We start from the raw sequence: 61,608 nt of genomic DNA, 5'->3' as shown, positions 1-61,608 counted from the left end.
AAAGTATAATACTAATAAAAAAAATTGTCATAATGGCATTGGGTGAGGCAAAGATGTTTCTTAAAATAATAAAAAGCAAGAGCCATAAATAATACACTGATTAATAAAATTAAGAGAATCTGTTTATCTAAAACACATTGAGATCGTGTAAAAGCAAAAAAGATTTATAGAAGACACTAAAATTGTATATGTATTTTTATATATGTACATATATGCCTGTGTGCATGGGTGTATAACTCAAATACAGAATATATGGAAACTACAAATCCATTTTTGAAATGCAAACATCTTAGTAAAAGCTGGGGGAAAATACCTGAAAAGGAACTTCATAAAAGACAAAGTTAAATGACCAATAAACACATAAAATGGTGCCAAAAAACCCAAAAAAAACATAAAACGATAAATAGCTGGGTGTGGTGGCACTGCAAGCCAGCCTGGGCGACAGACGGACCCCATCTCAAAAGACAAACAAAAATCAATACATAAAAACAATTTTTAAAAAGGTGCTCGATGGGCCAGGCGCGGTGGCTCAAGCCTGTAATCCCAGCACTTTGGGAGGCCGAGACGGGTGGATCACGAGGTCAGGAGATCGAGACCATCCTGGCTAAAACCGTGAAACCCCGTCTCTACTAAAAAAATACAAAAAAAAAAAACTAGCCGGGCGAGGTGGCGGGCGCCTGTAGTCCCAGCTACTCGGGAGGCTGAGGCAGGAGAATGGCGTAAACCCGGGAGGCGGAGCTTGCAGTGAGCTGAGATCCGGCCACTGCACTCCAGCCTGGGCGATAGAGCGAGACTCCGTCTCAAAAAAAAAAAAAAAAGGTACTCGATCTCATTAATCAGCAGAGAAATGCGAGTGTAGACATAAGGAGAGATCACTGCACCCCCATCAGACTGGCTGGAATGAAAGATTAACTGCATTGCGAGTGTTCCAATGTGGCACAGCTGGAACCTTCGAATATTTCTGGACCCCCATTCCTGCACAGACACCTGAGGCTGTGGCTGAAAGGTCAGATAGAATCCCCGCGAAGAGTTCCTTCAGAATTGAGATCAACCGACCGAGGAAAAGCACCCCAACCCTGGGCAGAACAGCGTTCTCAAGGTCACATGACCTCCTTCATGGCTGACACAGAGCTCCCTGAGTCTCTCCATGGGCTTAGAGAATCCAAGGAACAGCACCCCATTCCCCTGCGGCACCAGAAGAGAGCACCCACAGATAATAATTTTAGAAACCTAGCACCAAGAGAAAGCATACAGTAAACGTCTACATCAGGGAAAAGCAGAACCAGGTAAAAGCTAACACATTCTACCTGAGAGCGAGCAACATCCAAGGACAAATGCGCCCCACGGCCGACATCAGCACCCAAGGAAGAGTCCCTCGGGGGTCGAGATAAAGCCCCCAACAGTGACCCCACAAGGCTGCGATCATGCGTCTGGGGCACAGCCACCCCCACCACGTTCCATGAGCACAGACAGGGTCCCCAAGGCAGAATGCCCCCTCAAGACGGCAACTGAGCGGGAAAGAAACGCCAGGGCACCCAAGGCCGACACAGGCAACCAAGGCATGCCCCCCATCCCCGGGCTCAGGTCATTTCAGTAGGAAAAGTCCCTAGCATCACCGAGAGGGAGCCCACGAGAAAAGCCCCCAGCCCAACAACATAGCCGAGACGGGGTGCCCACGGAAAACGCTCCCCCACGGCTAACACAGGCTCCCATGGCGGTGTTCCCAGAGCCGAGCCACTTCCCCAAGGGAGCCCTACCACACACCGGACAGAGAACACCACAGAAAAGATGCTTTCCAAGGAAAAAGGACACTTTCCGGGATGAAATTAAAAGTATCCAGGGAAAAACTGCCCACTCATAGTCCTGAAGTCCTGACCTTGCTGGAAGAGAGACGTCGGCACCTCACAAAATGGCAGTGAAGCTGTGGCGCCTCCCTACTGGTGGCACTTTATAGAAACCTGCCCTCTGGGAGTTGTGGGAAATGTGCCCCCTAGGGCACCTGGGAGTGATGTGCATGGGGAGGCGTCTCACCAGAAGCAGCGATCCGTTCGGCCCAAGGAGGATGGAAGGACGGGAAATAGCCAGCCACAGCGTGCCTGCCCCAGCCGAACATTGGGAACCTTTTGGGGGCACCAGGGTCCTGAGGAGAAGCCTCGTGCCCCAGAGAACCAGGAAACGCAGCCTTCTCCTTCGCTGACTCTGTCGCCTTCTACAGGCGACCTTTAGTAACAACTGCACAGCAACATAAGCAGAGGAACACAGAACCTTCTCACACAGCGGGGTGAAATCGCCTGGGTAACATAGTGTGTCCCCGGCTCTACAAAGCAACCAACCAATCAAAAAAGAAAGAGAAAGAAAGAAGAAAGAAAGAAAAGAAAGAAAGAAAGAAAGAAAGAAAGAAAGAAAGAAAGAAAGAAGGAAGGAAGGAAGGAAGGAAGGAAGGAAGGAAGGAAGGAAGGAAGGAAGATAGATGGATGCAAAAATCAGCCCGGCATGCTGGCGCACGCCTGTGGTCCCAACTACCCGGGAAGTTGAGGTGGGAAGATCCTTGAACCCAGGAGGTGGAGGTAGCAGTGAGCCACTGCACTCCAGTCCAGACGATAGAGGAGACTCCATCTCAAAAAAAAAAAAAAAAAGAAGAAGAAAGAAAAAAGAAAAAAGGAAAAGCAAAGAAAAATAAAATAAACAGCAACAAGAAACCGAAATTTTCGTTTGAGGGAGTTGTGTTTTAAAGTCAACTCCGACCAGGCACAGTGGCTCACACCTGTCATCTCAGCACTTCGGGAAGCCAAAGTGGCTAGAACACCTGAGGTGAGGAGTTCAAGACCAGTCTGACCAACATGGTGAATTCCGTCTCTACTAAAAATACAGAAAATTATCCAGGCGTGGTGGTGCGCACCTGTAGTCCCACCAGCTACTTGGAAGCTGAGGCAGGAGAATCACTTGAACTGGGGAGGCAGAGTTTGCAGTGAGCTGAGATCACACCACTGCATTCCAGCCTGGGTAAAAGAGTGAGACTCTGTCTACAAATATAAATAAATAAATAAATAAATAAATAAAAATAAAGCCAGCCTCTATCTGTTAAAGGTAACCATTATTGTTAATTGATAAGAAAAATGAGGGCCCCAGTGCGGTGGCTCACGCCTGTAATCCCAGCAATTTGGGAGGCCAAGATGGGTGGATTCCTTGAGCCCAGGAGTTGAAGAGCAGCCTGGGCAGTATGGTTAAACCCTATCTTTACACAAAATACAAAAATTAGCTGAGCGTATACCTGTGCTCCCAGCTGCTTGGGAGGCTTGAGACCAGGAGGTTGAGGCTGCATTGACCTTTGATCGCACCACTGCACTACAGCCTGGGTGACCGAGTGAGACTGTAAAAACCAAACAAACAAGAAAAGAAGAAAGAAAGAAAAAAAGAAAGGAGCGGAAACCTTAATATATTGCATCTATTAATCATTTTAATATGGAACTTTGTATATTTTTCCACCTTTTTTATTTTTTTGAGACAGAATCTGGTTCTGTCGCCCAGGCTGGAGTGCAGTGGCATGATCTCGGCTCACTGCTACCTCTGCCTCCCAGGTTCAAGCGATTCTCCTTCCTCAGCCTCCCGAGAAGCTGGGATTACAGGCATGCACCATCACGCCTGGCTAATTTTTGTATTCTTAGTAGAAACGGTATTTCACAATGTTGGCCAGGCTGGTCTCAGACTCCTGACTTTAAGTGAATCATCCGCCTTGGTCTCCCAAAGTGCTAGGATTACAGGTGTGAGCCACTGCGCCTGGACCATTTTTCCACTTTCACAACTTATTTTAAGTGCAGCAAAATTTACTTGAATAGTCCATAGTGGCAAAAAAATATTACAGCAAAATTTTTAGAGTTTTAACGGAACAAGCAGTTTCACTCTTGACACAATTATTTGGAAGGGATTACTTCACTGGTTTTATAATTCAAAAGTTATGTTTGTAAAAAAATTAAAATTAAAATTATAAAATATAGCCAGGCATGGTGGTGGGTGCCTGTAATCCCTGCTACTCGGGAGACAGAGGCAGGAGAATCACTTGAACCTGAGAGGTGCAAGCTTCGGTGAGCAGAGATCATGTCACTGCACTCCAAAGGAGCAGAGATCCACTGTCACTGGGGGACAAAGGGAGACTCCACCTCAAAATAAATAAATTAATTAAAATTAAAAATTATGTTTGTTAAGTACCCTGTTAGAAGAGAGTCATTTTCAGTATTACAGCTTCTTGGCCTATTGTGTTAATATTTGCCTGTGCTTCAGAACCTTCATAGAACACATTTTCTTTTGGAATATATTTGACTGATAAGGAAGCTTCAACATTGTTATCATTCGATGTAGGAACACAGTTGTTTTGTTTGTTTCTTCTAGTGCTATGAAAATGAAATACTCATTTTTGCATTAAAAAATCCCACCACAGCAGTACTCATATGCGTATTTGATTGAATAACCATGAGACTGGAATCTTGGAGGGGCATAATTAGAATCCTGCCTACCACACAAGCCACAAGTGGACAGCTGCATATGACGGTCCTGACTGGGACAGCCCTGAAGGACAGTGGTGATGGGACACCCTCCCAGAGGGAAGAACTTTGAGCAGTGCACCTTCTTGGAAGAGACATTTCCAGACGTGTAAGTATGTATCATGCATAGGCTGTGTCCCACTTATTAGCTGAATTGTCAGGGACTTTGAGGACACATGATAAAAATTTGTGACAAGGAGGTCTGAGAAAAAAACATATGTGGACAGACCTTTGCAAATGGATATACAATGTGAAGATATTGGGGTCTCATGAGAGTTCTCAGCAAAGGGTATCCTCAGCAGAGCAGAATTTTAATAATCGGATGGATAAGGTACTTATTATCTAGATATTAATCAGCCCCTTTCCCCAACACTTGTGTCACAATCTTAAGGGCTCGACAAACAAAGTGGTCAAACTGGCAGGGATGGAGATTATGCGCAGTAGCATGGACTTCCACTCACCACGGCAAACCTGGCTACGGTCATTGCTGAATGAACAATCTTCCAGGAATGGAGACCAACACTAAGCCCTCAATTTGGCCCCAGACTCCAGAATGATCTGACAGTCGCTAGTTGGCATGTGGATTACAGTGGATCACTTCTATTATAAAAAGAGAAGTGCTTTCTTCTTACCTGAACAGACGTTTTGTCTAGATATGGATTTTCCTTCCCACTGCAGTGCTTTTGAGAAAACCAATATTTGCATTTTGGCTTCCAAAATTCTGGAAAATGCTAGTTCCTTAACTTCCTAGGGTTATTAATTCTGGAGACTCTAGTATACACTGCAAGAAAACCTGTAGGCCATCCACTCGAGTGCCCAAATGGAGTCACTCTTAAATAACGAGCCCTGCATGTTTCCAGAAACTCTATTTATCAGTGAAAAGTTTACTATGGCAGCCATTTTGCCACCCAGGACAATTGGAGAACGGCAGATATTAGGGACCATTAACTCTGTAAAAGCTGTAGAAGACTGCAGTGAAGAATCACAGTTACAGAACGAAAAGTGACAGTCTTCTATTTTGGATGTTTGTACAAGAGGATACATAATTAATAAAGTGGTTGAGGAACAGGTTTCTGCCTTAATACCAAAAACTAACATAGAAACCTGTAATGGTGTCTGAGTATAGTAATCCTTTTTACGTATATCTGCTTAAGATTTAAAACTGAAGCTTTCTTTTTTAACCTTTTTACAATTTTGATGCCAGAAGGGTACATGTACAGGTTTCTCACCTGGGTATAATTGCATAATGCCAAGGTTTGGGCTTCTACTGAACCCATCACCCAAATAGTGAAGAGAGTATCCAATAGGTAGTTTTTCAACCCTCCCACCCGCTCCCTTCCTCCCCTCCACCTCCATTTTGGAGTCCTCAGAGTCAATGCTTGCTACCTTTATGTTCATGTGTACCCATTGTTTAGCTCCCACCTATGAATGAGAACGTGCTGTATCTCATTTTCTGATTATCGGATTTTGCTTCTGCGTTTCACTTAAAAGTGAAATTTTCACCGGTGGCTTTCATAAGTGGTTCACACCTGTAATCCCAGGATTTGGGAGACAGAAGTTTATAGATGCCATAATTCCATATCAGTAAGGGAGATATGACAAAGTAAACAAAGTGTTTGGACTCTTTCACTGGAGAAATATTACTTTCTATGAATACATCTGATCTACAAAAGAAGCCACTTACGTACTTATAAATATTCTGTTGATATGTCTTGTAGAGTTTCATCTGCAATAATTGGTTTAAAACAGAACAGAGTATCAATACTTTGTAACACAACAACATCACATTTAGATCTTGTAAAACTGAGTCACTAATCTCTCTTTGCACAGTCTCATCCAAATTTAGCCTTAAGATTTTTATTGAACAGGCCGGGCACGGTGGCTCAAGCCTGTAATCCTAGCACTTTGGGAGGCCGAGACGGGCGGATCATGAGGTCAGGAGATCGAGACCATCCTGACTAACACGGTGAAACCCCGTCTCTACTAAAAACTACAAAAAAACTAGCCGGGCGAGGTGGCGGCGCCTGTAGTCCCAGCTACTCAGGAGGCTGAGGCAGGAGAATGGCGTGAACCCGGGAGGCGGAGCTTGCAGTGAGCTGAGATCCGGCCACAGCACTCCAGCCTGGGTGACAGCGCGAGACTCCGTCTCAAAAAAAAAAAAAAAAAAAAAAAGATTTTTATTGAACAATACCAGTCACAGTGGCATCCTGCAAAAGAACTTTCAGTAAGCTGAAGCTGAATAAAAATCACTTGAGATCATCACTTGGTCAAGAGAAATTGTCACACATGGCAATTGTTCTCATTGAAAATGAGGTCGACAAAGTAGTATATTTTGAAAATATCACAAGTTTGTTTGCATTAGAGCCAGAAAGTAAGATGTCAATAAATTATATTTGGAGCATAAATAAAATATTCCAATTTAAAATAATCTTGCAAGAGGGCGCAGTAGCTCACAGCTATAATCCCAGCACTACAGGAGGCTGAGGCAGGTGGACAGATTGAGCCCAGGAGTTCAAGACCGATCAGCCTGGTCAAAATGGCAAATCCCATCTCTACAAAATATATAAAAAGTAGCCAGATGTGGCGGTGTGCACCTGTAATCCCAACTACTTGTGAGGCTGATGTAGGAGGATTGTTTGAACCCGTGAGTTTGAGGCTGCAGTGAGCCACATTATGCCACTACACCCCAGCCTTGGTGACAGAGCAGGACTCTGTCTCAAAATAATATATATATTTATATATAAAATATATATATTATATATTTACTTTATATATAAAATATATATTTTTATATTTACTATATATTATATATCATATATCTACTACATATAGTAGACATATATGATATATCTACTATATATAGTAAATAACAATAAATATAGTAAATAACAAAAATATAGTTATATAGTATAGTTATATAGTAAATAAAAATAAATTTAAACTAATATTGTAAGGTTTGTGCCCCTACTTTCCAATTTTTCAACATCTTTGCAACAACTTTAATGTTCTGAAAACACTAATTGTTAAAAAAAAATGTATGAAAAGATGTTTATTGAGGTGCACATTTCCCCTGTGCCTTGGGCTCCAGTGTGACTGCATAGCACTAAGTAAGGGCTGGGGATTAGCGCTCTCCACATCCAGGCATCGTGAGTGACTCTTCCCGGAATATAAAAAGGAGAGAAGTGGAAGAAGGTGGGGTGGCTCTGAAAGCAGAGGTCTTCCCACACCATCTCAGCTGACATCTCACTGTCAACAACTGGGTCAGAGGACAGCCCTTACTGAAAAGGAGTCCAAGGCGGAAAATATTTTTTTAAAAGACTGCCCAAAACAACATCAGGGTTCCAACAGAGAGGAAGAAAGGGGAATGGATAGTAGGTAGTCAGGTGGCAATGCCTCCCCACAGATGAGACACTGAACCATGACTCAATTAGACTGTCTGCAAGTTGTAGTGCTATGGTGAAAACAAGGGGCTGAAATGACAGAGGGTCTTACTTTAGACTGGATGACAGAAAAGGTCTCTCTGAGACAGTGGTATTTAAGGAGAGATGGAAAAGATGACCAGGAGCAGTGGCTCACATCTGTAATCCCAACACTTCAGGAGGCCGAGACAGGAGGACTACTTGAGACCAAGAGTTCAAGACTAGCCTAGGCAAAATAAAAAGACTCCATCTCTACAAATAAAAATAAAAATAAGATAAAATGAAGAAAAATGAACAAAATGGGAAGCAGTTATTTGGGCAGAGGAAGAGCAACTATAAAGGCTCAGTAATAGACACAGGCCTGTCATGTTTGAGGAACGGCAAAGAGGCCAGAGTGGCTTCAGCACAGGGATGGATGGGACAGGGACAGGTGGGTGGCACCAAGTGTGGTTGGGAATACGAAGCAGGGGCCTCACCTTGCAACGTTCTTCCAACTGCCCCTTCTGTGATTGCATCGTCAGTCCTTCTTGGATGAAAAGTCTAAGAATATGAGTTGGGATTGTGTTTTTGTTTTTTGGCCTCCATCCACAATATCCTCCCTGCCCATCCTGGAGCTGGCGGTGGCCAAGGCAGAAGCCCATTCTTCCTCCAGTTCCTTCAGCAGCCACAGCCTGGGATTGGTCTTGCTGCCAACCTGCTAGCTGATGCACAGGGGATGAGCCCTCAGCCTGTGTTCACAGAATTCCTTAAAGCCCTTTTACCTAGACATGGGCCAGCTTTGTGGGACTGCACTTCTGCTCAGTTTCCTTGAAAAGCACTCCTGGACCCTGTAAAACCTGGAGTCTACAGAACCTTCCATGTATTTCCCCAAATTCCTCAATTTACAAAATCTTGCACATATTTTTGCATAGGAGGCCCAAACCTGCTCTTTGTATCTCCTTTTCTTCCCCCTTTCTTAAAGAGATTGGCCAAGGGGCACGTTGGTGCCCCTTGGATTGGACTCTTCCAGTAAGACTCCTTCTTGGGCTCTAGGCTCTCCCCTTGGAAACTGCAATGCTGAGGCTCTAGGACCTCCTAGCAAGCTCTGGCCTTGTAGATGACAGATTCCAGTGTCCCATGGGCACCAGTCCATCCTAAGGCCTTCCTTCCCAGTTCAGAGAAAACCCACAGTGGCTAAGCTGAGTTCTGATGCAGGCACTACTCGTCTGAGCTCAGACACAGTTTTGTACAGCCCACTGCTGGCTGCAGAGCAGACACCGGGAAAAGGCAAATATCTATATTCCCCTTTTTACATTTCCTTGGGAATCACTTTTACTAATCTCCCTCACAAGACTTGCAGAGCACGTGGAACTTTCTCAAATGGAAGGATCTCTGTATACATCATTTTATGATCTGTAACAACTTGTTCAGAAACTTCTTCATTCTGGTTCTGAGGCTAATGCATTACGTACATTGGATATCCCACTTGTGAAAGTCAGCTTTAAGCAGAATATCAGGTATATTCATGGACCACCTACAGATCTGTGGGCAAAACCTTGTGGCAGCCATGCTTTTCCACCATCAGAGAAGACCTATTTTAAAGCAAAAGCTCTTTTGAGAATCATCAGGTTGTGTTTGGCATGGCAGCAAGGGCAGGGACATTAGAACACAAGTTATTGGCATTCCCCCCTCACCAAGGCTCCTAAAAACATTGGCTGGCTCCGGTGGCCCTGTCTGGTTGTCCTCAACCGTCAAGATTTGGATTAGCCATTTACTGACCGTGGGACTTGGGTCATCACCTCATCTTTTTTGGTCTCACCTCCTCACCAGTAAAATGGGGTGAGCAATTTCTACTCCCTGGAATCCTCAGCAGGAGTGAAAGAGGTGTAACATTCCAAGAGTCTGTACCATGCCAGAGCATAAGTGACACTCAGAAAATTTGTGGGCTAAGGATGAGGGCAAAGATGAATGATACTGGCTGGGCTCCTCAGTGCTGTGTGACACCTACACGGAAACAGACTCTGGTGACCCCAAACCCTAAGAAGAAACTGAAAAGGTATAGAGATGTCGGCCATGGAGCACAGCCTGTGGACAGGGCAACATGCACTTTGGAGGCAGGGATATAGCCTGATTTAAGATGCTCTTTCACTTAGAAAAAGAAGAAGTCAAATTGTCCCTGTTTGCAGATGACATGATCGTATATTTAGAAATCCCCATTGTCTCAGCCCAAAATCTCCTTAAGCTGATAAGCAACTTCAGCAAAGTCTCAGGATACAAAATCAATGTGCAACAATCACAAGCATTCTTATACACAAGTAACAGACAAACAGAGAGCCAAATCATGAATGAACTCCCATTCACAATAGCTTCAAAGAGAATAAAATACCTAGGAATCCAACTTACAAGGGATGTAAAGGACCCTTCAAGGCGAACTACAAACCACTGCTCAGTGAAACACAAGAGGACACAAACAAATGGTAGAACATACCATGCTCATGAATAGGAAGAATCAATATTGTGAAAATGGCCATACTGCCCAAGGCAATTTATAGATTCAATGCCATCCCCATTAAGCTACCAATGACTTTCTTCACAGAATTGGAAAAAACTACTTTAAAGTTCATATGGAACCAAAAAGACCCCGCATTGCCAAGACAATCCTAAGCCAAAAGAACAAAGCTGGAGGCATCAGGCTACCTGACTTCAAACTATACTACAAGGCTACAGTAACCAAAATAGCATGGTACTGTTACCAAAACAGAGATATAGACCAATGGAACAGAACAGAGCCCTCAAAAATAATACCACACATCTACAGCCATCTGAGCTTTGACAAACCTGACAAAAACAGAAATGGGGAAAGGATTCCCTATTTAATAAATGGTGCTGGAAAATTGGCTAGCCATAAGTAGAAAGCTGAAACTGGATCCTTTCCTTACTCCTTATATGAAAATTAATTCAAGATGGATTAGAGACTTAAATGTTAGACCTAAAATCATAAAAACCCTAGAAGAAAACCTAGGTAATACCATTCAGGACATAGGCATGGGCAAGGACTTCATGTCTAAAACACCAAAAACAACGGCAACACAAGCCAACATTGACAAATGCGATCTAATTAAACTAAAGAGCTTCTGCACAGCAAAAGAAACTGCCATCAGAGTGAACAGGCAACCTACAGAGTGGGAGAAAATTTTTGCAATCTACTCATCTGACAAAGGGCTAATATCCAGAACCTATAAAGAACTCAATGAAATTTACAAGAAAAAAACAAACAACCCCATCAAAAAGTGGGCAAAGGATATGAACAGACATTTCTCAAAAGAAGACATTCATACAGCCAACAGACACATGAAAAAATGTCATCATCACTCGCCATCAGAGAAACGCAAATCAAAACCACAATGAGATACCATCTCACACCAGTTAGAATGGCAATCATTAAAAAAATCAGGAAACGACAGGTACTGGAGAGGATGTGGAGAAATAGAAACACTTTTACACTGTTGGTGGGACTGTAAACTAATTCAACCATTGTGGAAAACAGTGTGGCAATTCCTCAAGTATCTAGAACTAGAAATACCATTTGACCCAGCCATCCCATTACTGGGTATATACCCAAAGGATTATAAATCATGCTGCTATAAAGACACATGCACACATATGTTTATTGCGGCACTATTCACAATAGCAAAGACTTGGAATCACCCAAATGTCCATCAGTGACAGATTGGATTAAGAAAATGTGGTACATATACACCATGGAATACTATGCAGCCATAAAAAAGGATGAGTTTGTGTCCTTCGTAGGGACATGGATACAGCTGGAAACCATCATTCTCGGCAAACTAACGCAAGAACAGAAAACCAAATACCGCATATTCTCGCTCGTAGGTGGGAATTGAACAATGAGATCACTTGGACACAGGAAGGGGAACATCACACACCGGGTCCTATTGTGGGGAGGGGGTATGGGGAAGGGATAGCATTAGGAGATATGCCTAATGTAAATGACGAGTTAATAGGTGCAGCACACCAACATGGCACATGTATACATATGTAACAAACCTGCACGTTCTGCACATGTACTGTAGAACTTGAAGTATATACATATATATATATATAAAAAGGTGCTCTGCGTGAGCTTAAAGCAGAATCTCCACTGTCTAGTGTGAATTGATTTTCTGAGTATCTCCCCCGGAAAAGAGACTGTTGTTCTAGGTGCAGGTTTTCTAAAGAAAGGACGTCCCTTTTTATACAAGCCCCGTGTTGCAGGAATATCAGGCGTCTGCCAAGGGACACTTAGCCGTGTATTACGGGCTCTTGAACCTGATACAGAGTTGCATCTTATTTTAAGATGAAAGGTTTTTTGCCATGGACTGCTCCACTTGGTGAGGTAAAATCTTTGTACTTTTTAGTTTGGGAATCTCAGTTTACTAAGGAATCTAGTTGCCCTTTTGTGTAGTACAGTCACATTGCAGTCGAGTTCTTAGAGCATTGGCAGTGGAGTTAGAAACACCTGGGTTTAAACCTGGGTTTAGCTACCAGCTAGTTGTCTGACCTTGGGCAAGTGACTTAATCTCTCAAGGCTCAGTCTCCTCAGGTGTTAAGTAGAAACCATAGCTCCTATCTCAAAAGGTTGTGTGGGGATTGAAGGTGAGCATGAATGCAAGAACTCATAGGCAGTGTCCAGCACGTTTTCATTGCTCATGCGACGTCCTCCCTGGGTTGGTACGGCATATAGGAAGTGAACATGGCCTAGTACCTAGTAGATGTTGCAACTCAGGGGCAGAGCGAAGTTCAAAGTGGGTCATTTGCTGATTTTCAGTGATCTGTTCTGGGGTAACCAGAGTGAAGACTAGCCGGAAGGCCAGCAATAAGCTGAATGAGGGTAACTGGGCCCTGACAGGAGACACCTTCCTAGGAGTACTCAGAGCTGACAGACTAAGGCAGAGGCAGAAGCGGAAGTTGGGAGCTAAGCCCTCCTTCTCCTGAGAGACGCTGTAAGAGATGACCAGTGAGTAGAGAAAGTTCTGGAGTCAGCGTCATGTGATGAGTAGAACGCAATGGGAGGCTGTGTGTCAGGAGGAGTCTAAAGCTGGAGAGTATGATGAGGCTGCATTGGACAAGTGGAAAGTGCTTTGGGTTCAAGACACAGCTGGAGATGAGGTCCGGCTATGGGTATGCACTTATGTGCCTATGACCTGACACTAGTTACTTAACCTCTCTGTGTTTCCATACCTCTTCTGTAAACAGAGGGTGATTTAATAGCAGCTATTCCCTAGGATTGTTGTGAAGAGTAAAAGAATTAATTCGTTTATTCAATAGTGACTAAAAACCCTCTGAGTGCCAGACACTAATCTAGGCATGAAAAAAACAGTGAACTAAACTGTTCTTGTGGATCTTACATTGCAGTGGAGGGGAAATGAACTAAACAACCAGAGCAACTACAGAACATGTTATTCACCCAAAGCAGAAATCAGGTGAAGCGATGGAACAAGAGTGGATGGTACTTTGTGCTTGGTAGTCAAGGAAGGCCTCTCTGAGGAAGAGACATCTAAGCTGAGACAGGAGTAAAGAACTTATGCATTTAGTTCAGCTCTGAAGGGCTCAGCTTCTGCAGAGTCCCCTCTCCTCCAAGGTCAGAGAAAAGGAGGGACACAGATTTTAGAAAGTCTTCTTAAGGGTTTCCAGCTCATATCTGTGGGTGCAGTCTGCATGTAATCTTTTCGTCTGCATGTCTGCCCTGCTCCAGCACCACATTAGGAGACAGCAATCTTACAAAGACTGCTTAATGAGCTCCTACCATTGCAGAAGGCCCTTTCGTTATGAAAAATCTGTACACACAGATATTATCGCCTACTGGTTCTGCTTTCCTGGTTGAAGTTTGATTGACATAGATTTTGGTATTAAGTGTGATTTCAGAAGAACAAAATTTTAAGAAGAAATTCTCTGAAATTGTTCTGGGTTTCTGGAGTTCTCTCTTTTATCTGATCTGTTTTTAAAGGCCTTCATGACCCTGTTTCTAATGGTAAAAGTGCACTGGTAGTCTACGGCAACAAGTGGCGAGGGCTTTTCTTAAATTATCACGTTTAGTTACTTGCACTCAAGCACCTATAAGAATGCCAGGGTATAGGTGACCAAGTAGGTGATTTCCGTAAACAAGTATCCCGGAACGTAAAATTAAATAAAAATTTAAAAAGTACAAAAATAGTCTAGTATGGTGGTACAGGCCTATATTCCCAGCTACTCTGGGGCTGAGGTGGGGAAGTTGCTGGGCTCAGTGTAGGGTCCAGCCCTACCGGACCTGTGGGTTTTTCTCCTCGTTTGCGGAGATGAGAGATCGTAGAAATAAAGACACAAGACAAAGAGATACAAGAAAAGACAGCTGGGCCCGGGGGACCACTGCCACCTAGACACGGAGACCCATAGTGGCTCCGATTGCCTGGCTGCGCTGTTATTCATTGGATACAAGGCAAGGGGGCAGAGTAAGGCCCAGGCACGGACGATACCGCTAGACCAGGGAGCCCTCTAGTGGCCGTGTCCGGGCATAACAGGGCTCACACTTTTCTGGTCACTTCTCACCGTGTCCCTTCAGCTCCAATCTCTGTGTGGCCTGGTTTTTCCTAGGTTATCATTGTAGAACAAAGACTATTATGACATTGGAATAAAGAGTAATGCCACAAACTAATGATTAGTAATATTCATATATAATCACATCTATAATCTATTTCTAGAGTAACTATTCTTTTTGTATGTATTTCCTTTATTATACTGAAACAGCTTGTGCCTTGGTCTCTTGCCTCCGCGCCTGGGTGGCTTGAGGCCCACAGCACAGGAGGCGGAGGTTGCAGTGAGTCGGGATCATGCCACTGCACTCCAACTGGGCAACAGAAAGACACCTTTTCTCTAAATCTAAATAAATGGATAAGTAAATGAAGTAGAAAAAAATAACATTGTAGTGAAAATGAGGAGTACAATGGAGATGACTGGTTGCCTCTAAATGTGCTGGAGAACATAGGAAAAGAAAATTATGACCTCAGGTACTTAAAGCCTTATCCATATCAAGATCCACTAAAGGACTAGAAAGCATCTGCGAAAGAATCCATTATCTCCTGTAGCCGCAGAACTGGTATCTGGGAAAAACCAAATCCAAAGCTGAATCCTGTGGTTGACTGAATTACAACACGAATGCAATTCCTAATCTCTCAAGGTCTCTTCTGTTCATGTTAGAGCACTGATTGGGAATGAATGGGATCCTGAACATTTTAATGTGACATATATGCAGACTTTGATGAAGCTGGGTACCTTGAACCCCTAAATCTGTGAGATATGTCTTTCAGACACCTAAAAAGGTGTAAAAAAGTAAAAAAAAAACAAAACAAAACACCTTCATTCCCGCCTGAAGAGTTTATTTCTCCTCTGCCTGAAGAACCTGCAATAGTCTCATCTGAGGTAGTGGCCTTGTAGGACACTGCTGATCCTCCTGAGAAACTGCACCTACCACCTTTATTTCCTTTGAAACCCTGTAAGACTCAAGTTTCCACCAGCCCCAAATTAGAGGGTACATAGCGCGACCCTTAGTAGGGGTAGAATTTACTAGAACAACTACTGATTTTTTTCCAATGTTACTAGGCAGAAACCTAGGGACTTTGTGTGAAAACGCTCCTTGAGGGTGGGGTATGAAGGTAGAAAAAAATAAATTTGATGCACGCCAAATTTATCAGTATAGATTCATCAAGCCAAGGCTCTGGATTCAGTGTTTTTCTTTGAGAGGATAAGGATGGCTCTAGCAGTTTGCTTGGTTGGTTGACTAAAATAAGGAAGCAAATGTTGACTATCCTCAATTAAGGAGAAATTCAAGGACTTCCTTTGTATACTCCAAAGGCTTAAGGACACTGGAATGTTAGAGTGAATTTATCATGGAAGAACTGCTCAGCCACGCTGGTAGGTCCAGAGGACGTGACTTTCACCAAGGCTGCAAGAAATTACTTTGTATGGGGAGCCCAGAAATCTGTGAGGAGTTTGCGGTGGTTCTCTTCTTTAGTCAGACATTACTGCAGGCTTGCCCTTCAGGACAGATGATGCTGCACTGCCTGATAACTATGCTGTTAATCATTGTCCCGACCTTCCTCAACAGATCTGTGCCCACTTCTTACTGTGGCAGTGCATGGTGGAAAAGTAATCAGAATTCTCAGGGATTATTTGATAAAGGCTCTGAACTGGTACTAATTCCAGGATATCCAAAATGTCTCTATGCTCTTCTAATAAGAGCTGTTCTGGCAATCATGTGGTTTTACATCAGCGAATCCACGTGGTTTTCCATCAGGTTCAATGTACAGTGGACTAAGTTGGTCCATGAATCCACCCTCTGGTTGTTTCCCAGTTTCAGAATGCATAGTTGGGAACATACACAGCGAGTGGCAGAATCCCCATATTGGTTCTGTGACCTGTGGAGTGAGGGATGCTATGGATGGAGAGGCCAAGTTGAAGCCACTAGAACTGCCTTAATTATAAAAATCATAATTCACAAGCAACACTACTTTCCTGGAGGGACTGCAGTAACTGGTGGTAACAGCAAGCATTTGAAGGACACAGGCTGGTGATTCTTCAGCCATCCCTTTCAACTGAACTATTTCTCCTGTGCAGAAATACATGGATTTGTGGCCAGGCACAGTGGTTCACACCTATAATCCCAGCGCTTTGGGAAGCCGAGGCAGGTGGATCACTTGAGGTCAGGAGTTCAAGACCAGCCTGGCCAACATGGTGAATCCCCGTCTCTACTAAAAAATACAAGCAATTAGCCAGGTGTGATGGTGCACAACTACAGTCCCAGCTGCTCAGGAGGTTGAGGCAGGAGAATTGCTTGGACCCAGGCGGTACGGCAGCTGCTGTGCTACAGGTGGTTTTGTTGCTTTAGTTACTGTGACATCCCTGGGAACCTGACAGAGAATATCAATTAGGTGAATGTTTTTTTCTCTTTCAGTAATTATCACAAACGAGTTTGGGTTCGGCTGGAAAGATCAGCAATGTACTATCACCTCCTATTTCAAGCTTATATCAACTCTCTAGGCTTACATCCTAAGCGAGTCCTTAAGGGACCTTGACCACCGATCCCTTATACCAGATCTGACACCATTCTTTGCACTGATGACACTATGCTGACTGAGTGGGAGGTAGCAACTAATCCAGACGAATTAGTAACACGCTTGCAAGACATTATGTGAGAAATAATTCTCACACAAAATCAGGGGCCTTCTGACTGAGTGAAATGTATAATGATCTAGTAGTCTGGCATGTCAAGATGGTGTTTATAAGGTGAACAGCAGGTTCCTACATCTTGCCTTTCTTACCACTAAATAAGGAACACAGAAACGAATTGTGTAATAGATGCTTGTTTTCGCATATACCTCAATGTTGTGCAGTACCATGACCCATTGACAAGTGCCTGAAACCCTGCTAGCACGGATTTGGGCCCAGAAAAAGAGAAACTTCTCTGATCCTGCATCTGTGGTCTCATGTGGCGTTCCCTGTGACCAGTTGACTAGAAAATTTAAAAATCATGCCTGATTTTCATTTGTTACTTCAGAATACGCAGGCACCACATGTATTAATTTGTTAATGCTACACAACAAATTATCCCCAATTTAGCAGCTTAAAACAACAAAATATATAAGCAGTTCTGTAGATCAGGAATCCGTGCAGCCTGGATTGTTTTCTCTGCTTAGGATGTCACAAAATCAAAGTTCAGGTATCAACCAGGCTGCTTACTAACTGAGGACTCAGAGAGAAACCGTTTTCAAGCTCATTTGGGTTACAGGCAGGTCTAACTTCTTAAAGTTGTAGAACTGAGGTAGCCGTATACTTGCGGTCTTGGCTGAGGCCACTCTAAGCTACTTGAGCCACCTCCATACCTCCTTAGGTGCACCCCTCTATCTTCTAAGCGGTAATGGTGCATAATGATTATGGCGGCTGACGTAAAGATTATTCATGGGTTTGGCAACATGAACTTTCACTTACCAGGTCCATCTCACTACAGCCACTGCTCACTATTCAATCTGCCAGCAGCAGAGACCAACACTGAGTCCCCACTATGGCACCGTGTCCCAGAGTGATCAGTCAGGTTCCAGGTAGCACTGTGATTACTTGGGTCTGCTTCCACAATTGAAGGGGCATCACTTTGATCTTGCACAAATAGACACTTATTCTGCGTATGGATTTTCATTCCCACCCGCGGTACTTCAAGGAAACCAATACTGTGTTATTAGGAAAGCCTGTATCCACCATCGTGGTATCCCACACTGCACCAGTTTTTGTTTTTGTTTTTAATACTTTAAGTTCTACGTACATGTGCACAACCTGCAGGTTTGTTACGTATGTACACATGTGCCATGTTGGTGTGCTGCACCCATTAAGTCATCATTTACATTAGGTATATCTTCTAATGCTATTCCTCCCCCATCCCCCCACCCCACGACAGGCCCCAGTGTGTGATGTTCCCCACCCTGTGTCCAAGTGTTCTCATTGTTCAGTTCCCACCTATGATCGAGAACATGCGGTGTTTGGTTTTCTGTCCTTTCGATAGTTTGCTCAGAATGGTGGTTTCCAGCTTCATCCATGTCCCTACAAAGGACACGAACTCATCCTTTTTCATGGCTGCATAGTATTCCATGGTGTATATGTACCACATTTTCTTAATCGAGTCTATCATTGATGGACATTTGGGTTGGTTCCAAGTCTTTGCTATTGTGAATAGTGCCGCAATAAACATACGTGTGCATGTGTCTTTATAGCAGCACGATTTATAATCCTTTGGGTATATAGCCAGTAATGGGATGACTGGGTCAAATGATATTTCTACTTCTAGATCCTTGAGGAATCGCCACATTGTCTTCCACAATGGTTGAACTAGTTTACAGTCCCACCAACAGTGTAAAAGTGTTTCTATTTCTCCACATCCTCTCCATCACCTGTTTTTTCCTGACTTTTTAATGATCGCCATTCTAACTGGTGTGAGATGGTATCTCATTGTGGTTTTGATTTGCATTTCTCTGATGGCCAGTGATGTCGAGTATTTTTTCATGTGTCTGTTGGCTGCATAAATGTATTCTTTTGAGAAGTGTCTCCTCATATCCTTTGCCCACCTTTTGATGGGCTTGTTATGATTTTTTCTCGTAAATTTGTTTAAGTTCTTTGTACATTCTGGATATTAGCCCTTTGTCAGATGGGTAGGTTGTAAAAACTTTCTCCCATTCTGTAGGTTGCCTGTTCACTCTGACGGTAGTTTCTTTTGCTGTGCAGAACCCCTTAATTTAATTAGATCCCATTTGTCTATTTTGGCTTTTGTTGCCATTGCTTTTGGTGTTTTAGTCCTGAAGTCCTTGCCCATGCCTATGGCCTGAATGGTATTGCCTAGGTTTTCTTCTAGGTTTTTATGATTTTAGGTCTAACATTTAAGTCTTTAATCCATCTTGAATTAGTTTTTGTATAAAGTGTATAAAGTGTAAAAGGAAGGCATCCAGTTTCAGCTTTCTACATATGGCTAGCCAGTTTCCCCAGCACCATTTATTAAACAGGGAATCCTTTCCCCATTCTTGTTTTTGTCAGGTTTGTCAAAGATCAGATGGTTGTAGATTCTTCCTGGTTTAGTCTTGGGAGCGTGTATGTGTCCAGGAATTTTTCCATTTCTTCTAGGTTTTCTAGTTTATTTGCATTGATGTGTTTATAGTATTCTCGATGGTAGTTTGTATGTCTATGGGATCAGTGGTAATATCCTCTTTATCATTTTTGTTGTGTCTATTTGATTATTCTCTCTTTTCTTCTTTATTAGTCTTGCTAGCAGTCTATCAATTTTGTTGATCTTTTCAAAAACTCAGCTCCTGGATTCATTGAATTTTTTAAGGGTTTTTTTGTGTCTCTATCACCTTCAGTTCTGCTCCGATCTTAGTTCTTTCTTGCCTTCTGCTAGCTTTTGAATGTGTTTGCTCTTGCTTCTCTAGTTCTCTTAATTGTGATGTTAGGGTGTCAATTTTAGATCTTTCCTGCTTTCTCTTGTGGGCATTTAGTGCTATAAATTTCCCTGGACACCACTGCTTTAAATAGTCCCAGAGATTCTGGTATGTTGTGTCTTTGTTCTCATTAGTTTCAAAGAACATCTTTATTTCTGCCTTCATTTTGTTATGTACCCAGTAGTCATTCAGGAGTTGTTGTTCAGTTTCCATATAGTTGAGTGGTTTTGAGGGAGTTTCTTAATCCTGAGTTCTAGTTTGATTGCACTGTGGTCTGAGAGACAGTTTGTTATGATTTCTGTTCTTTTACATTTGCTGAGGATTGTTTTACTTCCAACTATGTGGTCAATTTTGGAATAACTATGAGGTGGTGCTGAGAAGAATGTATACTCTGTTGACTTGGGGTGGAGAGTTCTATAGATGTCTATTAGGTCCACTTGGTGCAGAGCTGAGTTCAATTCCTGGATATTCTTGTTAATTTTCTGTCTCGTTGATCTGTCTAATGTTGACAGTGGGATGTTAAAGTCTCCCATTATTATTGTGTGGGAGTCTAAGTCTCTTTGTTGGTCTCTAAGGACTTGCTTTATGAATCTGGGTGCTCCTGTATTGGGTGCATATGTATTTAGGAGAGTTAGCTCTTCTTGTTGAATTGATCTCCTTACCATTACGTAATGGCCTCCGTTGTCTCTTTTGATCTTTGTTGGTTTAAAGTCTGTTTTGTCAGAGACTAGGATTGCAACCCCTGCTTTTTTTGTTTCTTTGTTTTCCATTTGCTTGGTAGATCTTCCTCCATCCCTTTATTTTGAGTCTACGTGTGTGTCTGCACATGAGATGGGTCTCCTGGATACCGCACACTGATGGGTCTTGACTCTTTATCCAGTTTGCCAGTCTGTGTCTTTTAATTGGAGCATTAGCCCATTTACATTTAAGGTCAATATTTTTATGCATGAATTTGATCCTATCTTTATGATGTTAGCTGATTAGTTTGCTTGTTAGTTGATGCAGTTTCTTCCTAGCATCAATGGTCTTTACAATTTGGCATGTTTTTCCAGTGGCTGGTACCGGTTGTTCTTTTCCATGTTTACTGCTTCCTTCAGGAGCTCTTGTAGGCAGGCCTGGTGGTGACAAAATCTCTCAGCATTTGCTTGTCTGTAGAGGATTTTATTTCTCCTTCACTTATGAAGCTTAGTTTGGCTGGATATGAGATTCTGGGTTGAAAATTATTTTCTTTAAGAATGTCGAATATTGGCCCCCAATCTCTTCTGGCTTGTAGAATTTCTGCTGAGAGATCCGCTGTTAGTCTGATGGTCTTCCCTTTGTGTGTAACCCAACCTTTCTCTCTGGCTGCCCTTAGTATTTTTTCCTTCATTTCAACTTTGGTGAATCTGACAATTATGTGTCTTGGAGTTGCCCTTCTCAAGGAGTATCTTTGCGGTGTTCTCTGTATTTCCTGAATTTGAATGTTGGCCTGTCTTGCTGGTTGGGGAAGTTCCCCTGGATACTCTCCTGAAGAGTGTTTTCCAACTTGGTTCCATTCTCCCCATCATTTTCAGGTACACCAATCAGATGTAGATTTGGTCTTTTCACATAGTCCCCTATTTCTTGGTGGCTTTGTTCATTTATTTTTACTCTTTTTCCTCTAAACTTCTCTTCTCGCTCCATTTCACTCATTGGATCTTCTATCACTGATACCCTTTCTTCCACTTGATCGAATTGACTACTGAAGCTTGTGCATGCATCACGTAGTTCTCGTGCCATGGTTTTCAGCTCCATCAGGTCATTTAAGGTCTTCTCTACACTGTTTTCTTCTAGTTAGCCATTCGTCTAATCTTTTTTCAAGGTTTTTAGCTTCTTTGCGATGGGTTTGAACTTCTTCCTTTAGCTCGGAGAAGTTTATTATTACCCATCGTCTGAAGCCCTCTTCTCTCAACTTGTCAAGTCATTCTCCATCCAGCTTTGTTCCGCTGCTGACAAGGAGTTGCATTCCCTTGGAGAAGAAGAGGCACCCTGATTAGAATTTTCAGCTTTTCTGCTCCGCTTTCTCCCCATCTTTGTGGTTTTATCTACTTTTGGTCCTTGATGATGGTGACATACAGATGGGGTTTTGGTGTGGATGTCCTTTCTGTTTGTTAGTTTTCCTTCTAACAGTCAGGACCCTGAGCTGCAGGTCTCTTGGAGTTTGCTGGGGGTCCACTCCAGACCTTGTTTGCCTGGTTATCACCAGCAGAGGCTGCAGAACAGCAACTATTGCAGAACGGCAAATGTTGCTGCCTCATCCTTCCTCTGGAAGCTTCCTCTCAGAGGGGCACCTGGCTGTATGAGGTGTCAGTCGGCCCCTACTGGGAGGTGTCTCCCAGTTAGGCTACTCGAGGGTCAGGGACCCACTAAGGAGGCAGTCTGTCCGTTCTCAGATCTCAAACTCCATGCTGGGAGAACTACTACTCTCTTCAAAGCTGTCAGACAGGGATGTTTAAGTCTGCATAAGTTTCTGCTGCCTTTTGTTCAGCTATGCCCTGCCCCCAGAGGTGGAGTCTACAGAGGCAGGCAGGCAGGCCTCATTGAGCTGCAGCCTCCTTAAGCTCCACCCAGTTTGAGCTTCCCGGCCGCTTTGTTTACCTACTCAAGCCTCGGCAATGGTGGACGCCCCTCCCCCAGGCTCGCTGCCGCCTTGCAGCTCGATCTCAGACTGCTGTGCTAGTGGTAAGCAAGGCTGTGTGGGCATGGGACCCTCTGAGCCAGGCATGGGATATAACCTCCTGGTGTGCTATTTGCTAAGACTGTTGGAAAAGCGCAGTATTAGGGTGAGAGTGTCCCAATTTTCCAGGAACCATCTGTCATGGATTCCCTTGGCTAGGAAAGGGAATTCCCTGAACCCATGCAATTCCCTGGTGAGGCGATGCCCTGCCCTGCTTCAGCTCACACTCCGTGGACTGCAGTCACTGGTCCAACAAGCCCCAGTGAGATGAACCTGGTTCTTCAGTTGAAAATGCAGAAATCACCCACCTTCTGAATCGCTCACACTGGGAGCTATGGACTGGAGCTTTTCCTATTGGGCCATCTTGGAACCGGAAACAGCCCACACTGCACCAGTTTTAAACATGAAACTCACTTTACAGGAAATGAAGTATGGGAATGGGCTCATGCTAATGGATTTCACTAGTCTTGTGATGTTCCTCAACATCCTGAAGTGGCTGGCTCAATAGAACAGTGGAGTGATCTTTAAAGCCTGAGTTGTAGTTCTAGCTTTGTGGCAGTGCCTTGAGGGGCTTGGCTGACAAACTCAGAGGTGGCAATGCTGGATCCCAGCATCAAGTATATGGAACTATTTCTCCCATAGCCACATCTATGTCTTCAAGAATGAAAGGGGTAAGATGCGGGCCTCCTCTCACTATTACTCCTGGGTATCTAGTAGCAAAATTTTTCTTTTTGTGCTCAAGAAGCAAACTTTGCTTTCAAGAAGCAAACTTTTGGCTCTGCTGGGCTAGAGGTCTTAGTTACAAATTGAGAAATTTTTTCAACGGGGGAATCAAAATGATTCCATTGAAATGAAAATTGTGTCTCACAGCTGACGACTTTGAACTCTTCACTCCTCTCAACCAAGAGACAAAGTAGGGATTCTGCTACTGGCTTGGGTGATGGAAACTGAGAAAAAAAGGAGATCAGGTTCCTACTACACCAGGGGCTAAGGAAAAGTAAGTCGGATATGTCTAGAGAGCTTCTTAGTCCTCCCGTGTTTTGTGATTAGAGTTAATGGAAAATCACAGCAACCCCATTCAGGCAGGACATCTAATGGTTCAGACTCTTCTATAATGAAGGTTTCAGCCATCCTGCCAGGCCAAGCTCCATGAACCAACTGACATGCTATCTTAGGGCAAAGGGAATGTGAAATGGGTAGTGAAAGAAGGCAGTTACAAATACCAGCTTCAACAATGTGAGCTGCTGCAGAAACCATGACTGTAATAGTATTTATTTAATGGGATAATAATATCTACCAGCATAGGTGGGAATAAAAAACAACCAAAAAACAAGTTATTCTTTCAAATGAAATGCTTAGGGAAAAAGAACAACTTTTACTAACAGAAATTTCTCAGCCTCTGGAAGGCCATTTGAGTCAGTAACATATGCCAGGAGACTTCAGCAATATCATGCTCCATTGTAGAAAACAGCAATCTGATCCTTTTCTCTCCTCAATCATTACTGAGATTATGCATTTGGGTTGCCATAATCCTCCATGGACAAGTACTCCTAAATCATACGCTCCAGTTTCTTCTCAAGGAGCTGAACGAAGTCTCGGCTCATACATCTGAAAAGACAGAGACATGCCATTAACTAAAAGATAGCCAAAGAACCTGTGCTGTAGGAAGCACTGTGAAGGATAGAAAGATGAAGTTACAGTCAGCATGGAAATAGAAATTCACCTGCATGGTAAGAGGTAGTCTAGCTGGCAATAACAAATGATGGCGAGGGTGTGGAGAAAAGGGAACCTTCATATACTGTTGGTGGGAATAAAAATTACTACAATAACTACGAAGAACAGTATGGAGGTTCCTCGAAAAACTAAAAATGGAGCTATCATATGGTCCAGGAATCCCACTGCTTGGTATATGCCCAAGAGAAAGGAAGTCAGGGTACCGAAGAGATATCTGCACTCCCATGTTTGTTGCAGCACCATTCACAGTAGCCAAGATTCGGAAGCAACCTAAGTGTCCACTAACAGGTGAATGGATAAAAAAATATGGTACATATACACAATAGAGTATTGTTCAGACATAAAAAAGAATGAGATTCAGTCATTTGCAACAATATGGATGGAATCAAAGGTCATTATGTTAAGTGAAATAAGCCAGGCACAGAAAGACAAACTTTGTACTTTCTCACTTATTTCTGGGAGCAAACATGTAAAACAACTGAACTAATGGAGATAGCGAGTAGAATGATGGTTCCCAGAGGCTGGGAAGGTTAGTGGGGGTGGAGCGTGTGGGAAGTGGGGATGATTAATAGGTAGAAAAATAGAATAAATAAGATGTAGTATTTCATAGCCCAACAGGGTGACTATTGTCGGTAATAATTTAATTGTACATTTACAAATAATGAAGAGTATAATTGGATTGTCTGTAACACAAAGGATAAAAGCTTGAGGTGACAGATACCCCATTTACCTTGATGTATTTATTACACATTGTTGTCTGTATCACAATATCTCATATACCCCAGAAATACATGCATCTGCTATGTCCGTACAAAAATTTTTTAAAAAGAAGTAGTCTAGCAAATACAAAGAGTGTCAATCAAGGGACAATGTGCACCTCAGACTATGGTGAGAATGGAAGTCTCCATAGTCTTCGAAGAATGAGTTAGATTCAGATAACATTAGCCTAAGTAACTTGGAGACAGCCGTAACTATGAGTGAGGACCAGGGTTTGAGAAACTCAAGGCAGGGGCTGTTCCCCCACGCTCACCCCCAGTACTCTATTGAGTCCAAGTGCTTAAAGAAATTGGACAGTTCCTATTTCTACCCACCTTGCTGCTTCCTTGATGATGGATTCAAAAAATACTTTCTTGACTTCTATAGGTCCTTGCACTCTTTTAAGCAATTTGAAGATCCTTTTGTATTCTGAAGATGTTTAAAAAAAAAACCTTCAGTATTATCAAATATAAAGAAGAATAGAAGTGAATCTATATCTCAGCAATCATGCTTCATAGGCTAAAATGTTTTAAATGCTTAAATCAAAATACCCGCACATACAAATCTAAATAATAAAAAAGACACCTGCACATACGTACGAATGGAACTCTTTTAACCATAACCAAGTAAGAAAAGAAAAGCAAAAGGTGTACTATGCTTTAGTCAAAGAAAAGAGGAACCACCATAAACTATGGGCAAACTCAACTCTGGCAAAGAATGAGCCTCAACAGGTAACATGAATATCTTCTGAATCATAGAAAGAGAGACTTCCTATAGTTTTATGAAACAGATATTCTTATGCTACTTACTTCGTCCAATGCTTTGGATTTCCTTCACTATTTGATGTTTTATATCAGCATTAATTTCTTCTTGGCTTTTGGGTAAAGGGACTATTTCTCTGCATTTTAGGTCATCTTCAGAGAAATTGCTGGTAACAATTCCTCCCACAGGTGCATTGCTACCAGGTTTCTGCATCAGCTTATCTTTGCTGAAACCAGCGAAGTCATCAATCTGAGAATCCAATTGGATGGGTGGAATACCATCTCCTGTCTTAAGCTCTAGTGAAACAGATTTTGACAAAAAGCCATCAGTTGGTGTTTGACCGTTTTCTTTCCCCTCCACATAGAGATCATGAATGACAGATCTGGAAACCAAACTGAGAAGCTGAGCTGTGAGAAGTGTGTGTTTCATCACCCCTCTGGGTACATCTATGTGCTCCTCCGTTTCTAGGGAATTATTTCTTTCATAAATGGGAGGATATACCAGGGGAAATCTCAGACCTCATGAACTGAGGCCAGGGCACATAATACAATAAAACCACCTCTTATTTTCTGGCCCTATGAATAGATATGGAAATCAAGTAAGACAGTACAACTCTAAAGCAACATTCACAGATCCCTGGTATTCGTGGGATAGTTTCAGTTTGTTATGCTTTACAAGTTGAAAGCAGCAGGTCTCACTTGATATCACGATTTCCCAAATTCACTTACAAACCACCAGGCTTTAGTGAGCTGGAAGCCAGACAGCTGGGATACACCTCAAGCAGGCTCCTCTCTACGTCAAATATATTCTGAGAAAATAAAGGTGGCCATTACTGCTGAAAGTTCTATACGCACTCCATCACCAAAAAATCCCTTTTAGTGTATGATTTTCCTCATCCTTCCTTTCTGTCTCAGAAAAGTGACTTTCTTTTCACTTCAGGTCTGACACCTCTCATTTATTCACCGTCTGTGGCAGGCAGCATGCCAGTAGCTGGGGATCAGCAGTAAATAGCCCAGAGAGCAACGTTCCCTGCCCTTGTGGAGCTCACATCCTCATGTGGGGCAGTCAGACAGCACATGCACAATGAGCAAATGAAACAAACAGCGTCGGGGTGGTGGTAGGGAAGCAGTCCACAGGCCTGTGGGCAACAGCAGCAGAGGGAGCCCCAGGAGTTGCCCGCTGGTTGGGCAGAGCCTTCTGTGAAGGTACCCTTGGGCAGGGCTTGAAGGAAGAAGCAGAGCTGCCTGCACAGAGGCAGAGGGGGAGTTCCAGGTTGCTGTGAGGCCAAGGGTATGGGCTGGAGTGGGGATGGATCAGGCACTACGGGGTGAAGGACAGAAGCAGACAGAGTCAGGAGATGGATGGGGCCCGTGTGAGGAGAGGGTGACAGAGGCCAGGCCATGCAGAACCTGGCAGACCAAAGCTGGTTCACAGTCGGTTCTGAGTGCTAAGGAGAGTGGAGGATGGGTTTTCAGGAGTGACGTGGCATGATGTGATTTACACGCCAACATGATGACCTGGCTGCCGGGTGGGAGCGTATGTGTTCGATGGGGACAATAATGGGAAATGTGGAGGTATCACGGGAGCTCAGTGATTGATCATGGCAGACTGGAACAGAAGGAGAGAGAGAGATGCTGGGGTTCAGAAAATGTTTACAGTATTTAGAGAAGAGAAGAAAAAGAAAGACAGAAAAAAAGAATGATAGGGGTCGGATGCAGTGGCTTGTGCCTGTAATTCCAGCACTTTGGGAGGCTGAGGTGGGTAGATCACCTGAGGTGAGGAGTTTGAGACCAGCCTGGCTGATATGGCAAAACTCCATCTCTACTAAAATTACAAAAATTAGCTGGGTGTGGTGGCTGGTACTTGTAATCTCAGCTACTCGGGAGGCTGCAGCAGGAGAATCACTTGAACCCAGGAGACTGAGGTTTCAGTGAGCCGAGATCATGTCACTGGACTCTAGCTTGGCCAAGAAGAACGAAACTCCATCTCAAGAAAAAAATGATAGGGATTCACCAATACGGACAAGAAATTAAAAAAAAAAATTGTGGAAAATGGAAATGCTAGAAGGTTTTCATGAAGAAGCGAGTGAACAACTGTCAAGGCTGCTGAGAATTTAATGGCAATGTCAGCTGAAACCGTTCACCTTGACAAGGACAGTTTCTCTGGAGGGGATGAGGCAGGAGGCCGACTGCACTGGATACAGCATGAAGAGGAGGTGAGGACAGGCTTACTTACTCTTTTCTTTGGACATGGCAGAGCCTGCAGTAGGGCTGTCTCCTGCTCCTTGTTTCCTTGCCAACAGGGCCATCCTCTGCCTTTTCTGATATGAAGGACTGTCACATTCCCTGGGACGTTTAAACACGGGTTCAGGATCTACAGCCACCTTCTCTGTTTTATCGGTCATTGTTTCCTGAAAAACATCAATGAACATATTCCATTCATGACAAAAATCTAACAATCACAAAATGGCAAACTGTCTTCATATGTGTATACAACCAAGACTTTGAATCATTAATTTCACTTTTAATCATGAGCCAAGATTTACCAAGTCTCAACAAACACTCTGTTCTCAGGAAAAGAAACCTAATTTTAATGTACACTAAGTAAAAAAAGAAGAAAGGTGGTATAACCAAATCGGTCAGAATGCTTTCGGAATAAGCAGCTGTCATCAACCAAAAACAGATGAAAATATTATTACCTATTTGAAGATGTGTAAGCCAATCTGTATTAACCCTTATTAGGAAAAATAGATGTATAAACCAATCTGTATTAACCCTTACTATACATTATGTTTTAAATTAAATATATTATACATTATATTATACATCATATATATTTAATATATAAGTATTTATACTTATATATTCAAATAGATGTATAAACCAATCTGTAGTAACCCGTATTAGGAACTCTTATTAGAAGACTGATAAAAAACTGATAACAACATCTGACAAGGACTTTAGAAGAAAGAAAAACTACAAGATCAAGGCAAAAATACAAGCCAAGATCACCCCTGAACTCAGACACAAAAATTCCAAATTAAAGGTGAGCAAATAAAATGCAATAGTACTTAAAACGGACATACATCAGCCATGGTGGAGTATATTGCAGAAAGACAACATAATGATTTAACATTTGAAAATCAATAAATGTAATGCACCACATTAACAACAACGACAACAAAAACAGGGAAACACCACATGATCATTTTCATACATGGGTCAATGTTTAAAGTCCATTCGTGATAAAAAACTATCACCAACTTAGAAAAAAGGCAACTTTCCTATTCTGGTTAGCATATGTACAAAAAAATAGTAAACGCGATACTTCATAGTGACGTATCAGTATTTTCTCCCTGAGTTTAAAAACAAGACAAAGATGTCCACTATCCATTCACAGTTTACTGGAGGTTCTAAAAGAGCAGTAGCATCAGGAAAATATAATAGGTTTAAAATTTGGAAAGAAATAAAACTGTCAATATTCACAGATGACATTGTTCTGTACATAGAAAATGCAGAAGAATAAAATCATTATGTTTAATAAGCAAATTTAGTCAACTTACTAGATATAATAAAAACCAACGGCATTTCCATATAATTAATAGCAACAAAAAATTAGAATATGAGATTTCAAATGTCATTAAAAAAGTACCAAAACCATCAAATATTTAGGAATAAATCTAACCCAGGTGTGCTAGAGTACTACACAAAAATTATAAAACATCACTCAGAGAAATTCAAGACTGCAGTAGATGGAGAAAAATATTCTTTCCATGCATTGGAAGACTTTTTTTTTTTTTTTTTGAGATGGAGCCTCACTCTGTCGCCCAGGCTGGAGTGGAATGGCACCGTCTCTGCTCACTGCAAACTCAACCTCCTGGGTTCAAGCGATTCTCCTGCTTCAGCCTCCCAAGTAGCTGAGATTACAGGTGCCTGCCATGACGCCTGGCTAATTTTTGTATTTTTAGTACAGACGGGGTTTCGCTATGTTAGCCATACTGGTCTCGAACTCCTGACCTCAAGTGATCCATTCGACTCGGCCTCCCAAAGTGTTGGGATTACAGGCGTGAGCCACCGCCCCTGGCCGGAAGACATTATTAAGAGACATTATTGTCAAGTCTCTCAGAATGATCATAGCAATCATATTTAAAATTCCACTATGTTAACAAAAGTTTTTCTGGAAATTGACAAGCAGATCATTTTTTAAGTACATGGAAATTAAAGATTTGGAAAAGTCAAGTTTTTTTAAGTCAAGGAAAAGACAAAGTTTTTTTAAGAAAAAGAACTGGCTAGGTGCAGTGGCTCATGCCTGTAATCCCAGCACTTTGGGAGGCTGAGGCAGGTGGATCACAAGGTCAGGAGATCCTGGCTAACGTGGTGAAACCCCATCTCCACTGAAAATACAAAAAATTACTTGGACATGGTGGCGGGCACCTATAGTCCCAGCTACTTAGGAGGCTGAGGCAGGAGAACGGCGTGAACACAGGAGGCAAAGCTTGCAGTGAGCCGAGATCACGCCACTGTACTCCAGCCTGGGCGACAGAGCGGGACTCTGTCTTAAACAAACAAACAAACAAACAAACAACAACAAAAAGAACTAAGTTAGTAGACATGCACTACTATGTATGAAATTTACCATAAAGATAGAGTAATTAAAACAGTACGGTATCAGAGCAATGACAGGCAAATACACAAAGGGAAGAGGACACAGAGGCCAGAAAAAATCTGGCAATACAAAATACAGAAGAGCTGTAAATCAATGTGGAAAGGACAGTGCTTTTCATAAATGTACTTGATAAATGCAGGGAAAATACAAACCTTGACTCTTACCTCTTCCCACTCCACAGAACTTTGTTAAAGATGGATAGACAATCTAGTAAGCACTTAAGATATTGTCTTCACAACTATAGAATAGGCAAAGATGTTTTTAGTGAGGATAAACAAGCACTAACCATAAAGAATGAATTCTTTAATTAGACATAATTAAATGGAAAACTTCCATTCCTCAAAGACACTACTAAGATACTGAAAACCAAAGCATGTTTATAGATTATATATTATGTATTATATGGTATAGGTTATATATAAAAATATATATTAATTACACACACATATACATATATATCTGGCAACAAATGAGTGGAATCCAGAATATATCCAGAACTACAAATCAATTTCTAAAAAACAAACATCCCAATAACATTTGGGAAGAAAAGCTGAATATGCACTTCATAAGAGTCATACTCAAATGGCTAATAATCACATCAAATATATCTGGTCTCTGACTTTACTCCATTCCATGAGAATTTATTTCAGATGATTGGGAGATCTAGAAGAAAACTTAGAATATTATCATCATGAGTGTAAATGAGTTTAACCATTGTGCAAACTTAGAATATTATCATCATGAGTGTAAATGAGTTTAACCATTGTGGAAGACAGCGTGGTGATTCCTAAAGGATCTAGAACCAGAAATACCATCTGACCCAGCAATCTCATCACTAGGTATGCACCCAAAGGATTTTAAATCATTCCACTATAAAGACACACGCACACGTATGTTATTATAGCACTATTCACAGCAGCAGAGACTTGGAACCAACCCAAATGCCCATCAATGATAAAGATAATGTGGTACATATACACCACGGAATACTCTGCAGCCATGAAAAAGAATGAGTTCATGTCCTTTGAAGGTACCGGTGTCAGCAATCTAACACAGGAACAGAAAATCAAACACCACGTGTTCTCACTCATAAGTGGGAGTTGAACAATGAGAACACATGGACGCTGGGAGGAAAACATCACACAGCAGGGCCTGTCAGAGGTTGGGGGGCTAGGGGAGGGAAAGCATTAGAGAAATACCTAATGTAGCTGACAGGTCGATGGGTGCAGCAAACCACCATGGCACGTGTCTACCTATGTAACAAACCTGCACATTCTGCACATGTGTCCCAGAACTTAAAGTATAATAATAATAAAAAAAATTGTCATAATGGCATTGGGTGAGGCAAAGATGTTTCTTAAAATAATAAAAAGCAAGAGCCATAAATAATACACTGATTAATAAAATTAAGAGAATCTGTTTATCTAAAACACATTGAGATCGTGTAAAAGCAAAAAAGATTTATAGAAGACACTAAAATTGTATATGTATTTTTATATATGTACATATATGCCTGTGTGCATGGGTGTATAACTCAAATACAGAATATATGGAAACTACAAATCCATTTTTGAAATGCAAACATCTTAGTAAAAGCTGGGGGAAAATACCTGAAAAGGAACTTCATAAAAGACAAAGTTAAATGACCAATAAACACATAAAATGGTGCCAAAAAACCCAAAAAAAACATAAAACGATAAATAGCTGGGTGTGGTGGCACTGCAAGCCAGCCTGGGCGACAGACGGACCCCATCTCAAAAGACAAACAAAAATCAATACATAAAAACAATTTTTAAAAAGGTGCTCGATGGGCCAGGCGCGGTGGCTCAAGCCTGTAATCCCAGCACTTTGGGAGGCCGAGACGGGTGGATCACGAGGTCAGGAGATCGAGACCATCCTGGCTAAAACCGTGAAACCCCGTCTCTACTAAAAAAATACAAAAAAAAAAAACTAGCCGGGCGAGGTGGCGGGCGCCTGTAGTCCCAGCTACTCGGGAGGCTGAGGCAGGAGAATGGCGTAAACCCGGGAGGCGGAGCTTGCAGTGAGCTGAGATCCGGCCACTGCACTCCAGCCTGGGCGATAGAGCGAGACTCCGTCTCAAAAAAAAAAAAAAAAGGTACTCGATCTCATTAATCAGCAGAGAAATGCGAGTGTAGACATAAGGAGAGATCACTGCACCCCCATCAGACTGGCTGGAATGAAAGATTAACTGCATTGCGAGTGTTCCAATGTGGCACAGCTGGAACCTTCGAATATTTCTGGACCCCCATTCCTGCACAGACACCTGAGGCTGTGGCTGAAAGGTCAGATAGAATCCCCGCGAAGAGTTCCTTCAGAATTGAGATCAACCGACCGAGGAAAAGCACCCCAACCCTGGGCAGAACAGCGTTCTCAAGGTCACATGACCTCCTTCATGGCTGACACAGAGCTCCCTGAGTCTCTCCATGGGCTTAGAGAATCCAAGGAACAGCACCCCATTCCCCTGCGGCACCAGAAGAGAGCACCCACAGATAATAATTTTAGAAACCTAGCACCAAGAGAAAGCATACAGTAAACGTCTACATCAGGGAAAAGCAGAACCAGGTAAAAGCTAACACATTCTACCTGAGAGCGAGCAACATCCAAGGACAAATGCGCCCCACGGCCGACATCAGCACCCAAGGAAGAGTCCCTCGGGGGTCGAGATAAAGCCCCCAACAGTGACCCCACAAGGCTGCGATCATGCGTCTGGGGCACAGCCACCCCCACCACGTTCCATGAGCACAGACAGGGTCCCCAAGGCAGAATGCCCCCTCAAGACGGCAACTGAGCGGGAAAGAAACGCCAGGGCACCCAAGGCCGACACAGGCAACCAAGGCATGCCCCCCATCCCCGGGCTCAGGTCATTTCAGTAGGAAAAGTCCCTAGCATCACCGAGAGGGAGCCCACGAGAAAAGCCCCCAGCCCAACAACATAGCCGAGACGGGGTGCCCACGGAAAACGCTCCCCCACGGCTAACACAGGCTCCCATGGCGGTGTTCCCAGAGCCGAGCCACTTCCCCAAGGGAGCCCTACCACACACCGGACAGAGAACACCACAGAAAAGATGCTTTCCAAGGAAAAAGGACACTTTCCGGGATGAAATTAAAAGTATCCAGGGAAAAACTGCCCACTCATAGTCCTGAAGTCCTGACCTTGCTGGAAGAGAGACGTCGGCACCTCACAAAATGGCAGTGAAGCTGTGGCGCCTCCCTACTGGTGGCACTTTATAGAAACCTGCCCTCTGGGAGTTGTGGGAAATGTGCCCCCTAGGGCACCTGGGAGTGATGTGCATGGGGAGGCGTCTCACCAGAAGCAGCGATCCGTTCGGCCCAAGGAGGATGGAAGGACGGGAAATAGCCAGCCACAGCGTGCCTGCCCCAGCCGAACATTGGGAACCTTTTGGGGGCACCAGGGTCCTGAGGAGAAGCCTCGTGCCCCAGAGAACCAGGAAACGCAGCCTTCTCCTTCGCTGACTCTGTCGCCTTCTACAGGCGACCTTTAGTAACAACTGCACAGCAACATAAGCAGAGGAACACAGAACCTTCTCACACAGCGGGGTGAAATCGCCTGGGTAACATAGTGTGTCCCCGGCTCTACAAAGCAACCAACCAATCAAAAAAGAAAGAGAAAGAAAGAAGAAAGAAAGAAAAGAAAGAAAGAAAGAAAGAAAGAAAGAAAGAAAGAAAGAAAGAAGGAAGGAAGGAAGGAAGGAAGGAAGGAAGGAAGGAAGGAAGGAAGGAAGATAGATGGATGCAAAAATCAGCCCGGCATGCTGGCGCACGCCTGTGGTCCCAACTACCCGGGAAGTTGAGGTGGGAAGATCCTTGAACCCAGGAGGTGGAGGTAGCAGTGAGCCACTGCACTCCAGTCCAGACGATAGAGGAGACTCCATCTCAAAAAAAAAAAAAAAAAGAAGAAGAAAGAAAAAAGAAAAAAGGAAAAGCAAAGAAAAATAAAATAAACAGCAACAAGAAACCGAAATTTTCGTTTGAGGGAGTTGTGTTTTAAAGTCAACTCCGACCAGGCACAGTGGCTCACACCTGTCATCTCAGCACTTCGGGAAGCCAAAGTGGCTAGAACACCTGAGGTGAGGAGTTCAAGACCAGTCTGACCAACATGGTGAATTCCGTCTCTACTAAAAATACAGAAAATTATCCAGGCGTGGTGGTGCGCACCTGTAGTCCCACCAGCTACTTGGAAGCTGAGGCAGGAGAATCACTTGAACTGGGGAGGCAGAGTTTGCAGTGAGCTGAGATCACACCACTGCATTCCAGCCTGGGTAAAAGAGTGAGACTCTGTCTACAAATATAAATAAATAAATAAATAAATAAATAAAAATAAAGCCAGCCTCTATCTGTTAAAGGTAACCATTATTGTTAATTGATAAGAAAAATGAGGGCCCCAGTGCGGTGGCTCACGCCTGTAATCCCAGCAATTTGGGAGGCCAAGATGGGTGGATTCCTTGAGCCCAGGAGTTGAAGAGCAGCCTGGGCAGTATGGTTAAACCCTATCTTTACACAAAATACAAAAATTAGCTGAGCGTATACCTGTGCTCCCAGCTGCTTGGGAGGCTTGAGACCAGGAGGTTGAGGCTGCATTGACCTTTGATCGCACCACTGCACTACAGCCTGGGTGACCGAGTGAGACTGTAAAAACCAAACAAACAAGAAAAGAAGAAAGAAAGAAAAAAAGAAAGGAGCGGAAACCTTAATATATTGCATCTATTAATCATTTTAATATGGAACTTTGTATATTTTTCCACCTTTTTTATTTTTTTGAGACAGAATCTGGTTCTGTCGCCCAGGCTGGAGTGCAGTGGCATGATCTCGGCTCACTGCTACCTCTGCCTCCCAGGTTCAAGCGATTCTCCTTCCTCAGCCTCCCGAGAAGCTGGGATTACAGGCATGCACCATCACGCCTGGCTAATTTTTGTATTCTTAGTAGAAACGGTATTTCACAATGTTGGCCAGGCTGGTCTCAGACTCCTGACTTTAAGTGAATCATCCGCCTTGGTCTCCCAAAGTGCTAGGATTACAGGTGTGAGCCACTGCGCCTGGACCATTTTTCCACTTTCACAACTTATTTTAAGTGCAGCAAAATTTACTTGAATAGTCCATAGTGGCAAAAAAATATTACAGCAAAATTTTTAGAGTTTTAACGGAACAAGCAGTTTCACTCTTGACACAATTATTTGGAAGGGATTACTTCACTGGTTTTATAATTCAAAAGTTATGTTTGTAAAAAAATTAAAATTAAAATTATAAAATATAGCCAGGCATGGTGGTGGGTGCCTGTAATCCCTGCTACTCGGGAGACAGAGGCAGGAGAATCACTTGAACCTGAGAGGTGCAAGCTTCGGTGAGCAGAGATCATGTCACTGCACTCCAAAGGAGCAGAGATCCACTGTCACTGGGGGACAAAGGGAGACTCCACCTCAAAATAAATAAATTAATTAAAATTAAAAATTATGTTTGTTAAGTACCCTGTTAGAAGAGAGTCATTTTCAGTATTACAGCTTCTTGGCCTATTGTGTTAATATTTGCCTGTGCTTCAGAACCTTCATAGAACACATTTTCTTTTGGAATATATTTGACTGATAAGGAAGCTTCAACATTGTTATCATTCGATGTAGGAACACAGTTGTTTTGTTTGTTTCTTCTAGTGCTATGAAAATGAAATACTCATTTTTGCATTAAAAAATCCCACCACAGCAGTACTCATATGCGTATTTGATTGAATAACCATGAGACTGGAATCTTGGAGGGGCATAATTAGAATCCTGCCTACCACACAAGCCACAAGTGGACAGCTGCATATGACGGTCCTGACTGGGACAGCCCTGAAGGACAGTGGTGATGGGACACCCTCCCAGAGGGAAGAACTTTGAGCAGTGCACCTTCTTGGAAGAGACATTTCCAGACGTGTAAGTATGTATCATGCATAGGCTGTGTCCCACTTATTAGCTGAATTGTCAGGGACTTTGAGGACACATGATAAAAATTTGTGACAAGGAGGTCTGAGAAAAAAACATATGTGGACAGACCTTTGCAAATGGATATACAATGTGAAGATATTGGGGTCTCATGAGAGTTCTCAGCAAAGGGTATCCTCAGCAGAGCAGAATTTTAATAATCGGATGGATAAGGTACTTATTATCTAGATATTAATCAGCCCCTTTCCCCAACACTTGTGTCACAATCTTAAGGGCTCGACAAACAAAGTGGTCAAACTGGCAGGGATGGAGATTATGCGCAGTAGCATGGACTTCCACTCACCACGGCAAACCTGGCTACGGTCATTGCTGAATGAACAATCTTCCAGGAATGGAGACCAACACTAAGCCCTCAATTTGGCCCCAGACTCCAGAATGATCTGACAGTCGCTAGTTGGCATGTGGATTACAGTGGATCACTTCTATTATAAAAAGAGAAGTGCTTTCTTCTTACCTGAACAGACGTTTTGTCTAGATATGGATTTTCCTTCCCACTGCAGTGCTTTTGAGAAAACCAATATTTGCATTTTGGCTTCCAAAATTCTGGAAAATGCTAGTTCCTTAACTTCCTAGGGTTATTAATTCTGGAGACTCTAGTATACACTGCAAGAAAACCTGTAGGCCATCCACTCGAGTGCCCAAATGGAGTCACTCTTAAATAACGAGCCCTGCATGTTTCCAGAAACTCTATTTATCAGTGAAAAGTTTACTATGGCAGCCATTTTGCCACCCAGGACAATTGGAGAACGGCAGATATTAGGGACCATTAACTCTGTAAAAGCTGTAGAAGACTGCAGTGAAGAATCACAGTTACAGAACGAAAAGTGACAGTCTTCTATTTTGGATGTTTGTACAAGAGGATACATAATTAATAAAGTGGTTGAGGAACAGGTTTCTGCCTTAATACCAAAAACTAACATAGAAACCTGTAATGGTGTCTGAGTATAGTAATCCTTTTTACGTATATCTGCTTAAGATTTAAAACTGAAGCTTTCTTTTTTAACCTTTTTACAATTTTGATGCCAGAAGGGTACATGTACAGGTTTCTCACCTGGGTATAATTGCATAATGCCAAGGTTTGGGCTTCTACTGAACCCATCACCCAAATAGTGAAGAGAGTATCCAATAGGTAGTTTTTCAACCCTCCCACCCGCTCCCTTCCTCCCCTCCACCTCCATTTTGGAGTCCTCAGAGTCAATGCTTGCTACCTTTATGTTCATGTGTACCCATTGTTTAGCTCCCACCTATGAATGAGAACGTGCTGTATCTCATTTTCTGATTATCGGATTTTGCTTCTGCGTTTCACTTAAAAGTGAAATTTTCACCGGTGGCTTTCATAAGTGGTTCACACCTGTAATCCCAGGATTTGGGAGACAGAAGTTTATAGATGCCATAATTCCATATCAGTAAGGGAGATATGACAAAGTAAACAAAGTGTTTGGACTCTTTCACTGGAGAAATATTACTTTCTATGAATACATCTGATCTACAAAAGAAGCCACTTACGTACTTATAAATATTCTGTTGATATGTCTTGTAGAGTTTCATCTGCAATAATTGGTTTAAAACAGAACAGAGTATCAATACTTTGTAACACAACAACATCACATTTAGATCTTGTAAAACTGAGTCACTAATCTCTCTTTGCACAGTCTCATCCAAATTTAGCCTTAAGATTTTTATTGAACAGGCCGGGCACGGTGGCTCAAGCCTGTAATCCTAGCACTTTGGGAGGCCGAGACGGGCGGATCATGAGGTCAGGAGATCGAGACCATCCTGACTAACACGGTGAAACCCCGTCTCTACTAAAAACTACAAAAAAACTAGCCGGGCGAGGTGGCGGCGCCTGTAGTCCCAGCTACTCAGGAGGCTGAGGCAGGAGAATGGCGTGAACCCGGGAGGCGGAGCTTGCAGTGAGCTGAGATCCGGCCACAGCACTCCAGCCTGGGTGACAGCGCGAGACTCCGTCTCAAAAAAAAAAAAAAAAAAAAAAAGATTTTTATTGAACAATACCAGTCACAGTGGCATCCTGCAAAAGAACTTTCAGTAAGCTGAAGCTGAATAAAAATCACTTGAGATCATCACTTGGTCAAGAGAAATTGTCACACATGGCAATTGTTCTCATTGAAAATGAGGTCGACAAAGTAGTATATTTTGAAAATATCACAAGTTTGTTTGCATTAGAGCCAGAAAGTAAGATGTCAATAAATTATATTTGGAGCATAAATAAAATATTCCAATTTAAAATAATCTTGCAAGAGGGCGCAGTAGCTCACAGCTATAATCCCAGCACTACAGGAGGCTGAGGCAGGTGGACAGATTGAGCCCAGGAGTTCAAGACCGATCAGCCTGGTCAAAATGGCAAATCCCATCTCTACAAAATATATAAAAAGTAGCCAGATGTGGCGGTGTGCACCTGTAATCCCAACTACTTGTGAGGCTGATGTAGGAGGATTGTTTGAACCCGTGAGTTTGAGGCTGCAGTGAGCCACATTATGCCACTACACCCCAGCCTTGGTGACAGAGCAGGACTCTGTCTCAAAATAATATATATATTTATATATAAAATATATATATTATATATTTACTTTATATATAAAATATATATTTTTATATTTACTATATATTATATATCATATATCTACTACATATAGTAGACATATATGATATATCTACTATATATAGTAAATAACAATAAATATAGTAAATAACAAAAATATAGTTATATAGTATAGTTATATAGTAAATAAAAATAAATTTAAACTAATATTGTAAGGTTTGTGCCCCTACTTTCCAATTTTTCAACATCTTTGCAACAACTTTAATGTTCTGAAAACACTAATTGTTAAAAAAAAATGTATGAAAAGATGTTTATTGAGGTGCACATTTCCCCTGTGCCTTGGGCTCCAGTGTGACTGCATAGCACTAAGTAAGGGCTGGGGATTAGCGCTCTCCACATCCAGGCATCGTGAGTGACTCTTCCCGGAATATAAAAAGGAGAGAAGTGGAAGAAGGTGGGGTGGCTCTGAAAGCAGAGGTCTTCCCACACCATCTCAGCTGACATCTCACTGTCAACAACTGGGTCAGAGGACAGCCCTTACTGAAAAGGAGTCCAAGGCGGAAAATATTTTTTTAAAAGACTGCCCAAAACAACATCAGGGTTCCAACAGAGAGGAAGAAAGGGGAATGGATAGTAGGTAGTCAGGTGGCAATGCCTCCCCACAGATGAGACACTGAACCATGACTCAATTAGACTGTCTGCAAGTTGTAGTGCTATGGTGAAAACAAGGGGCTGAAATGACAGAGGGTCTTACTTTAGACTGGATGACAGAAAAGGTCTCTCTGAGACAGTGGTATTTAAGGAGAGATGGAAAAGATGACCAGGAGCAGTGGCTCACATCTGTAATCCCAACACTTCAGGAGGCCGAGACAGGAGGACTACTTGAGACCAAGAGTTCAAGACTAGCCTAGGCAAAATAAAAAGACTCCATCTCTACAAATAAAAATAAAAATAAGATAAAATGAAGAAAAATGAACAAAATGGGAAGCAGTTATTTGGGCAGAGGAAGAGCAACTATAAAGGCTCAGTAATAGACACAGGCCTGTCATGTTTGAGGAACGGCAAAGAGGCCAGAGTGGCTTCAGCACAGGGATGGATGGGACAGGGACAGGTGGGTGGCACCAAGTGTGGTTGGGAATACGAAGCAGGGGCCTCACCTTGCAACGTTCTTCCAACTGCCCCTTCTGTGATTGCATCGTCAGTCCTTCTTGGATGAAAAGTCTAAGAATATGAGTTGGGATTGTGTTTTTGTTTTTTGGCCTCCATCCACAATATCCTCCCTGCCCATCCTGGAGCTGGCGGTGGCCAAGGCAGAAGCCCATTCTTCCTCCAGTTCCTTCAGCAGCCACAGCCTGGGATTGGTCTTGCTGCCAACCTGCTAGCTGATGCACAGGGGATGAGCCCTCAGCCTGTGTTCACAGAATTCCTTAAAGCCCTTTTACCTAGACATGGGCCAGCTTTGTGGGACTGCACTTCTGCTCAGTTTCCTTGAAAAGCACTCCTGGACCCTGTAAAACCTGGAGTCTACAGAACCTTCCATGTATTTCCCCAAATTCCTCAATTTACAAAATCTTGCACATATTTTTGCATAGGAGGCCCAAACCTGCTCTTTGTATCTCCTTTTCTTCCCCCTTTCTTAAAGAGATTGGCCAAGGGGCACGTTGGTGCCCCTTGGATTGGACTCTTCCAGTAAGACTCCTTCTTGGGCTCTAGGCTCTCCCCTTGGAAACTGCAATGCTGAGGCTCTAGGACCTCCTAGCAAGCTCTGGCCTTGTAGATGACAGATTCCAGTGTCCCATGGGCACCAGTCCATCCTAAGGCCTTCCTTCCCAGTTCAGAGAAAACCCACAGTGGCTAAGCTGAGTTCTGATGCAGGCACTACTCGTCTGAGCTCAGACACAGTTTTGTACAGCCCACTGCTGGCTGCAGAGCAGACACCGGGAAAAGGCAAATATCTATATTCCCCTTTTTACATTTCCTTGGGAATCACTTTTACTAATCTCCCTCACAAGACTTGCAGAGCACGTGGAACTTTCTCAAATGGAAGGATCTCTGTATACATCATTTTATGATCTGTAACAACTTGTTCAGAAACTTCTTCATTCTGGTTCTGAGGCTAATGCATTACGTACATTGGATATCCCACTTGTGAAAGTCAGCTTTAAGCAGAATATCAGGTATATTCATGGACCACCTACAGATCTGTGGGCAAAACCTTGTGGCAGCCATGCTTTTCCACCATCAGAGAAGACCTATTTTAAAGCAAAAGCTCTTTTGAGAATCATCAGGTTGTGTTTGGCATGGCAGCAAGGGCAGGGACATTAGAACACAAGTTATTGGCATTCCCCCCTCACCAAGGCTCCTAAAAACATTGGCTGGCTCCGGTGGCCCTGTCTGGTTGTCCTCAACCGTCAAGATTTGGATTAGCCATTTACTGACCGTGGGACTTGGGTCATCACCTCATCTTTTTTGGTCTCACCTCCTCACCAGTAAAATGGGGTGAGCAATTTCTACTCCCTGGAATCCTCAGCAGGAGTGAAAGAGGTGTAACATTCCAAGAGTCTGTACCATGCCAGAGCATAAGTGACACTCAGAAAATTTGTGGGCTAAGGATGAGGGCAAAGATGAATGATACTGGCTGGGCTCCTCAGTGCTGTGTGACACCTACACGGAAACAGACTCTGGTGACCCCAAACCCTAAGAAGAAACTGAAAAGGTATAGAGATGTCGGCCATGGAGCACAGCCTGTGGACAGGGCAACATGCACTTTGGAGGCAGGGATATAGCCTGATTTAAGATGCTCTTTCACTTAGAAAAAGAAGAAGTCAAATTGTCCCTGTTTGCAGATGACATGATCGTATATTTAGAAATCCCCATTGTCTCAGCCCAAAATCTCCTTAAGCTGATAAGCAACTTCAGCAAAGTCTCAGGATACAAAATCAATGTGCAACAATCACAAGCATTCTTATACACAAGTAACAGACAAACAGAGAGCCAAATCATGAATGAACTCCCATTCACAATAGCTTCAAAGAGAATAAAATACCTAGGAATCCAACTTACAAGGGATGTAAAGGACCCTTCAAGGCGAACTACAAACCACTGCTCAGTGAAACACAAGAGGACACAAACAAATGGTAGAACATACCATGCTCATGAATAGGAAGAATCAATATTGTGAAAATGGCCATACTGCCCAAGGCAATTTATAGATTCAATGCCATCCCCATTAAGCTACCAATGACTTTCTTCACAGAATTGGAAAAAACTACTTTAAAGTTCATATGGAACCAAAAAAGACCCCGCATTGCCAAGACAATCCTAAGCCAAAAGAACAAAGCTGGAGGCATCAGGCTACCTGACTTCAAACTATACTACAAGGCTACAGTAACCAAAATAGCATGGTACTGTTACCAAAACAGAGATATAGACCAATGGAACAGAACAGAGCCCTCAGAAATAATACCACACATCTATAGCCATCTGAGCTTTGACAAACCTGACAAAAACAGAAATGGGGAAAGGATTCCCTATTTAATAAATGGTGCTGGGAAAATTGGCTAGCCATAAGTAGAAAGCTGAAACTGCATCCTTTCCTTACTCCTTATATGAAAATTAATTCAAGATGGATTAGAGACTTAAATGTTAGACCTGAAATCATAAAAACCCTAGAAGAAAACCTAGGTAATACCATTCAGGACATAGGCATGGGCAAGGACTTCATGTCTAAAACACCAAAAACAACGGCAACACAAGCCAACATTGACAAATGCGATCTAATTAAACTAAAGAGCTTCTGCACAGCAAAAGAAACTGCCATCAGAGTGAACAGGCAACCTACAGAGTGGGAGAAAATTTTTGCAATCTACTCATCTGACAAAGGGCTAATATCCAGAACCTATAAAGAACTCAATGAAATTTACAAGAAAAAAACAAACAACCCCATCAAAAAGTGGGCAAAGGATATGAACAGACATTTCTCAAAAGAAGACATTCATACAGCCAACAGACACATGAAAAAATGCACATCGTCACTCGCCATCAGAGAAACGCAAATCAAAACCACAATGAGATACCATCTCACACCAGTTAGAATGGCAATCATTAAAAAAATCAGGAAACGACAGGTGTTGGAGCGGATGTGGAGAAATAGAAACACTTTTACACTGTTGGTGGGACTGTAAACTAATTCAACCATTGTGGAAAACAGTGTGGCAATTCCTCAAGTATCTAGAACTAGAAATACCATTTGACCCAGCCATCCCATTACTGGGTATATACCCAAAGGATTATAAATCATGCTGCTATAAAGACACATGCACACATATGTTTATTGCGGCACTATTCACAATAGCAAAGACTTGGAATCAACCCAAATGTCCATCAGTGACAGATTGGATTAAGAAAATGTGGTACATATACACCACGGAATACTATGCAGCCATAAAAAAGGATGAGTTTGTGTCCTTCGTAGGGACATGGATACAGATGGAAACCATCATTCTTGGCAAACTAACGCAAGAACAGAAAACCAAATACCGCATATTCTCGCTCGTAGGTGGGAATTGAACAATGAGATCACTTGGACACAGGAAGGGGAACATCACACACCGGGTCCTATTGTGGGGAGGGGGTATGGGGGAGGGATAACATTAGGAGATATGCCTAATGTAAATGACGAGTTAATAGGTGCAGCACACCAACATGGCACATGTATACATATGTAACAAACCTGCACGTTCTGCACATGTACTGTAGAACTTGAAGTATATACATACATATATATATATAAAAAAAGATGCTCTGCGTGAGTTTAAAGCAGAATCTCCACTGTCTAGTGTGAATTGATTTTCTGAGTATCTCCCCCGGAAAAGAGACTGTTGTTCTAGGTGCAGGTTTTCTAAAGAAAGGACGTCCCTTTTTATACAAGCCCCGTGTTGCAGGAATATCAGGCGTCTGCCAAGGGACACTTAGCCGTGTATTACGGGCTCTTGAACCTGACACAGAGTTGCATCTTATTTTAAGATGAAAGGGGTTTTGCCTTGGACTGCTCCACTTGGTGAGGTAAAATCTTTGTACTTTTTAGTTTGGGAATCTCAGTTTACTAAGGAATCTAGTTGCCCTTTTGTGTAGTACAGTCACATTGCAGTCGAATTCTTAGAGCATTGGCAGTGGAGTTAGAAACACCTGGGTTTAAACCTGGGTTTAGCTACCAGCTAGTTGTCTGACCTTGGGCAAGTGACTTAATCTCTCAAGGCTCAGTCTCCTCAGGTGTTAAGTAGAAACCATAGCTCCTATCTCAAAAGGTTGTGTGGGGATTGAAGGTGAGCATGAATGCAAGAACTCATAGGCAGTGTCCAGCACGTTTTCATTGCTCATGCGACGTCCTCCCTGGGTTGGTACGGCATATAGGAAGTGGACATGGCCTAGTACCTAGTAGATGTTGCAACTCAGGGGCAGAGCGAAGTTCAAAGTGGGTCATTTGCTGATTTTCAGTGATCTGTTCTGGGGTAACCAGAGTGAAGACTAGCCCGGAAGGCCAGCAATAAGCTGAATGAGGGTAACTGGGCCCTGACAGGAGACACCTTCCTAGGAGTACTCAGAGCTGACAGACTAAGGCAGAGGCAGAAGTGGAAGTTGGGAGCTAAGCCCTCCTTCTCCTGAGAGACGCTGTAAGAGATGACCAGTGAGTAGAGAAAGTTCTGGAGTCAGCGTCATGTGATGAGTAGAACACAATGGGAGGCTGTGTATCAGGAGGAGTCTAAAGCTGGAGAGTATGATGATACCCTTTCTTCCACTTGATCGAATTGACTACTGAAGCTTGTGCATGCATCACGTAGTTCTCGTGCCATGGTTTTCAGCTCCATCAGGTCATTTAAGGTCTTCTCTACACTGTTTTCTTCTAGTTAGCCATTCGTCTAATCTTTTTTCAAGGTTTTTAGCTTCTTTGCGATGGGTTTGAACTTCTTCCTTTAGCTCGGAGAAGTTTATTATTACCCATCGTCTGAAGCCCTCTTCTCTCAACTTGTCAAAGTCATTCTCCATCCAGCTTTGTTCCACTGCTGACAAGGAGTTGCATTCCCTTGGAGGAGAAGAGGCACCCTGATTAGAATTTTCAGCTTTTCTACTCCGCTTTCTCCCCATCTTTGTGGTTTTATCTACTTTTGGTCCTTGATGATGGTGACATACAGATGGGGTTTTGGTGTGGATGTCCTTTCTGTTTGTTAGTTTTCCTTCTAACAGTCAGGACCCTGAGCTGCAGGTCTCTTGGAGTTTGCTGGGGGTCCACTCCAGACCTTGTTTGCCTGGTTATCACCAGCAGAGGCTGCAGAACAGCAACTATTGCAGAACGGCAAATGTTGCTGCCTCATCCTTCCTCTGGAAGCTTCCTCTCAGAGGGGCACCTGGCTGTATGAGGTGTCAGTCGGCCCCTACTGGGAGGTGTCTCCCAGTTAGGCTACTCGAGGGTCAGGGACCCACTAAGGAGGCAGTCTGTCCGTTCTCAGATCTCAAACTCCATGCTGGGAGAACTACTACTCTCTTCAAAGCTGTCAGACAGGGATGTTTAAGTCTGCATAAGTTTCTGCTGCCTTTTGTTCAGCTATGCCCTGCCCCCAGAGGTGGAGTCTACAGAGGCAGGCAGGCAGGCCTCATTGAGCTGCAGCCTCCTTAAGCTCCACCCAGTTTGAGCTTCCCGGCCGCTTTGTTTACCTACTCAAGCCTCGGCAATGGTGGACGCCCCTCCCCCAGGCTCGCTGCCGCCTTGCAGCTCGATCTCAGACTGCTGTGCTAGTGGTAAGCAAGGCTGTGTGGGCATGGGACCCTCTGAGCCAGGCATGGGATATAACCTCCTGGTGTGCTATTTGCTAAGACTGTTGGAAAAGTGCAGTATTAGGGTGGGAGTGTCCCAATTTTCCAGGAACCATCTGTCATGGATTCCCTTGGCTAGGAAAGGGAATTCCCTGAACCCATGCAATTCCCTGGTGAGGCGATGCCCTGCCCTGCTTCAGCTCACACTCCGTGGACTGCAGTCACTGGTCCAACAAGCCCCAGTGAGATGAACCTGGTTCTTCAGTTGAAAATGCAGAAATCACCCACCTTCTGAATCGCTCACACTGGGAGCTATGGACTGGAGCTTTTCCTATTGGGCCATCTTGGAACCGGAAACAGCCCACACTGCACCAGTTTTAAACATGAAACTCACTTACAGGAAATGAAGTATGGGAATGGGCTCATGCTAATGGATTTCACTAGTCTTGTGATGTTCCTCAACATCCTGAAGTGGCTGGCTCAATAGAACAGTGGAGTGATCTTTAAAGCCTGAGTTGTAGTTCTAGCTTTGTGGCAGTGCCTTGAGGGGCTTGGCTGACAAACTCAGAGGTGGCAATGCTGGATCCCAGCATCAAGTATATGGAACTATTTCTCCCATAGCCACATCTATGTCTTCAAGAATGAAAGGGGTAAGATGCGGGCCTCCTCTCACTATTACTCCTGGGTATCTAGTAGCAAAATTTTTCTTTTTGTGCTCAAGAAGCAAACTTTGCTTTCAAGAAGCAAACTTTTGGCTCTGCTGGGCTAGAGGTCTTAGTTACAAATTGAGAAATTTTTTCAACGGGGGAATCAAAATGATTCCATTGAAATGAAAATTGTGTCTCACAGCTGACGACTTTGAACTCTTCACTCCTCTCAACCAAGAGACAAAGTAGGGATTCTGCTACTGGCTTGGGTGATGGAAACTGAGAAAAAAAAGGAGATCAGGTTCCTACTACACCAGGGGCTAAGGAAAAGTAAGTCGGATATGTCTAGAGAGCTTCTTAGTCCTCCCGTGTTTTGTGATTAGAGTTAATGGAAAATCACAGCAACCCCATTCAGGCAGGACGTGTAATGGTTCAGACTCTTCTATAATGAAGAGTTTCAGCCATCCTGCCAGGCCAAGCTCCATGAACCAACTGACATGCTATCTTAGGGCAAAGGGAATGTGAAATGGGTAGTGAAAGAAGGCAGTTACAAATACCAGCTTCAACAATGTGAGCTGCTGCAGAAACCATGACTGTAATAGTATTTATTTAATGGGATAATAATATCTACCAGCATAGGTGGGAATAAAAAACAACCAAAAAACAAGTTATTCTTTCAAATGAAATGCTTAGGGAAAAAGAACAACTTTTACTAACAGAAATTTCTCAGCCTCTGGAAGGCCATTTGAGTCAGTAACATATGCCAGGAGACTTCAGCAATATCATGCTCCATTGTAGAAAACAGCAATCTGATCCTTTTCTCTCCTCAATCATTACTGAGATTATGCATTTGGGTTGCCATAATCCTCCATGGACAAGTACTCCTAAATCATACGCTCCAGTTTCTTCTCAAGGAGCTGAACGAAGTCTCGGCTCATACATCTGAAAAGACAGAGACATGCCATTAACTAAAAGATAGCCAAAGAACCTGTGCTGTAGGAAGCACTGTGAAGGATAGAAAGATGAAGTTACAGTCAGCATGGAAATAGAAATTCACCTGCATGGTAAGAGGTAGTCTAGCTGGCAATAACAAATGATGGCGAGGGTGTGGAGAAAAGGGAATCTTCATATACTGCTGGTGGGAATAAAAATTACTACAATAACTACGAAGAACAGTATGGAGGTTCCTCGAAAAACTAAAAATGGAGCTATCATATGGTCCAGGAATCCCACTGCTTGGTATATGCCCAAGAGAAAGGAAGTCAGGGTACCGAAGAGATATCTGCACTCCCATGTTTGTTGCAGCACCATTCACAGTAGCCAAGATTCGGAAGCAACCTAAGTGTCCACTAACAGGTGAATGGATAAAAAAATATGGTACATATACACAATAGAGTATTGTTCAGACATAAAAAAGAATGAGATTCAGTCATTTGCAACAATATGGATGGAATCAAAGGTCATTATGTTAAGTGAAATAAGCCAGGCACAGAAAGACAAACTTTGTACTTTCTCACTTATTTCTGGGAGCAAACATGTAAAACAACTGAACTAATGGAGATAGCGAGTAGAATGACGGTTCCCAGAGGCTGGGAAGGTTAGTGGGGGTGGAGCGTGTGGGAAGTGGGGATGATTAATAGGTAGAAAAATAGAATAAATAAGATGTAGTATTTCATAGCCCAACAGGGTGACTATTGTCGGTAATAATTTAATTGTACATTTACAAATAATGAAGAGTATAATTGGATTGTCTGTAACACAAAGGATAAAAGCTTGAGGTGACAGATACCCCATTTACCTTGATGTATTTATTACACATTGTTGTCTGTATCACAATATCTCATATACCCCAGAAATACATGCATCTGCTATGTCCGTACAAAAATTTTTTAAAAAGAAGTAGTCTAGCAAATACAAAGAGTGTCAATCAAGGGACAATGTGCACCTCAGACTATGGTGAGAATGGAAGTCTCCATAGTCTTCGAAGAATGAGTTAGATTCAGATAACATTAGCCTAAGTAACTGTGGAGACAGCCGTAACTATGAGTGAGGACCAGGGTTTGAGAAACTCAAGGCAGGGGCTGTTCCCCCACGCTCACCCCCAGTACTCTATTGAGTCCAAGTGCTTAAAGAAATTGGACAGTTCCTATTTCTACCCACCTTGCTGCTTCCTTGATGACGGATTCAAAAAATACTTTCTTGACTTCTATAGGTCCTTGCACTCTTTTAAGCAATTTGAAGATCCTTTTGTATTCTGAAGATGTTTAAAAAAAAAACCTTCAGTATTATCAAATATAAAGAAGAATAGAAGTGAATCTATATCTCAGCAATCATGCTTCATAGGCTAAAATGTTTTAAATGCTTAAATCAAAATACCCGCACATACAAATCTAAATAATAAAAAAGACACCTGCACATACATACGAATGGAACTCTTTTAACCATAACCAAGTAAGAAAAGAAAAGCAAAAGGTGTACTATGCTTTAGTCAAAGAAAAGAGGAACCACCATAAACTATGGGCAAACTCAACTCTGGCAAAGAATGAGCCTCAACAGGTAACATGAATATCTTCTGAATCATAGAAAGAGAGACTTCCTATAGTTTTATGAAACAGATATTCTTATGCTACTTACTTCGTCCAATGCTTTGGATTTCCTTCACTATTTGATGTTTTATATCAGCATTAATTTCTTCTTGGCTTTTGGGTAAAGGGACTATTTCTCTGCATTTTAGGTCATCTTCAGAGAAATTGCTGGTAACAATTCCTCCCACAGGTGCATTGCTACCAGGTTTCTGCATCAGCTTATCTTTGCTGAAACCAGCGAAGTCATCAATCTGAGAATCCAATTGGATGGGTGGAATACCATCTCCTGTCTTAAGCTCTAGTGAAACAGATTTTGACAAAAAGCCATCAGTAGTGTTTGACCGTTTTCTTTCCCCTCCACATAGAGATCATGAATGACAGATCTGGAAACCAAACTGAGAAGCTGAGCTGTGAGAAGTGTGTGTTTCATCACCCCTCTGGGTACATCTATGTGCTCCTCCGTTTCTAGGGAATTATTTCTTTCATAAATGGGAGGATATACCAGGGGAAATCTCAGACCTGATGAACTGAGGCCAGGGCACATAATACAATAAAACCACCTCTTATTTTCTGGCCCTATGAATAGATATGGAAACCAAGTAAGACAGTACAACTCTAAAGCAACATTCACAGATCCCTGGTATTCGTGGGATAGTTTCAGTTTGTTATGCTTTACAAGTTGAAAGCAGCAGGTCTCACTTGATATCACGATTTCCCAAATTCACTTACAAACCACCAGGCTTTAGTGAGCTGGAAGCCAGACAGCTGGGATACACCTCAAGCAGGCTCCTCTCTACGTCAAACATATTCTGAGAAAATAAAGGTGGCCATTACTGCTGAAAGTTCTATACGCACTCCATCACCAAAAAATCCCTTTTAGTGTATGATTTTCCTCATCCTTCCTTTCTGTCTCAGAAAAGTGACTTTCTTTTCACTTCGGGTCTGACACCTCTCATTTATTCATCGTCTGTGGCAGGCAGCATGCCAGTAGCTGGGGATCAGCAGTAAATAGCCCAGAGAGCAACGTTCCCTGCCCTTGTGGAGCTCACATCCTCATGTGGGGCAGTCAGACAGCACATGCACAATGAGCAAATGAAACAAACAGCGTCGGGGTGGTGGAAGGGAAGCAGTCCACAGGCCTGTGGGCAACAGCAGCAGAGGGAGCCCCAGGAGTTGCCCGCTGGTTGGGCAGAGCCTTCTGTGAAGGTACCCTTGGGCAGGGCTTGAAGGAAGAAGCAGAGCTGCCTGCACAGAGGCAGAGGGGGAGTTCCAGGTTGCTGTGAGGCCAAGGGTATGGGCTGGAGTGGGGATGGATCAGGCACTACGGGGTGAAGGACAGAAGCAGACAGAGTCAGGAGATGGATGGGGCCCGTGTGAGGAGAGGGTGACAGAGGCCAGGCCATGCAGAACCTGGCAGACCAAAGCTGGTTCACAGTCGGTTCTGAGTGCTAAGGAGAGTGGAGGATGGGTTTTCAGGAGTGACGTGGCATGATGTGATTTACACGCCAACATGATGACCTGGCTGCCGGGTGGGAGCGTATGTGTTCGATGGGGACAATAATGGAAATGTGGAGGTATCATGGGAGCTCAGTGATTGATCATGGCAGACTGGAACAGAAGGAGAGAGAGAGATGCTGGGGTTCAGAAAATGTTTACAGTATTTAGAGAAGAGAAGAAAAAGAAAGACAGAAAAAAAGAATGATAGGGGTCGGATGCAGTGGCTTGTGCCTGTAATTCCAGCACTTTGGGAGGCTGAGGTGGGTAGATCACCTGAGGTGAGGAGTTTGAGACCAGCCTGGCTGATATGGCAAAACTCCATCTCTACTAAAATTACAAAAATTAGCTGGGTGTGGTGGCTGGTACTTGTAATCTCAGCTACTCGGGAGGCTGCAGCAGGAGAATCACTTGAACCCAGGAGACTGAGGTTTCAGTGAGCCGAGATCATGTCACTGGACTCTAGCTTGGCCAAGAAGAACGAAACTCCATCTCAAGAAAAAAATGATAGGGATTCACCAATACGGACAAGAAATTAAAAAAAAAATTGTGGAAAATGGAAATGCTAGAAGGTTTTCATGAAGAAGCGAGTGAACAACTGTCAAATGCTGCTGAGAATTTAATGGCAATGTCAGCTGAAACCGTTGACCTTGACAAGGACAGTTTCTCTGGAGGGGATGAGGCAGGAGGCCGACTGCACTGGATACAGCATGAAGAGGAGGTGAGGACAGGCTTACTTACTCTTTTCTTTGGACATGGCAGAGCCTGCAGTAGGGCTGTCTCCTGCTCCTTGTTTCCTTGCCAACAGGGCCATCCTCTGCCTTTTCTGATATGAAGGACTGTCACATTCCCTGGGACGTTTAAACACGGGTTCAGGATCTACAGCCACCTTCTCTGTTTTATCGGTCATTGTTTCCTGAAAAACATCAATGAACATATTCCATTCATGACAAAAATCTAACAATCACAAAATGGCAAACAGTTTGCATATGTGTATACAACCAAGACTTTGAATCATTAATTTCACTTTTAATCATGAGCCAAGATTTACCAAGTCTCAACAAACACTCTGTTCTCAGGAAAAGAAACCTAATTTTAATGTACACTAAGTAAAAAAAGAAGAAAAATGGTACAACAAAATCAATCAGAATGCCTGTGGAATAAGCAGCTGTCATCAACCAAAAAGAGATGAAAATATTATTACCTATTTGAAGATGTATAAACCAGTCTATATTAACCCTTATTAGGAAAAATAGATGTATAAACCAATCTGTAGTAACCCTTATTATACATTATATTTTAAATTACATATATTATACATTATATTATACATCATATATATTTAATACATAAGTATATATACTTATATATTCAAATGGATGTATAAACAAATCTGTATTAACCCTTATTAGGAAAAATGAGGACAAAGAAAAGGATTGTAGAAGATTGATACAAAACTGATAACAAAATCTGACAAGGACTTTAGAAGAAAGAAAAACTACAAGATCAGGTCAAAATACAAGCCAAGATCACTCCTGAACTTAGACACAAAAATTCAAACTAAACGTGAGCAAGTAAAATGCAATATTACTTAAAAAGGACATACATCAGCCATGGTGGAGTATATTGCAGAAAGGCAACCCTGATTTAACATTTGAAAATCAATAGATGTAATGCACCATATTAACAACAACAACAAATAAACGGAAACACCACATGATTATTTTCATACGTGGGTCAATGTTTAAAGTCCATTCGTGACGAAAACTATCACTAACTTAGATAAAAGGGCAACTTTCCTATTCTGGTTAGCAGATGTACAAAAAAATAGTAAATGCGATATTTCATAGTAACGTATCAGTATCTTCTCCCTGAGTTTGAAAACAAGACAAAGATGTCCACTATCCATTCAACAATTTACTGGAGGTTCTAAAAAGTGTTGTAGCATCAGGAAAAGATAATATGTTTAAAATTCGGAAAGAAGTAACCTCGCAGACCAAAACTGGTTCACAGTTGGTTCTGAGTGCTTAGGAGACTTGAGGATGGGTTTTCAGGAGCGACATGGCAAGTTGTGATTTACATGCCATTCACAGATGACATTGTTCTGTTCAGAGAAAATGCAGAAGAATAAAATCATTATGGTTAACAAGCAAATTTAGTCAACATACTAGATCTAATAAAAACCAGTGGCATTTCTGTATAATTAATAGCAACAAATAATTAGAATATGAGATTTCAAATGTCATTAAAAACAGTACCAAAACCATCAAATATTTAGGAATAAATCTAATCAAGATGTGCTAGAGTACTACACAAAAAGTATAAAACATCACTCAGAGAAATTCAAGACTGCAGTAAATGGAGAAAAATATTCTTTCGATGTGTTGGAAGACATCTTTTTTTTTGGAAACGGAGCCTTGCTCTGTCACCCAGGCTGGAGTGGAGTGGCACAGTCTGCTCACTGCAACTGCCACCTCCTGGGTTCAAACGATTCTCCTGCCTCAGCCTCCCGAGTAGCTGAGATTACAGGCGCCTGCCATGATGCCTGGCTAATGTTTTGTATTTTTAGTAGAGAAGGGGTGTCACTTTGTTAGCGATACTAGTCTCGAACTCCTGACCTCAAGTGATCTGCCCACCTTGGTCTCCCAAAGTGCTGGGATTACAGGTGTGAGCCACCGCGCCCGGCCAGAAGACATTATTAAGAGACATTATTGTGAAGTCTCTCAGAATGATCATAGCAATCATACTTAAAATTCCACCATGTTAACAAAAGCTTTTCTGAAAATTGACAAGCAGATCATTTTTTAAGTATATGCAAATTAAAGATTTGGAAAAGCCAAGTTTTTTAAGCCAAGGGAAAGACAAAGTTTTTTTAAGGAAAAGAACTAAGTTAGTAGAAATGCACTACTATTAGGAAATTTACTATAAAGGTAGAATAATTAAAACAGTGTGGTATTGGAGCAATGACAGGCAAATACACAAAGGGAAGAGGACACAGAGGCCAGAAACAATATGGAAATACAAAATACAGAAGAGCGGTAAATCATTGTGAAAAGGACAGTGCTTTTAATAAATGCACTTGATAAATGCAGGGAAAATACAACCTGGACTCTTACCTCTTCCCACTCCATAAAACTTTACTAAAGATGAATAGACAATCTAGTAAACACTTAAGATATTGTCTTCACAACTATAGAATAGACAAAGATGTTTTTAATGAGGATAAACAAGCACTAACCATAAAGAATGAATTGTTTAATTAGACATAATTAAATGGAAAACTTCCATTTCTCAAAGACACTATTAAGAGACTGAAAAACCAAAGCATGTTGTAGATTATACATTATGTAGTATATAGTATAGGTTATATATAAAAATATATAGTAGTTACACACATATATACATATATATCTGGCAACAAATGAGTGGAATCCAGAATATATCCAGAACTACAAATCAATTTCTAAAAAACAAACATCCCAATAAAATTTGGGGGAAAAGCTGAACATGCACTTCATAGGAGTCATACTCAAATGGCTAATAAGCACATTGAATATACCTGGTCTCTGACTTTACTCCATTTCATGAGAATTTATTTCAGATGATTGGAAGATCTAGAAGAAAACTTAGAATATTATCATCATGAGTGTAAATTAGTTCAACCATTGTGGAAGACTGTGGTGATTCCTCAAGGATCTAGAACCAGAAATACCATCTGACCCAGCAATCCCATCACTGGGTATATACCCAAAGGATTATAAATCATTCGACTATAAAGACACATGCACACGTATGTTTATTGCAGCACTATTCACAACAGCAAAGACTTGGAACCAACCCAAATGCCCAACAGTGATAGACTGGATAAAGAAAATGTGGCACATATACACCACGAAATACTATGCAGCCATAAAAAAGAATGAGTTCATGACCTTTGAAGGGACATGTGTCAGCAAACTAACACAGGGACAGAAAACCAAACACCACATGTTCTCACTCATAAGTGGGAGCTGAACAGTGAGAACACATGGACACAGGGAGGAGAACATCACACAGCGGGGCCTGACAGGGGTGGGGAGGGGGAGGGGAGAGATAGCATTAGAGAAATACCTAATGTAGCTGACAGGTTGATGGGTGCAGCAAACCACCATGGCATGTGTCTACCTATGTAACAAACCTGCACATTCTGCACATGTATCCCAGAACTTAAAGTACAATAATAATAAAAAAAAATGATCATAATGGCATCCGGTGAGGCAAAGATATTTCTTAAAAAAATAAAAAGCACTAGCCATAAATAATACACTGATTAATAAAATAAGAGAATCTGTTCATCTAAAACACATTATTGAGATCTTGTAAAGGCAAAAAAGATTTATAGAAGATACTAAAATTGTATATGCATTTTTATATATGTACATATATGTCTGTGTGCATGTGTGTATAACTGAAATGCAGAATATATGGAAACTACAAATCCATTTTTAAAATACAAACATCTCAGTAAAAGCTGGGGGAAAATGCCTGAAAAGGAACTTCATAAAAGACATAGTAAATGACCAATAAACAAATAAAATGGTGAAAACAAAACAAAACAAAACAAAACAAACAAAAATAAAAACGATAAATAGCTGGGTGTGGTGGCACTGCAAGCCAGCCTGGGCGACAGACGGAGACCCCGTTTCAAAAGACAAACAAAAATCGATAAATAAAAACAATATTTAAAAAGGTGCTCAAGCTCATTAATCAGCAGAGAAATGCGAGTGTAGACATAAGGAGAGATCACTGCACAGCCATCAGAATGGCTGGAATGAAAGACTAACTGTACAGCGAGTGTTTGAATGTGGCACAGCTGGAACCTTCGAATATTTCTGGACCCCCATTCCTGCACAGACACCTGAGGCTGTGACCGAAAGGTCAGACAGAATCCTGGGAAAGAGTTCCTTCAGAATTGAGATCAATCAACCGAGGAAAAGCACCCCAACCCGGGGCGAGACAGAGTTCCCAAGGTCACGTGGCCTCCCTCATGGCTGACACTCCCTGAGTCTCACCATAGGCTTAGAGAATCCAAGGAACAGCACCCCATTCGCCCGGGACACCGGGAGAGAGCACTCACAGATAATAATTTTAAAAACCCAGCATCAAGAGAAAGCATCCGATAAGCATCTACATGGGGATAAGCAGAACCAAAGAAAAGCCAACACATTATAGCTGAGAGCGAGCGACATCTAAGGACAAATGTGCCTCACGGCCAACATCAGCACCCAAGGAAGGGTCCCTCGGGGGTCGAGATAAAGCCCCCAACAGTGACCCCACAGGGCTGCGATCATGCGTCCGAGGCACAGCCACCCCCACCACGTTCCATGAGCAGAGACAGGGTCCCCAAGGCAGAGTCCCCCTCAGGCCTGCAACTGAGCGGGAAAGAAACACCGCCGCACCCGAGGCCAACACAGGCAACCAAGGCATGCCCCCTACCCCCGGGCTCAGGTCATTTCAGTAGGAAAAGTCCCTCACATCACCGAGAGGGAGCCCTCAAGAAAAGCCCCCTGGTCCCACAACATAGCCAAGACAGGGTGCCCACGGAAAACTCTCCCCCACGGCTAACACAGGTGCCCATGGCGGTGTCCCCAAAGCGGAGCCACTTTCCCAAGGGAGCCCTACCACACACCGGACAGAGAACGCCACAGAAAAGATGCTTTCCAAGGAAAAAGGACACTTTCCGGATGAAATTAAAAGTATCCAGGGAAAAACTGCCCACTCACAGTCCTGAAGTCCTGACCTTGCTGGAAGAGAGACGTCGGCACCTCACAAAACGGCAGTGAAGCTGTGGCGCCTCCCTACTGGTGGCACTTTATAGAAACCTGCCCTCTGGGAGTTGTGGGGAATGTGCCCCCTAGGGCACCTGGAGTGATGTGCATGGGGAGGCGTCTCACCAGAAGCATCGATTCGGTTCGGCCCAAGGGGGATAGAAGGAAGGGAAATAATCAGCTACAGCGTGCCTGCCCCAGCCGAACACGGGGAACCTGTTGGGGGCGCCAGAGTCCTGAGGAGAAGGCTCATGCCCCAGAGAACCAGGAAGCGCAGCCCTCCCCTTCGCTGACTCTGGCGCCCTCTACAGGCGACCTTTAGTAACAACTGCACAGCAACATAAGCAGAGGAACACAGAACCTTCTCACACAGCGGGATGAAATCGCCTGGGTAACATAGTGAGACCCCCACTCTGCAAAGCAACCAACCAACCTAAAAAAAAAAAAAAGAAAAACACAAAAATCAGCCAGGCATGGTGGCCCACGCCTGTGGTCCCAACTACTCGGGAAGTTGAGGTGGGAGGATCGCTTGAACCCAGGAGGCGGAGGTAGCAGTGAGCCGAGATCGCGTCACTGCACTCCAGCCGGGCGATAGAGGAGACTCCATCTCAAAAAAAGAAAGAAAAGAAAAAGAAAAAGAAAAAACAACAACAAACTGAAATTTTCATTTGAGGGAGTTGTGTTTTAAAGTCAACCCCTGCTGGGCACAGTGGCTCACGCCTGTAATCTTAGCACATTGGGAGGACGAAGCGGCTGGACCAGATGAGATTAGGAGTTCGAGACCAGCCTGGCCAACATGGTGAATCCCGTGTCTACTAAAAATATAGAAAATTAGACGGGCATGGTGGCGCGCACCCATAGTCCCACCAGCTACTTGGGAGGCTGAGGCAGGAGAAACTTTTGAACCAGGGAGTCAGAGTTTGCAGTGAGCTGAGATCAGCCACTGCACTCCAGCCTGGGTAACAGAGTGAGACTCTGTCTAAAAATAAAAATAAATAAATAAATAAAAATAAATAAAGTGAACCTCTATCTGTTAAAGGTAATCATTATTGTTAATTGGTAAGAAAAATGAGGGCCCTAGTGCGATGGCTCACGCCTGTAATCCCAGCAATTTGGGAGGCCAAGATAGGTGGATTCTTGAGCCTAGGAGTTCAAGAGCAGCCTAGGCAGCATGGTGAAACCCTGTCTTTACACAAAATACAAAAATTAGCTGAGTGTGTACCTGTGGTCTCAGCTGCTTGGGAGGCTTGAGACCAGGAGGTTGAGGCTGCATTGACCTTTGATCGCACTACTGCACTACAGCCTGGGTGACCGAGTGAGGCTGTAAAAACAGACAAACAAAAAAAGAAGAAGAAAGAAAAAAAGAAAGGAGGGGAAACCTTAATATATTGCATCTATTAATCATTTTTATATGGAACTTTGTATATTTTTCCACCTTTTTTATTTTTTTGAGACAGAATCTGGCTCTGTCGCCCAGGCTGGAGTGCAGTGGCATGATCTTGGCTCACTGCAACCTCCGCCTCCCAGGTTCAAGCAATTCTCCTGCCTCAGCCTCCCGAGAAGCTGGGATTATAGGCGTGCACCATCATGCCTGGCTAATTTTTGTATTTTTAATAGAGATGGTGCTTCACCATGTTGGCCAGGCTGGTCTCAAACTCCTGACTTCAAGTGATTCGTCTGCCTTGGCCTCTCAAAATGCTGGGATTACAGGTGTGAGCCACCGTGCCCAGCCCATTTTTCCACTTTCACAACTTATTTTAAGTGCAGCAAAATTTACCTGAAATGTTCATAGTGGTAAAAAATATTACAGCAAAATTTTTAGAGTTTTAACGGAACAAGCAGTTTCACTCTTGACACAATATTGGAAGGGATTATTTCACTGGTTTTGTAATTCAAAAGTTATGTTTTAAAAAAAAATTAAGATTAAAATTAAAAAATATAGCCAGGCATGGTGGTGGGCACCTGTAATCCCAGCTACTCAGGAGGCAGAGGCAGAAGAATCGCTTGAACCTGGGAGGTGCAAGCTTCAGTGAGCAGAGATCGCATCACTGCACTCCAGTCTGGGTGACAAAGGGAGACTCCATCTCAAAATAAATAAATTAATTAAAATTAAAATTAAAAAGTTATGTTCGTTAAGTACCCTGTCAGAAGAGAGTCATTTTCAGTATTACAGCTTCCTAGCCTATCGTGTTAATATTTGCCTGTGCTTCAGAACCTTCATAGAACACATTTTCTTTTGCAATATATTTGATTGATAAGGAAACTTAAATATTGTTTTCACTTCGATGTAGGAACACAGTTGTTTTGTTTGTTTCTTCTAGTGCTACCAAAATAAAATACTCATTTTTGCGCTAAAAAATCCCACCACAGCAGTACTCATATGCGTATTTGATTGAATAACCATGAGACTGGAATCTTGGAGGGGCATAATTAAAATCCTGCCTACCACACAAGCCACAAGTGGACAGCTGCATATGACAGTCCTGACTGGGACAACCCTGAAGGACAGTGGTGATGGGACACCCTCCCAGAGGGAAGAACTTTGAGCAGTGCACCTTCTTGGGAGAGACATATCCAGACGTGTAAGTATGTATCATGCATAGGCTGTGTCCCACTTATTAGCTGAATTGTCAGGGACTTTGAGGACACATGATAAAAATTTGTGACAAGGAGGTCTGAGAAAAAAACATATGTGGATGGACCTTTGCAAATGGATATACAATGTGAAGATATTGGGGTCTCATGAGAGTTCTCAGCAAAGGGTATCCTCAGCAGAGCAGAATTTTAACAATCGGATGGATAAGGTACTTATTATCTAGATATTAATCAGCCCCTTTCCCCAACACTTGTGTCACAATCTTATGGGCTCGACAAACAAAGTGGTCAAACTGGCAGGGATGGAGATTATGCGCAGTAGCATGGACTTCCACTCACCACGGCAAACCTTGCTACGGTCGTTGCTGAATGAACAATCTTCCAGGAATGGAGACCAACACTAAGCCCTCAATTTGGCCCCAGACTCCAGAATGATCTGACAGTCGCTAGTTGGCATGTGGATTACAGTGGATCACTTCTATTATAAAAAGAGAAGTGCTTTCTTCTTACCTGAACAGACATTTTGTCTAGATATGGATTTTCCTTCCCACTTGCAGTGCTTTTGAGAAAACCAGTATTTTGGATTTGAAAAATGTCTTATCCATCATGATGATATTCCACACAGCATCACTTCTAAACAAGGAACTCACCTCACAGAAAATGAGTGTGGCAATGGAGCAATACTCACAGAATTCACTGGTCTTATTATGCTTCCCCTCATCCTGAAGTGTAATGACGTTTGGAAGACTCAGCTATGTTTTTGGTTAGGTGGCAATAACTTGAGAGGCAACAGCCTTGAGAAGATGGTAATGCTCTATCCAAGCATTTATATGTATAGATATGTGGTGCTGTTTCTCCCATAGCTTGCATTCACAGGTCCTGCAATCAAGGGTGGAAATGAAAATGTCACCCCTCACTATTGAAGTTGGACCTTACACCATATACAAAATTATACAAAAATCAACTCAAAATGGATTAAAGACCTAAATGTAAGACCTAAAATTATAAAACTCCCAGAAGAAAACATAGAGGAAAAGCTTCATGGTATTGGACTTGGCAATGATTTCTTGAATACAACACCAAAAGCAAAAATAGACAAATGGGACTACATGAACTGAAAAAGTTTTGTGCATCAAAGGACATAATCAACAGAGTGTAAAGGCAACCTATGAAATGGGGGAAAACACTGGCAAATTATATATCTGATAAGGGGTTAATATCCAGAACATGTAAAGAGCTCCTTATCCGGAAGTGGTGTTGCGAGGCTGTAGTCCTAGCTACTCAGGATGCTGAGGCAGGAGAATCGCTTGAACCCAGGAGGTGGAGGTAGCCGCAAGCCAAGATCTTGCCACTGCATCGCAACAATAACAATAAAATAAAATAAGTTAAAAATGGGGGAAAGTTTCACATGTTCTGGGGTAGCACAAACAAATGACTTGAGTAAACATATCTGCATATCTCCAAAGATGATATATAATACTTAACAAGTACATGAAAAGATGCTCAACATCACTAATCATCAAAGAAACGCAAATCAAAACCGCAATGAAAACCTCACCCCCATTAGCATGGCTATAACAAGTGCTGCTAAGGATGTGGAAAAATTAGAACAGCTCTGCACTGTGGATAGAATTGATGCAGTGGCTGTGCAAAATATTATGAAGGTTCCTCAAAAAACGAAATAAAACTACCATATGATGCAGCAATCCCACTTGAATATATATCCAAAGGAATTGAAACTGGATCTCAAAGAAATATTTGCATACCCATGTTCATAGCATCATTATTCACAGCAGCCAAGACGTGGAAGCATCCCAAATGTCCATCAGCAGATGAATGGATAAATGAAATGCAGTATACACACAGAGAATTATTTAGCCTTAAAAAGGAAGGAAATCCTGTCACAGGCTACAACATGGATGAACACTGAGGACATTTTGCTAAGGGAAATGAGTCAGTCACAAAAAGATAAATATTATATGATTCCACTTACATGAGGTTTATAAACTAGCTAATTTTTTTTTTTTTTTTAAGACAGAGTCTGGCTCTGTCACCCAGGCTGGAGTGCAGTGATGCAATCTCGGCTCACTGCAACTTCTGCCTCCCGGGTTCAATCGATCCTTGTGCTTCAGCCTCCTGAGTAGCTGGGATCACAGGCACCCACCACCACACTTGGCTAATTTTTTTGTATTTTTGGTAGAGACAAGGTTTCACCACGTTGGTCAAGCTGGTCTCCAACTCCTGACCTCAAGTGATCTGCCCACCTTGGCCTCCCAAAGTGCTGGGATCACAGGCGTGAGCCACTGCACCCAGCCTAAATTAGTTAAATCCATAGAGATGGAAAGTAGAACAGTGGTTGCTAGGGGATAGGGGAGGGGTAAATGTTTTGTCTTTTTTTTTTTTCTAATGGGTAAAGTTTCAGATTTGCAAGATGAAAAATTTCTGGAGATCTGTTTCACAACAGTGTTAATATACTTAACACTACTGAACTGCACACTTAAAAATGGTTATGATGTTAATTGTATGCCATGTATTTTTCCC

The 61,608-nt window shown here is 42.6% G+C and overlaps 2 protein-coding genes across 3 annotated transcripts; both read right to left on the bottom strand.

The window, feature by feature from the left end:
• Window positions 1-23,635: 23,635 nt before the first annotated feature.
• Window positions 23,636-34,005, bottom strand: LOC117089840 (cancer/testis antigen family 45 member A10-like). Of its 2 annotated transcripts, none has more exons than XM_033221451.1 (5): window positions 33,885-33,959; window positions 28,127-28,301; window positions 25,939-26,187; window positions 25,465-25,558; window positions 23,636-24,247 (listed from the first exon to the last, which is right to left on the bottom strand). In XM_033221451.1, the coding sequence occupies exons 2-5, from the start codon at window positions 28,293-28,295 to the stop codon at window positions 24,190-24,192; spliced, it is 570 nt and encodes a 189-aa protein (XP_033077342.1). In that variant the 5' UTR covers window positions 28,296-28,301; window positions 33,885-33,959; the 3' UTR covers window positions 23,636-24,189. The 2 variants fall into 2 exon arrangements, with proteins under 2 accessions (XP_033077342.1, XP_033077330.1); XM_033221439.1 differs by having other exon boundaries at window positions 23,998-24,247; window positions 33,730-34,005.
• A 13,253-nt stretch (window positions 34,006-47,258) lies between these two features.
• On the bottom strand, window positions 47,259-51,577 carry LOC117089835 (cancer/testis antigen family 45 member A10-like). Its single transcript, XM_033221428.1, has 4 exons — window positions 51,407-51,577; window positions 49,221-49,469; window positions 48,747-48,840; window positions 47,259-47,528 (listed from the first exon to the last, which is right to left on the bottom strand). Exons 1-4 carry the CDS (start codon window positions 51,573-51,575, stop codon window positions 47,471-47,473), a joined length of 570 nt encoding a protein of 189 aa, XP_033077319.1. The 5' UTR covers window positions 51,576-51,577; the 3' UTR covers window positions 47,259-47,470.
• Window positions 51,578-61,608: the final 10,031 nt, after the last annotated feature.

Source organism: Trachypithecus francoisi, unplaced genomic scaffold (assembly GCF_009764315.1).
Source record: "Trachypithecus francoisi isolate TF-2019V2 unplaced genomic scaffold, Tfra_2.0 Contig00896, whole genome shotgun sequence".
Taxonomy (NCBI): domain Eukaryota; kingdom Metazoa; phylum Chordata; class Mammalia; order Primates; family Cercopithecidae; genus Trachypithecus; species Trachypithecus francoisi.
The sequence above is the reverse complement of the archived record's forward strand: the minus strand, read 5'-3'. Positions and strand labels throughout refer to the sequence as shown.

Coding starts and splice junctions, on each gene's coding strand:
- LOC117089840 (XM_033221439.1), bottom strand. CDS start 28,295: ATGACCGATAAAACAGAGAAGGTGGCTGTAGATCCTGAACCCGTGTTT. Junction 26,188..28,126: donor TGCCATGTCCAAAGAAAAGA/GTAAGTAAGCCT, acceptor CTGTTTCACTAG/AGCTTAAGACAGGAGATGGT. Junction 25,559..25,938: donor AATCCAAAGCATTGGACGAA/GTAAGTAGCATA, acceptor AAACATCTTCAG/AATACAAAAGGATCTTCAAA.
- LOC117089835 (XM_033221428.1), bottom strand. CDS start 51,575: ATGACCGATAAAACAGAGAAGGTGGCTGTAGATCCTGAACCCGTGTTT. Junction 48,841..49,220: donor AATCCAAAGCATTGGACGAA/GTAAGTAGCATA, acceptor AAACATCTTCAG/AATACAAAAGGATCTTCAAA. Junction 47,529..48,746: donor GTCATCAAGGAAGCAGCAAG/GTGGGTAGAAAT, acceptor CTGTCTTTTCAG/ATGTATGAGCCGAGACTTCG.